This window comes from Cynocephalus volans, chromosome 10 (assembly GCF_027409185.1).
Source record: "Cynocephalus volans isolate mCynVol1 chromosome 10, mCynVol1.pri, whole genome shotgun sequence".
Classification (NCBI taxonomy): Eukaryota; Metazoa; Chordata; class Mammalia; order Dermoptera; family Cynocephalidae; genus Cynocephalus; species Cynocephalus volans.
Genome location: NC_084469.1, coordinates 101,553,861 through 101,625,949, shown reverse-complemented (window position 1 = coordinate 101,625,949; position 72,089 = coordinate 101,553,861). Strand labels below are relative to the sequence as shown.

The 72,089-nt window shown below is 39.3% G+C and overlaps 4 protein-coding genes and 1 pseudogene across 4 annotated transcripts; 1 reads left to right on the top strand and 4 right to left on the bottom strand.

Moving 5' to 3' along the window:
* Nucleotides 1-17,496: 17,496 nt before the first annotated feature.
* Nucleotides 17,497-18,438, bottom strand: LOC134388243 (olfactory receptor 7D4-like). The gene has a single exon (XM_063111131.1). The coding sequence runs from the start codon at nucleotides 18,433-18,435 to the stop codon at nucleotides 17,497-17,499; it is 939 nt and encodes a 312-aa protein (XP_062967201.1). The 5' UTR covers nucleotides 18,436-18,438.
* Nucleotides 18,439-22,464: 4,026 nt separating this feature from the next.
* Nucleotides 22,465-32,088, bottom strand: LOC134387561 (olfactory receptor 7D4-like; annotated as a pseudogene).
* Nucleotides 32,089-32,095: 7 nt separating this feature from the next.
* On the bottom strand, nucleotides 32,096-37,489 carry LOC134387560 (olfactory receptor 7D4-like). The gene is made up of 2 exons (XM_063110004.1): nucleotides 36,569-37,489; nucleotides 32,096-32,194 (listed from the first exon to the last, which is right to left on the bottom strand). Exons 1-2 carry the CDS (start codon nucleotides 37,487-37,489, stop codon nucleotides 32,096-32,098), a joined length of 1,020 nt encoding a protein of 339 aa, XP_062966074.1.
* Nucleotides 37,490-52,047: 14,558 nt separating this feature from the next.
* LOC134388860 (olfactory receptor 7D4-like) lies at nucleotides 52,048-52,986 on the top strand. Its single transcript, XM_063112192.1, has one exon. The coding sequence runs from the start codon at nucleotides 52,048-52,050 to the stop codon at nucleotides 52,984-52,986; it is 939 nt and encodes a 312-aa protein (XP_062968262.1).
* Nucleotides 52,987-58,697: 5,711 nt separating this feature from the next.
* LOC134388876 (olfactory receptor 7A5-like) lies at nucleotides 58,698-59,507 on the bottom strand. Its single transcript, XM_063112220.1, has one exon. It carries the CDS (start codon nucleotides 59,505-59,507, stop codon nucleotides 58,698-58,700), a length of 810 nt encoding a protein of 269 aa, XP_062968290.1.
* Nucleotides 59,508-72,089: the final 12,582 nt, after the last annotated feature.

Genomic DNA, 72,089 nt, shown 5'->3' with positions numbered 1-72,089 from the left:
ACATAATTCACCACAAAAATAGGCCAATGAAGAGAAATTATAACCATAGTCACAATGCAAAAAAAAAAAAAAAAAAAAAAAAAAAAAAAAAAAAAAAAAAATTTGAAGAACTTTAACAGCCATTACTGTGGTTAGCAGCCAGGGCAGAATGCTTGGTAAATAAAGACATCAAGGACAATTTCTTAATAAAAATGATTTTTTACAGCCAACAATAAAAATGTTTTTTTATGACAATGAGCTATGCTACCTTGAAATACTAAAGTTTTGCATTAAATTCATGAACACGCCAAGGCAGACTACTCCATCTTCAATCATGTGACATTTTCCTGAACATGGAAAGAGACTGGTAATATGGGAATGGGAAATTGGACTGAGAACTGAAGATCAGAAATAATCACATCATTTGCAGATGACATCGTGGACACTACAGTGAGACAATGACCACATCAGTATAGAACTAATAAGGGCTATCGGTAAGTTACTATCAGTGAGAATAGTTAAGGAATAATAGAAAATTTCAACCATAGTAGGAGCAGAAAAGACATTACCTTATGAATCATAGGTCTTTGAAGAAATAAATAATTAACAAATAAATAAATAAAAAGTAAATAATTGGATGCAGGAAGGCTAGCAGGAGTCTGTAATTTATCAGAAAGAGTGAAGAAGAGCTGGAGACTCTCAAGAATATAATTCATATTGGAGAGAGGCTCTAGATTCCAAAGAGTGAGAGAAGGAAAGAAAAAAAACCTGTCAAAGACTGGTTTCAGTGGAAACGAAAGTACCTTCAAAGTACATGGACTTCACCTTCATAGACTGAATATAAATGGGATTGTTCCTGTCTCATTCTTCCAGAAGTCAAGCTTAATAACCACTTCCTCTCCTCTTTTCTTTCTTATTCCAGCAACCCTCACTGGGACAAATGGACTCACTCCCTGGTTTTCACTGAAGCTTTCTGTCCTTTGTGATCTGTCCCTGTGAAGCCCCCTTGTATTTTTACATAGGTTGGTGTCAGAGCATTACAGGTAAGGGGTAACAGGGGTGTGTTTAAAGTTTCTAGCATCTCCATGGTTGAATTCTCAGAGTGCCTCATTAAACACATTGTTTCATTTTCTCTCTACTCTCCTAACAATTCAGTTCCCTTGGGATACAAAGCAGTTAGCCAAATGGAAAAATTTCAGTCCATTTTCTGTCTGTGGAGGCAACAGTTGGGGGAGATGCATTTATTTCTTCCAAGAAGAAACTCTTCTTTGTTTGGTTTGATTAAAAAGTCACAATGTTGGAATGGATTAAAAACGGTGGTCAGGGCATGGCTCTGACGGATTTAGAAGATGAGATCTGTCTCTCTCTCTCTCTGCTCTCTCTGCTTCCACCATCTTGCAATGTGAGACCCCTGGGTCACTATCGCCACCACCAGATGTACTTTGGATTTCCCAGCTTCAGAAACTGAGAGGCTACCTCATTTACAGGCAACAGCTTTGAAGTTTGGAGCAGGAAAAGAACTGTTTCTTAGCTGCAGCAGCCAGCTGCCCTATTCAGGATTCAAGGTTTCAGGCCCGCATAAAAGAAGATTCCTGGGAGTGCCCAAGCCACACCGTGGGACCGAGTGAGCAGCCCAAGGTGGCGGCAGCTGAGGATGTTGACGGCAAGGATGCGGAGGCAGAGAGAGAGCTGCCCAGCCTGGCCCAGCCCCGTGAGTGACCCCCGGCCTGGCCCTGCTTGGGGGGCAGACTCCTGCCCAGCTTCCACCTGCCCCACTGGGCCACTCACTGGCCCCGGGGCTGCCTCCATTTTCTCAGGTGGTGGCGGCTCTGGCCCGGCTTGGCCAGGCCTGTCCTCCTTGCCTGGCTCGGCTCCTCACTGAGCCTTCAAACTTGCTTGCCCCAGCATGGGGCATCCCGGGGGCCTGAAGGCCAGCCTCCTCTCCCCCTCCCTCTGTGGTTCTCTGGCAGGGCTGGTGGCATGTGGCATCCCTGGCCAGTGTCAGGAGGGCAAGGAAGTACGAGCTGGGCTGACTGTCACTCCACTTCACCCTAGGCTCCAACCTCTGGTAAACTTCCTGTTACCGGGAGGCAGATACCATCTCTGTGGCCACCAGTTCAGAAAAATGCCTAACAGATTTCTAGTTAGGAATAGTGTGGTTGGAGCGTTCCCAGGTTCACTTGAACCTGCCAGAGAGCTGACTGCGGGCGGGCACCGGAGTCAGTCCGTGCCGGGGGGATTCAAAGGTGAACCGTGTGCTGCGGGCTCCTCCCCCGAGGAGCTCACGCTCTGGTGTGGGAGATAAGACCAGTACACAAATAATCGCAATACCAGCAGGAAGGTGATAAGTCCCGAGAAAGATCTACACAGTGCTACAAAGGCACCCAGAGCGACCAGTTGTCTGCGCCTAGAAGAAAGCTGATAGACGTACTGGGCAAGGCAGTGCTGAGCAGGGTCTTGAAGGCCAGGCTGATAGACAAGGGTTGCAGAAGACACATCCCAGCCCAGCCCAGTGCGCACTGAGCGGGGAAACGTCCGGCTAGGGAGGCGGAGACTCTCCAGAAACCACACACCCTGTGGGGCCGCCACTGCATGATCCAGCAGCCTGGGCCAGAGTGCACGGATCAGGGAGAAGTCCTGCATGGGAAGTGGAAGCTCAGCAGAGACCACACACCCTGTGGTACCGTCTCATGATCCAGCAGCCCAGCAGAGTCCAAGCTGACCAGAGAGGTGGCCCCCGGAGAGGCCCAAGACCCAAGGCATCCACACACACAAGGCACTAGAGGCCACCTGAGCAGTCACAGAGGTAGCCATACCAAATTGGCAACCACAGCAACATCTTAGTTAGTCAATAGTCTCAAACAGGTGGACTGTGAAACCCCCTGCCACAATGAATAAACATCAAAAAAAAGACACCAGAAATACAAAAAATCAAGAAAGTACACCATCAAAAGTTAATAAATCTCAAACTCTAGATCCTATAGAACAAGAAGCCCTTGAAATGACTGACAAGGAATTTCAAGTGATAATTCTAAGGAAACTGAATGAGATACAAGAAAACTCAGCTAGACATCATGATGAAACGAGGAAAAGTATACAAGACCTGAAAGAGGAAATGTACAAGGAAATCAATGTCCTGAAAAAAAATGTAGCAGAACTTGCTGAACTGAAGATGTTATTCAGTGAAATAAAAAGCACAACGGAGAGTTTAACCAGCAGGCTTGTCGAAGTTGAAGAGAGAACCTCCGAACTTGAAAATGGGCTGATTGAAATAACACAAGCAGACAAAAAAAAAAAAAAAAAAAAAAAGAAGAAAAAAGAATCAAAGACATTGAAGAAAATCTGAGAGAGATATCAGACAACCTTAAGCACTCAAATATCCGAGTCATGGGTATTCCAGAAGGGGAGGAAAATGGAGATTCCATTGAAAGCATATTCAACAAAATAGTGACAGACAACTTCCCAGGTATAGGAAAAATCACAGATATTCAGATCCAGGAAGCTCAACGATCTCCAAACGTATTCAACCCAAAAAGGCCTTCTCGAAGACATGTTATAGTCAAATAGGCAAAACTCAGAGACAAAGAGAGAATCTTAAAAGCTGCAAGAGAGAAGCGTCAAATCACCCAATCAGGCTAACATTAGACTTTTCATCACAAACCCTAAAAGCTAGAAAGGAAGGGGATGATATATTCAAAATACTAAAAGACAAAGATTGCCAGCCAAGAATACTCTACCCTGCAAGGCTAACCTTCCGAAATGAAGGGCAAATAGTATATTTCTCAGACAAACAAAAACTGTGGGAGTTCACTACCACACGACCACCCTTACAAGAAATCCTCAAGGGAGTACTGGGTTTGGTTCCTGAAAAATAACTACCACTGCCATAAAAACCCAAGAAAAATCAAAACACTTTACTATAATAAAAATGGCATCCATGAAGAGAAAACAATCAAACAAAACCGCTATCTACAACCTAAGGAACCAACAAACACAGAAACCAAACAGTAAATCAGAAAGCAAGGAACAAAAGACACCTAAGACAACCAAACAACCAATAAAATGCTAGGAATAAATCAACACCTTTCATTAACAACTCTTAATGTAAAAGGCTTACATTCCCCAATCAAAAGACACAGACTGGCTGACTGGATCAAAAAGGAGGACCCAACTATATGCTGCCTACAAGAGACCCACCTCACCCATAAAGATTCACACAGACTAAGAGTGAAAGGATGGAAAAAGATTTACAATGCAAACAGAAAAGAAAAACGAGCTGGAGTAGCTGTTCTTATATCTGACAAAATAGACTTTAAACTAAAAACCATAAAAAGAGACAATGAGGGACACTAATTAATGATAAAAGGACTGATCAATCAGGAAGACATAACAATCATAAATATGTACGCATCCAATGTTGGTGCAGCCAGATTTATAAAACAAACTCTATTAGACCTAAAGAAGGAAGTAGACACTAATACCATAATAGCAGGGGACCTGAACACCCCACTGTCAATATTAGACAGATCATCTAGGCAAAGAATCAGTAGAGAAACACAAGATCTAAATAATACTCTAGACCAATTGGAACTGGCAGATATCTACAGAACATTCCATCCAACAACCTCAGAATATTCATTCTTCTCATCAGCACATGGATCATTCTCCAGGATAGACCACATATTAGGTCACAAATCAAGTCTCAACAAATTCAAAAAAATTGAAATTATCCCATGTAATTTCTCAAACCACAATGGATTAAAACTAGAAATTAATAACAAACGAAACTCTGGAAACTATACAAACACATGGAAATTAAACAGCATTCTACTTAATGACATATGGGTCCAAGAAGAAATCAAGCAGGAAATCAAAAAATTTATTGAAACTAATGAAAACAATGATACATCATACCAAAATCTGTGGGATACTGCAAAAGCAGTATTAAGGGGGAAATTTATTGCATTAAATGCTCACCTCAGAAGAACGGAAAGATGGCAAGTGAACAACCTAACACTTCACCTTAAAGAACTAGAAAAAGAAGAACAATCCAATCCTAAAGTTAGCAGACGGAAAGAAATCATTAAGATCAGAGCAGAACTGAATGAAATTGAAACCCAAAAAACAATAGAAAACATCAATGAATCCAAAAGTTGGTTTTTGAGAAGATAAAATTGACAAACCATTAGCATGGCTAACAAAAAAAAAAAAAAAAAGAAGAAGAAGAGAGACGATTCAAATAAAAAAATTAGAAATGAAAAAGGTGATATTACAACTGATTCATCTGAAATACAAGGAATCATTCGAGACTACTATAAACAACTATATGCCAACAAATTTGAAAATCTGGAGGAAATGGATAAATTTCTGGACACACACAAGCTCCCAAAACTGAACCATGAAGACGTAGAAAATTTGAACAGACCAGAAACAATAAAGGAGATTGAAGCTGTTATCAGAAGGCTCCCAACAGAGAAAAGCCCAGGACCAGAGGGATTCACCGCAGAATTTTACCAAACATTCAAAGAGGAATTGACCCCGATTCTTTACAAACTATTCCGAAAGTTTGAAACAGACGCAAATCTCCCAAACTCATTCTATGAAGCAAACATCATCCTGATACCAAAACCAGGTAAAGATAAAACCAAAAAAGAAAACTACAGGCTGATATCCTTGATGAATATAGATGCAAAAATCCTCACTAAAATACTAGCAAACAGAATACAGCAACACATACGTAAAATTATTCACCACGATCAAGTGGGATTCATCCCAGGGATGCAAGGTTGGTTCAACATATGCAAATCAATAAATGTGATATATCAAATTAATGAAGTCAAACACAAGGACCATATGGTCCGTCTGCTAACTTACAGCATCTCTATAGATGCTGAAAAAGCATTTGATAAAATTCAGCACTCATTCATGACATAGACCCTCTATAAGTTAGGTATAGAGGGAAAGTATCACAACATAATTAAAGCCATATATGATAAACCCACTTTCAATATCATTCTGAATGGGGAAAAGCTGAAAGCTTTTCCTTTAAGAACAGGAACCAGACAAGGATGCCCACTCTCCCCACTCCTATTCAACATAGTGTTGGAAGTACTAGCCAGAGCAATCAGAGACGAGAAGGAAATAAAGGGCATCCAGATTGGAAAAGATGAAGTCAAACTGTCCCTGTTTGCAGATGACATGAACGTATATATCGAACAGCCTAAAACCTCTACAAAAAAACTCTTGGAATTGATAAATGATTTCAGCACAGTAGCAGGATACAAAATCAACACACAAAAATCAGTAGCATTTCTTTTCTCCATTAGTGAACATGCAGAATGAGAAATCAAGAAAGCCTTCCCATTTACAATAGCCACCAAAAAAATAAGATACTTAGGAATTGAGTTTAGCAATGAGGTGAAAAATCTTTATAATGAGATCTACACACCACTGCTGAGAGAAATTAGAGAGGATACAAGAAGATGGAAAGATATCCCATGCTCTTGGATTGGATGAATCAACATAGTGAAAATGTCCTTACTACCCAAAGTGATAAACAAATTCAATGCAATCCCCATCAAAATTCCAAAGACATTTTTCTCAGAAATGGAAAGAACTATTCACAAATTTATATAGAATAATAAAAGACCACGCATAGCCAAAGCAATTCTGAGCAAAATAAATAAAGCTGGAGGCAGAAAGCTACCTGACTTTAAGCTATACTACAAAGATATAATAACCAAAACAGTATGGTACTGGCATAAAAACAGACACACTGACCAATGGAATAGAATATAGAATCCAGAAATCAACCCACACACTTACTGCCATCTGATCTTTGACAAAGGCACCAAGCCTATCCACTGGGGAAGGGACTGCCTCTTCAGCAAATGGTGCTAGGATAACTGGATATCCATATGCAGGAGAATGAAACTAGACCCATACCTCTCACCATATACTAAAATCAACTCAAAATGGATTAAGGATTTAAATATACACCCTGAAACAATAAAACTTCTTAAAGAAAACATAGGAGAAACACTTCAGGAAATAGGACTGGACACAGACTTCATGAATACTACCCCAAAAGCACGGGCAACCAAAGGAAAAATAAACAAATGAGATTCTATCAAACTAAAAAGCTTCTGCACAGCAAAAGAAACAATTAACAGAGTTGAAAGACAACCAACAGAGTGGGAGAAAATAATTGCAAAATATACATCTGACAAAGGATTAGTATCCAGAATATATAAGAAACACAAACAACTTTAAAAGAAAAAAACAAGCAACCCAATTAAAAAATGGGCAAAAGAGCTAAGTAGGCATTTCTCTAAGGAAGATATACAAATGGCGAACAGACATATGAAAAAATGGTCAACATCATTCAGCATCCGGGAAATGCAAATCAAAACCACACTGAGATACCATCTTACCCCAGTTAGGATGGCTAAAATCCAAAAGACTCTGAACGATAAATGCTGGCGAGGTTGCGGAGAAAAAGGAATGCTCATACATTGTTGGTGGGACTGCAAAATGGTGCAGCCTGTATGGAAAATGGTATGGAGGTTCCTCAAACATTTGTAGATAGATCTCCCATATGACCCAGCTATCCCACTGCTGGGAATATACCCAGAGGAATGGAAATCATCAAGTCGAAGGTATACCTGTTCCCCAATGTTCATCGCAGCACTCTTTGCAATAGCCAAGAGTTGGAACCAGCCCAAATGTCCATCATTAGATGAGTGGATATGGAAAATATGGTACATCTACACATTAGAATACTACTCAGCTCTAAAGACGAATGAAATACTGCCATTTGCAACAACATGGATGGACCTTGAGAGAATTATATTAAGTGAAATGTGTCAGGCACAGAAAGAGAAATACCACATGTTCTCACTTATTGGTGGGAGCTAAATATTAATATATAAATTCACACAAAGACACACACAAACAAAAAACCGGGGGCGGGGGGAAGAAGATATAACAACTACAATTCCTTGAAGTTGATACGACAAGCAAACAGAAAGGACATTGTTGTGTGGGAGGGAGGAGAGGGAGGAGGGAGGGAGGTTTTGATAAGGGGCAACAATAATAAACCACAATGTATATCGACACAATAAAATTAAAAAAAAAAAAAGAAATGTAAGCTTCTAGGGGAAACAAATTCTCTTTTGTTTACTCTTCATTCCCAGGACCTATAACAGTGACTGCCTCATGGCAAGTACCCAATTAATATATGTTCAATTTTGAATAGATTGATGTTGAATAAAAGTAACTAATTAAATTAATGAAAAAATATCTAAAGAGAACCAAATATTCTAGAAGCTATGTATTGTCAAAGTTTATGAAAGTTACTTTGAAAAAAAAAAAGTCACAATGTTTTCCCTAAAGAAAGTTTAATTTCTCTACGGAGCCAAAACCATTTTTGTGATGTGCCTCTTTTAAAGAATATTTTGAGATTTTATTGGTGTGTTATGGATGAAAAGAGGTACCGTGTTTTCAATTTTTTTCTTATTTTTTAAACCACTTTATTGATGTATGATTGAAATGTAATCACCTGTAGTTATTTAATGTATACAATTATATGAGTTTGGGAGTGTGTATGCAACTTAGGAGACCTCAACAGAATTAAGACCAAAGACATACTCATAGTCATCTTCCAAATCTTCCTCCAAGAGCCTTTATTATCTTTGTACATGTGGTAAAAGCCCTGAATATAAAATAATCCCTCTTAGAGTAGAAAAGTTGTTACTAGAGCCAGAGAAGCTGAAGATATGTGGAGACCACACACTCTGCAGTGTCAGTGTGTGACGCAGCAGTTAGGCCACTTCACTACTGCCTGACTCCATTCCCAGCCTGGCTGAGTGTGAGCCAATCAGAGAGGTGCCCAGCCAAATAGGCCCAAGATCCACAGAGACTATGCACATCCACAGACACTATGCACCCTCTGGTGCCAACATGCCACCCAGCAGGTAGGCCTTGGCACTGCCCCCTGACTCCATCCCCAGCGAAGCTGAGTGCATGCTGACCAGAGGGGTGCCTCCCTGGAGAGGCCCAAGATCCGAGGCAACCATGCACCTTAGGCATGAGTGGGAAACCGAGCAGACACTGAAGCAGCTATTCCAAATTGACAGCCCCAGCAACATCCTAGCCAGACAATAGTGTCAAACCAGTGGACCGTGAAATTCCCTGCCACAATGACTAAACATCAAAGGAAAGATACCAGAAATATGAAAAATCAAGAAAGTACACTACCAAAGGGTTATAACTCTCAAGCTCTAGATCCTATAGAACAAGAAGCCCTTGAAATATCTGACAAGGAATTTCGAGTGATAATTCTAAGGAAACTAAATGAGATACAAGGAAACTCATCTACACAACATGATGAAATGAGGAAAAGTATACAAGACCTGAAAGAAGAAATGTACAAGGAAATCAATGGCCTGAAAAAGAATGTAGCAGAGCTTGTCAAGATGAAGAATTCATTCAATGAAATAAAAAACACAACAGAGAGTTTAACCAGCAGGCTTGGAGAAGCAGAAGAGAGAACTTCTGACCTTCAAGATGGGCTGTTTGAAATAACAGAGGCAGACAAACAAACAAACAAACAAACAAACAAACAAACAACAAAACGCCAGAAAAAATAATTAAAAACATTGAAGAAAATATAAGAGACATACCAGAAAACCTTAAGTGCTCAAATTTCTGAGTCATGGGTATTCCAGAAGGGGAGGAAAAAGGCGATTGCATTGAAAACATATTCAACAAAATAGTGGCAGAAAACTTCCCGGGCATAGAAAAAGACACAGATCTTCAGATTCAGGAAGCTCAAAGATCCCCAACATACTAAACCCAAATGGTCTTCTCCAAGACATGTTATAGTAAAGTTGGCAGAACTCAAAGGGAGAATCTTAAAAACTGCAAGAGAGAAGCATCAAATCACATATAAGGGAGACCCAATCAGACTAACATCAGACTTTTCATCACAAACCCTAAACGCCAGAAAGGAATGGGATGATATATTCAAAATACTAAAAGACAGATATTGTCAGCCAAGAATACTCTACCCTGCAAGGCTATCCTTCCGAAATGAAGGGTAAATAGTATATTTGCTCAGACAAACAAAAACTGCAGTAGTTCACTACCACACAACCATCCTTACAGGAAATTCTCAAGGGAGTACTGGGTTTGGTACCTGAAATACAACTACCACTGCCATAAAAACCCAAGAAAAATCAAAACCCACTAGTAAAATAAACATGCCAACAATGAAGAGAAAACAAAAAACAGTTCATCTACAACCCAAGGAACCAACAAATACAGAAAACAAACAGTAATTCAGAAAGAAAGGTACAAAAGACACCTAAGACATCCAAACAATAATCAATAAAATGCTAGGAGTAAATCAACACCTTTCCATAACAACTCTTAATGCAAAAGGATTAAATTCCCCAATCAAAACACACAGACTGGCTGAATGGATTAAAAAGGAGGACCCAACTATATGCTGCCTACAAGAGACCCACCTCACCCATAAAGACTCACATAGACTAAGAGTGAAAGGATGGAAAAAGATTTACCATGCAAAGAGAAATGAAAAATGACCTGGAGAAGCTATTCTTATATCTGATAAAATAGACTTTAAACTAAAAACTATAAAAAGAGATAATGAGGGCCACTACATAATGATAAAAGTATTGATCCATCAAGAAGGCATAACAATCACAAATATATATGCACCCAATGTTGGAGCAGCGAGATTTATAAAACAAACTCTCTTAGACCTAGAGAAGGAAATAGAAACTAATACCATAATATCAGAGGACCTGAACATCCCACTGTCAATGTTGGACAGATCATCTAGGCAAAGAATCAGGAGAGAAACACAAGATCTAAACAACATTCTGGACCAATAGGACAGGGCAGATATCTACAGAACATTCGATCCAGAAACCTCAGAATATTCATTCTTCTCATCAGCACATGGATCATTCTCCAGGATAGATCACATGTTACGTCACAAATCAAGTCTCAAGAAATTCAAAAAAATTGGAATTATCCCATGTATTTTTTCAGACCACAATGGATTAAAATTAGAAATCAATAATAAACAAAATTCTGGAAACTATACAAACATCTGGAAATTAAAGAGTATTCTACTTAATGACATAGGGGTCCAAGAAGAAATCAAACAGGAACTCAAAAAATTTATTGAAACTAATAAAACAATGACACATCATACCAAAACCTGTGGGATACTGTAAAAGCAGTACTATGGGGAAAATTTATAGCATTAAATGCTTACTTCAGAAGAATGGAAAGATGGTAAGAAAACAACCTAACACTTCACCTTAAAGAACTAGAAAAACAAGAGCAATCCAAACCCAAAGTTACCAGATGGAAAGAAATCATTCAGATCATAGCAGAACTTAATGAAATGAAACCCAAAAAACAATACAAAAGATCAATGAATCAAAAAGGGGTTTTTTAGAAAAGACAAATAAAATTGACAGACCATTAGCATGGCTAACTAAAAAAAGAAGAGAGAAGATCCAAATAACAAAAATTAGAAATGAAAAAGGAGATATTACAACTGATACTTCTGAAATACAAGGAAACATTCGAGACTACTACAAAGAACTATACGCCAACAAATTCGAAAAGCTCGAGGAAATAGATAAATTTCTGGACATCTACAAGTTACCAAAACCGAGCCAAGGAGATGTAGAAAATCTGAATAGACCAATAAAAATAAAAGAGATTGAAGCTGTTATCAGCTGGCTTCCAACAAAGAAAAGCCCAGGACTGGATGGATTCACAGCAGAATTTTACCAAACATTCAAAGAGGAATTGAGACCAATTCTCTACAAACTATTCCAAAGGATAGAAAAAGAAGCAATTCTCCCAAACTTATTTTATGAAGCAAATATCACCCTGATACCAAAACCAGGTAAAGATACAACTAAAAAAGAATACTACAGGCCAATATCCTTGATGAATAAAGATGCAAAAATACTCAATAAAATACTAGCTAACAAAATAGAGGAACACATATGCAAAATTATACACCACGATCAAGTGGGATTCATCCCAGTAATGCAAGGTTGGTTCAACGTACTCAAATCAATAAATGTGATACACCATATCAATAAAATCAAGCACAAGGATCATATGATCATCTCTATTGATGCTGAAAAAGCATGTGATAAAATTCAACAATCATTCATGATAAAGACTCTTTATAAGTTAGGTATAGATGGAAAGTATCTCAACATATTTAAAGCCATATATGATGAACCCACTGCCAATATCATCTTGTATGGGGAAAAGCTGAAAGCTTTTCCTTTAAGAACAGGAACCAGACAAGGATGCCCACTCTCACCACTCCTATTCAACATAGTGTTGGAAGTACCAGCCAGAGTAAACAGAAGAGAAGGAAAAAAAGGGCATCCAGATTGGAAAAGATGAAGTCAAACGGTCCCTCTTTGCAGATGATATGATCCTATATATCGAACAGCCTAAAGCCTCTACAAAAAAACCTCTTGGAGTTGATAAATGATTTCAGCATAGTAGCAGGACACAAAATCAACACACAAAAATCAGTAGCATTTCTTTTCTCCAATAGTGAACATGCAGAATGAGAAATCAAGAAAGCCTGCCCATTTACAATAGCCACAAAAAAATAAAATACTTAGGAATTGAGTTAACCAAGGATGTGAAAAATCTCTATAATGAGAAATACAAATCACTGCTGAGATAAATTAAGGAGAACACAAGAAGATGGAAAGATATCCCATGCTCTTGGATTGGAGAATCAACATTGTGAAAATGTCCATAGTACCCAAAGTGATATAAAAATTCAATGCAATCCCTATCAAAAATTCCAATGACATTTTTCTCAAAAATGGAAGAAACTATCCAGCATTTATATGGAATAACTAAAAGCACACATAGCCAAAGCAAGTATGAGCAAAAAAAAATAAAGCTGGAAGCATAACACTACCTGACTTTAAACTACACTACAAAGCTATAATAACCAAAACAGCATGGTACTGGCATAAAAACAGACACACTGATAAATGGAATAGAATAGAGAATCTAGAAATCAACCACACACCTACAGCCATCTGATCTTTGACAAAGGCCCCAAGCCTGTACTCTGGGGAAGAGACTGCCTCTTCCGCAAATGGTGCTGGGATAACTGGATATCAATATGCAGGAGAATGAAACTAGACCCATACCTCTCACCATATACTAAAATCAACTCAAAATGTATTAAAGAATTAAATATACACTCTGAAACAATGAAGCTTCTTAAAAAAACATAGGAGAAACATTTCAAGAAGTAGGTCTGGACACAGACTTCATGAATATGACCTGAAAAGCATGGGCAACCAAAGGAAAAATAAACAAATGAGATTATATCAAACTAAAAAGCTTCTGCACAGCAAAAGAAACAATTAACAGAGTTAAAAGACAACCAACAGAGTGGGAGAAAATATTTGAAAAATATACATCTGACGAAGGATTAATATCCAGAATATACAAGGAACCGAAACAACTTTACAAGAAAAAAAACAAGTAACCCAAATCAAAAAAAGGGCAAAAGAGCTAAACAGGCAAATGCAAATGAAAACCACACTGAGATACCATCTAACCCCAGTTAGGATGGCTAATATCCAAAAGACTCTTAACGATAAATGCAGGCGAGATTGTGGAGAAAAATGAGCTCTCATACATTGTTGGTGGGAATGCAAAATGGTGCGGCTTCTATGGAAAATGGTATGGATGCTTCTCAAACAATTGCAGATAGATCTACCATATGACCCAGCTATCCCACTGCTGGGAATATACCCAGAGAAATGGAAATCATCAAGTTGAAGGTATACCTGTTCCCCAACGTTTATTGCAGCACTTTTTACAATAGCCAAGAGTTGGAAGCAGTCGAAATGTCCATCATCAGATGAGTGGATACAGAAAATGTGGTATATCTAAACAATGGATTACTACTCAGCTATAAAAAATGGTGAAATACTGCCATTTGCAACAACATGGATGGATGTAGAGAGAATTATATTAAGTCAGGCAGAGAAAGAGAAATACCACATGTTCTCACTTATTTAAATAAATAAATAAATACACAAACAACCTGGGGGGGGGGGAGGGAAGAAGACACAACAATTACAATTCCTTGAAATTGATACAACAAGAAAACAGAAAGGATGTTGTTGGAAGGGAATGGGAAGAGGGTGGTCTGAGGAAGGTTTTGGTAATTGGCCACAATAATCAACCACATTGTATATTTACAAAATAAAATAAAATAAATAAAAAAAGAATTCCTAAAATCCTCATATTATACCTATGATTACAGCATGGCTCTGGCTCTCAATTGCTTATGAAATTCTTAGTATATCAAATTAGACTCTCAATGGTCTGTTCTCTATGTACACTTCCAGCCTTATTTCTAACAACTCAGCTATAAGTTTTATCTATCTTCTGGATATGCCTCACTCTTGAAGGTCTATTTATGCCACCTAACCCTATTCTCCAGTTAAATATCTACTCAGTATTTGTCATTCAGCTCTCAAGTATCTCATCCTACTAGAAGTTTTACATGAATCCCAAGTGTGGTGAAGATGTGAAAAACTGAAACCTTCATGCATTGCTGGTGGGAATGTAAAATGATGTAGCTACTTTGAAAAATGATCTGGCAGAATCTAAAAAATTAAGCATAAATTAACGATAATACAAAACAATTGCACTCTGGATTATTTACCTAAGACAAATGAAAACACTTATCAACACAAAGACTATATTCATAGCAGAGGTATTTAGGACAATCCCACACTGGAGTTATCCAAATGTTCCTTGACTGGTAAATGAATAAGCAAAATGCAGTATATCTATACACTACAATAATATTTGGCAATTAAAAGGAACAAAATACTGATTCATGTGTCCACATGGTGGTCCTCAAAAATATTATGCTAAGTGAAAGAAGCCAGATACAAAAGACTACTATTGTATGATTCCACACATCGTATGATTGTATGATATCAAGAAAAGGCACATTTATAGAAACAGAAAGCAGATAAGTCAATGCCTAAGGCTGGAGAGTGCCTATTAACTGCAAGTGAGAACAGGAGAATTTTTGTGGATAATAAAGATATTCTAAAACTGGATTGTTGGGCACAGGTGCCGCTGGTCAGTTTTGTGCCCTCTGAACATGCACAATCAATTTGAAAAATTATATTTTCCAAAATATAAACCCCACCCCTAATCAAATAAACTGGATTGTGGTGGTGGTCACATAACTCTATAAATTTCCTAAAATAATTGAATTTATACTTTTAATGGGTGGTTTCATAGTGTGTAAATTTATGTGTCTCTAAAATTGTTAAAAATAAACAAAAAATTTGCCTGGAATTATTCAAAGTATGTTGAACATGTTTCTCTTTGTTTTCAACAGGATCTACTACGCAACCATGTTATTATTCTTACCACCCTGTATCACAGTCATTTTTGCCTCTCTGGCCTCTTCCTCAATTTGTACACAGTGTACCAAAAATACAAGGTGGACAATAAATTTAATCCAATGGAATCAAAGTGAATCGAAGGCACACCAAATAACATTGATCTCAAATTATCATTTACTGAATTAGCCTCACTAACAAATTAGTAAATAATTTGAAGACCTTACATGCTTCCATAATAAGTTATTTTTTTCCCTACGAAGTCCCTAATTCCTTATAGTATATGGTCTTGATACCCCTTCACAGTCTTCATCACCTGTGCTAGTTGAGGGTTTCACAGAACAGACACTGAGCCAAGGATTTATGTGCAAACACTTTATTGAAAGGAGCAAAAAACACAGATGGAAGAGAGGAGAAGTGAATACAGAAGAAAATACATCCAATAAATCTTGCATTATATCAGCTGTCACAGTGAATGAGCAAAGATTTCAATCAAATGGGGAAATTCTGGAAAACAGTATGACTCATACTTTAGAACAATCCCAGCTGTGGGGCGAAAGAGAAAGTATACCCCTTGTCTTTCCATCGAGAGAGTACCTGATGGGGCTTAACTCCATGTCACTTCTGCCACTATGCAATTGGCACAGTAGGTTCCAGCTAGTGCAGACCACTGGCCACAGGATGGTGTGAAAGGAGATGATGAGAGGATCCCAGGGAATGGGGGTTGAACCCTGACAGCATCTACTCACCTGACATTCACTGCAGGTGCAACTCTATCAACGTCCTTCTCCAAAAGTGAACAAGATAGTATACAAAAGAATTTTCAGAGACAGAAGTAGATTAGAGGTTACAAGAAAAAGAGGGAGGGAATAATAAGTTATTTAAACAACTGGGTGCAGAGTTTATGTTAGAGTGGCAAAAAACTTTGGAAGTAGAGGTTACACAGCATTGTGAATACAATTAATTCCATGCAAATGTATGTTTAAAACTCCTAAAAATGGAAATTCTTATGTTACATATGTTCACCACAATAAAAAATGTGAACCACAGTCTGAAAACATTCCACAAGTGTTTAATGTCCATTCTTGAAGAAACCTTTAGAAAGTCTCAGGAAAAAATTAAACCATGTAAGAGAACAATGCTTATTCTATTGATTTAATTATTATACATTTTAAGATCTTGGTATACATCTTAAAATTGCAATCGTGGGAAATAAAGGGCAAACAGAAGGAGAAAGGAAAGAAGGAAGGAGAGAATGTGGGAAGGAAGAAAGGAGGGAATGAAGGAACATAGAGAATAAAGGACCGCAAAGAATGAAGAAAGATCTCAGAGTTATTCTAGGCTGTGTATTACTATAAATCATTTCACCAAACCAGCTTACAGACCTAGATTGCCATTGTGAAGCTGAAAATCCCATCACTATTTTCAGGAAATAATAACATGGCAAAATGAGAAATGCAGGCTCTCTGCCAGGTTGCGAGGTGGAGCCAAAGCATAGATAAGCGTGGTCCATATCCACCCAGTTCCTTCCTTTATAAAACCTGCAGAATGATAGAAAACATTTCAAAAAGCATTTTTGGGATTAAGTACAGTCACACATGTAAAGCAACAACGACACTCCTGATATGATAAGCACTTTGCCTTAACTAATATCTAATTTTTATTCCATTTCTTTCCAGGGAAAAACAAGACCACAACTAAGGTAACAAATACCAACGTTTCAGAAGATGATTAGGAGAGACCACATCAGCACTTGGTATGAAAAAGACTTTAAATCTCAAGTTAGAATTCTTAGACAAGGCTGTAAGAAAACTTACCAAAAATGAAAATTTTAGGACACTGTATTGGATGAATATGCACAAAGAAGTCACCAAGGGAGTTGCTGAGGAGGAAGTAATAGAAAAACAAAGAGCAGAGTAGAAGTGCTTAAAATAGAAATGCAGCATGTGTTTTAGGAGAGAGCAACAGCCAGAAAATTTAAATACATAACATCTCGTTCTGGGGCCCACAATGACAGCTTAGTTCTGAGATCAGTGATGCTTCACAGACAAGAGCCTGCTCTGCTGAAGAGTCTTCCCAGGGCCCCCTTCACATCCTTGTTCCTCAGGCTGTAGATGAAGGGGTTCAGCATGGGGGTGACCACAGTGTACATCGCCGAGGCAACTGAGCTACTCTGGGAAGATCGGGTCACAGCAGAAGTCAGGTAGACCCCAAGCCCAGTTCCACAAAACAAGGAGACCACGGAGAGGTGAGAGCCACAGGTAGAAAATGCTTTATACTTGTCTGCAGTGGAGGACATTTGCATTAAGGAGGAGACAATCCTAGAGTAAGAGAAGAGGATCCCTGTGACGGGAAACACACCCACCAGTGAAGTTGCCACATACAAGAAGATGTAATTGATGAGGGTATCAGAGTGGGCCACTTTGAGTAGCTCAGCAAAGTCACAGAAGAAATGTGGAATCTCAGTGCCTGGAGAGAAGGTCAGCCTCAACATCAGAACAGTGTGAACCAGGGCGACCCAGGAAATGATGAACCAAGACATCAGAACAAACAGGACGCAGAGGTGGGGGTTCATGATGACCGTATAGTGCAGGGGGTGACAGATGGCCACGTACCGGTCATAGGCCATCACAGTCAGAAGGAAGTTATCCAGCCCAGAAAACATCATCATAAAATACATCTGAGTGAAGCACCCTATATAGGAGATGCCTTTGCTCTGTACCTGGATGTTCACCAGCATCTTTGGGACTGTGGTGGAGCTGAAACAGATGTCAGTGAAGGACAGGTTGCAGAGGAAGAAGTACATGGGGGTGTGGAGGTGGGAGTCTGAGCTGATGGCCAGGATGATGAGCAGGTTCCCAAGCAACGTGACCAGGTACATGGACAGGAACAATCCAAAGAGAAGGGCCTGAAGTTCAGGATCCTCTGAGAAGCCCAGGAGGAGGAATTCTGATATTTCTGTGTGGTTTTCTGCTTCCATGTTGCTGGGGTGTCTGTTGGGGAAGGAGGCAAAAGCAACATTCAATGAACAGGCAACTGACACGTTAGCTAGTGATCATGTTATAATGTCACCATTGTATGAACATCTTTCACCCCCTGTTGATTCCTTCCATTGATAGTGATTTGATTACCCTGATTGTATCCTATTTTCATTTAAAAAGTGTATAATCATTCAGACTTTCTTTAATTTAAAGGAAATCACTCTCTTTTTTTCATCTACTCAGTACTCTTAATTGTCCTGTTTGACTCTATGGACATAAACAAATTTCTTCTTTGATATGACCTTTCCAAATACATGAAGGCACTTCATGTCTTTTCCTTGATAATTCCCATACTTTCTCTATTTTACTAGCTCTAAGGTAGTAATAAACACAAGGATTTTCAAGTCAGACAACATTTGTTCTGTGACCTGTTTCTTCCTAGGTATGTGTAAGTTAAGTCTCAGTGCTTTATATTTTTCTTTCTAGATGTGTAAGCTTTTGTGAGATTCAGCAATGCCTTTGTTCACACTTGGAGTCTCAGCAAATGAAAGCTGTCATTATTAATGTTATTAAATTTAAACTTTTATGATAATTAATTCAGATATATAACTCTTCCAACGTATAGTCTAGGGCTATGATTTAGAAAACAGGTTCTTGGGTCAGACTTCCTGGAATAGAATTTTGATCCAAAAGCTTACTGCTGCATGATCTTGTGCAAGTTATTTAAACTCTATTAGTAGAGAAGTCAAATGAGCTGAGGCATGTGATTTTTCTACTGTGTTTCCTGTGACATATAATGGATATATCATAAATGTGAACTTTTGTTCTTAATATCACAATAGACATGTCTTTCATGACTATCATTAATCAATATCCCTTATTAAATGGAGCAGCAATCAAGGGGGGAATACTGATCATTATGAATACAACAGATCTGTTACCACTTTGGAGTGCCATACAGCACTTCAAATTAACAAAGATCCCTATGGCACCTTCTTTCTTAGAATGCCTGCTGGGTGAATTCTTCCAAGAAGAGAAAAAAGCATGTGGACTTCATGCATGAGAAGAAGAAACAAAAATACAACACCATTAATATACTAACTACAGGTATGTGAGAGTGTGTGCTCATGGGTCCACAGTGTGAAGTGGAAATGTATTGTTCTAAAATCAATAGCTAATTATGAAAATAGTTGTGATGGATTTGATTAAAAATATTCAGACTTATCTAAATGAAATCATCCTAAACAAATTAAAAAGCAAATTTTAAATGCAATGTTGCCATTCTCTATAATAGAAAGGGGATCACTATTATTAATACTAGCATATGTTAATTAAAGACAAAATGTAATCATACAGAAGCAGTTTAATTTTGGAATATGAATATTTGACTTGAGACAGGAAGAATTGGTCATTGTTAATCAGGGGAAGTGAAAAATCCATAAACATTCCAGACTGAAAGAACAGAATGCTAATCTGCATATGGCTCAGTGAGCTTGGTGATGGAGAGGACTAGAGAGGGCAGAGGTGGAGGGTCAGGAGGGACAGAGTGTGTGAGCCCCACATTAGAGCATGTTGTACTCTTTCTTGATGTGTCCCTCATGTTGATTAATTTATGTTTACTTATGGATCTGAGATTGTGACTGTTTTTTTCTCATCACTTTTCTTTCCAGGGACTTAGAGGGTGTATGCCACAGAGAAGCTGTTCAACTAATACAAATGTTTGGTGTAAAAGATAGTCTGTGACCACAAGTGACAACTAGAACACAAAAGAGAAATTTTCAAGCACATCACCTGCCTGAATATAGACACTCAATTGGATAGTAAAATTCAATAAAATACATTTTAATCTATTTTTAAAGGAATAATATGTGACGAACTAGTAAAACCTATTCTAGGAATGAAAAGTTGGTTTAATATTGGGATATTTGTCTACACAGTTCATCACAAGAAGAGGTCAATGAAGAGAAATCATAACCACAATTACAATACAACAAAATGCACTTAACATTCAAGAGCTAGGACTGTGGTTAGCCAACTCCAAAAAGATTCTCAGGACATGTAGAAACCAGAGGTACCTTCTTAACCCAATAAAGAATGGTTGTATGAAAACCATAGCCAAGAGTATATTTTACATTAAAATAGGGCATTTGTGTACAACTCATGAATAGGCCAACGCAGGCTACTCCAACATTCACCTTTTGTTATTCTCCTGAACATTAAAATTGATTATTCATACAAAAAAAGGACATTGGCCTGTGAACCAAACATCAGAAATAGTTATATTATTTGTATTATATTGTGGACATTGAAGTAAAAAACTAACAACAACAATATTATAGAACTATTCAGCGATATCAATAAGTCTGATCTGCAGCAAAAATAGTTAGGTGAATTATAAAAGAAAATCCAAATCCATTAAGAAGAAACTAGAGAGTACCTCATGCATAGTAGATCTTCAGTGAGCAGTTTATAAACAATGAAATACAGGAAATGTAACAGCAATCTACAATGGTTGGGAGAGAGTGGAGAAAATTTTGAAAAGACATTCCAAAAATACCACATTCCAGGAATAGCCATTTCTTAGTTTTGTTATAGACAGATTTTCTAGAAAGAAAGAAGGAAAGAAGAAAGAAAGAAAGAATGCAGGGAAGAAAGAAAGAATGAGAGAGAGAAAAAGAAAGAGAGATGAACAACGAGATCTGGGAAAGTTTCATTTTAGCAGAAACCAAAGTGCCTTCAAAGTACAGGGACTTCACCTTCTTAGACTAAAAAAATAAGTATGGGACTGACCCAGGCTCATTATTCTAGATGTTAAGGCCAGTACCCACTTTCCTCTTTTTCTCTTACCACACACACCAGACCTTAGTGGAACACACTGACACTCTGTGACTGTTATCACAGAAGGTTTGTCTACTCCGTGAACTGTCTCTGATAAACACTTCAGGTTTTCAGCAAGGCTGGATCAGAGAATATCAGGTCGGGGCAACGGGGACGTGTTTAAAGTCTCTAGTGTCCCGTGGGTTGAATTCTCAAAGCTCCGTTATTAAGGGATTTGTTCTATTGTGTTTCCACTCTCCAAATGATCGAGCTTCATGTGGTACAAAGAAAATATCAGAATGGATGTTTTTTTAGTATGTTTTGTGTCTTTAGAGGCAGTCGTAGCCATAGTAAGAAAGAGAACAAGTTAATATTAACCAGTAAAACAGCCAAAAGAAAAAGAAACAGTGCAAGGAGGGAATGAAGGAAGTAAAAAGGAAAGGAAGGAGAGAAATAAGAAAGGAAAAAAGAAAAAATAAAGGAAGGCAGGGAATTAGGAAGGAAGGAACATGAAGAATGACACAACATCTAGAGATATCCTAGGCAGTATATTACATTGAACCACATAAATCAACCAGATTTAATATTCAGATTCCAGTTTTAATTTAAAATCACATCACATTCTTATGAAAGTTAGGAGTGCGAGCTCACTGCCCAGTTACTAGGTTACAGTCCACATCAATGTGAGTCTCTTCCTTTGTAAAATGCGCTGATTCAGAGAAAATATTTCAAAGAAATTTTTTAAGGATTAAATAATTTCATGTATGTAAAGTAACAAGCACGGTGCTGATATGGTAAGCACTTTGCCTTTAGCATTTTATAAATTAAATTCCAGTTATCCCAGTGAAAAACAAAACCACAACTATACTAAGGTGAAGAAAATCTACGTTTTAGAGGATAATTTGGGGAGAGAACATAACAGCACTTGACCTTAATAGTGTCTTCAATCTGAAGTTTGAATTTTTAAAGATGGCTTTAAAATAACTTAAAAAGGTGGAACTTAAGGAGGCTGTATGGATATACACTCAAAAAGCAATTACGAGGGAGTTTTTCAGACAATTAATAGAAAAAAAAATCAAAGCAAAGTCACAGGTGATTCATGAATAGAAATGAAGCATGTCTTATGGGGGAGAACAAGAGCCAGAATATTTAAATTCACAAAATGGCCTTAGGAGCCCACATGTGCATCTAGTTCTGAGGCCAGTGATCCTTCACAGACAAGAGTCTGCTCTGCTGAGGAGTCTTCCCAGGGCCCCCTTCACATCCTTGTTCCTCAGGCTGTAGATGAAGAGGTTCAGCATGGGGGTGACCACAGTGTACATCACCGAGGTGAGTGAGCTACTCTGGGAAGAATGGGTCATAGCAGAACTGAGATAGACCAAGTCCAGTTCCATAAAACAAGGAGACCACAGAGAGGTGAGAGCCACCGGTGGAAAATGCTTTATACTTTCCTGCAGTGGAGGACATTTACATTAAGGAGGAGACAATCCTAGAGTAAGAGATCAGGATCCCCGTGATGGGAAACACACTCAGCAGTGCAGTTGCTACATACAAGAAGACATAATTGATGAGGGTATCAGAGTGGGCCACCTTGAGAATCTGAGCAAAGTCACAGAAGAAACGTGGAATCTCAGTGCCTCATCAGGCACTGAGGAGAAGGTCAGCCTCATCTTCAGTAGAATGTGAACCAGGGAGACCCACAGAACGATGACCCAAGACATCAGAACCAACAGGACACAGAAGCGAGGGTTCATGATGACCATATAGTGCAGGGAGTGGCAGATGGCCACGTAATGGTCATAGGCCATTTCAGTCAGAAGGAAATTATCCAGTCCAGAAAACATCATAATAAAATATATCTGACTGAGGTACCCTATGTAGGAGATGTCTTTGCTGTGTACTTGGATGTTCCCCAGCATATTTGGGACCGTGGTGGAGGTTAAACAGATGTCAACACAGGACAGGATGGAGAGGATGAAGTACATGGGGTTGTGGAGGTGGGAGTCAGAGGTGATGGCCAGGACGATGAGCTGGTTGCCTAGCACTGTGACCAGGCACATGGACTGGAACAGTTGAAAGAGAAGGGGCTGCACTTCAGGATCCTCTGAGAGGCCCAAGAGGAGAAATTCTGATTGTTCTGTGTGGTTTTCTGCTTTTATGTAGCTCGTGTGTCTGTTGGTGAATGACGAAAAATCAGTGTTCAATGAACAGCCGACTGATTCCTCAGCTGGTCATCACTTTACAATGTCTCCCTTGGATGAACATCCTTCAACCACTATTAAGACCTTCCATTGACAGCGACTCACTCAGTCAACTGGTTTACTGTTTTCGTTATATTTTTATTTTTATTTTTATTTTTTTTTGAATGCCAGGCAGAAGGTCTATTTTTCAATCCAGCTTTACAATTGGGAGCTCTTGTAGTTGGAAAGTCCTTTTTTTTTTCTCTTAATTTTCTTTTATAGATATACAATGTGGTTGATTATTGTGGCCCATTACCGATACCTCCCTCCCTCCTCCCTCTCCCCCCTCCCTCCCGACAATGTCCTTTCTGTTTGCTTGTCTATCAACTTCAAGGAATTGTAGTTGTTATGTCTTCTTCCCCACCCCCCGGATTGTGTGTGTGTGTGTGTGTGTGTGTGTGTGTGTGTGTGTGTGTGTGTGTGTGTGAATTTATTTATTTATTTTTAGCTCCCACCAATAAGTGAGAACATGTGCTATTTCTCTTTCTGTGCCTGACTTGTTTCACTTAATATAATTCTCTCAAGGTCCAAACATGTTGTTGCAAATGGCAGTGTTTCATTCGTTTTTATAGCTGAGTAGTATTCCATTGTGTAGATGTACCACATTTTCCATATCCACTCATCCAATGATGGACATTTGGGCTGGTTCCAACTCCTGGCTATTGTAAAAAGTGCTGCGATGAACATTGGGGAACAGGTATACCTTCGACTTGATGATTTCCATTCCTCTGGGTATATTCCCAACAGTGGGATAACTGGGTCATATGGCAGATCTATCTGCAATTGTTTGAGGAACCTCCATACCATTTTCCATAGAGGCTGAACCATTTTGCAGTCCCACCAACAATGTATGAGGGTTCCTTTTGCTCTGCAACCTCGCCAGCATTTATCGTTCAGAGTCTTTTGGGTTTTAGCCATGCTAACTGGGGTGAGATTGTATCTCAGTGTGGTTTTGATTTGCATTTCCCTAATGCCGAGTGATGTTGAGCATTTTTTCATGTGTCTGTTGGCCATTTGTATATCTTCCTTTGAGTAATGCCTACTTAGCTCTTTTGCCCATTTTTTAATTGGGTTGCTTGTTTTCTTCTTGTAAAGTTGTTTGAGTTCCTTATATATTCTGGATATTAATCCTTTGTCAGATGTATATTTTGCAAATATTTTCTCCCACTCTGTTGGTTGTCTTTTAACTCTGTTAATTGTTTCTTTTGCTGTGCAGAAGCTTTTTAGTTTGATATAATCCCCTTTGTTTATTTTTCCTTTGGTTGCCCATGCTTTTGGGGTAGTATTCATGAAGTCTGAGTCCAGTCCTATTTCTGAAGTGTCTCTCCTATGTTTTCTTTAAGAAGTTTCATTGTTTCAGGGTGTATATTTAATTCTTTAATTCATTTTGAGTTGACTTTAGTGTATGGTGAAAGGTGTGGGTCTAGTTTCATTCTCCTGCATATGGATATCCAGTTCTCCCAGCACCATTTGCTAAAGAGGCAGTCTCTTCCCCAGTGAATAGCCTTGGTGCCTTTGTCAAAGATCAGATGGCTGTAGGTGTGTGGGTTGATTTGTGGATTCTATATTCTATTCCATTGATCAGTGTGTCTGTTTTTATGCCAGTACCATACTGTTTTGGTTATTATGGCTTTGTAGTATATCTTAAAGTCGGGTAGTGTTATGCCTCCAGCTTTATCTTTTCTGCTCAGCATTGCTTCGGCTATGCGTGGTCTTTTGTTATTCCATATAAATGTCTGGATAGTTCTTTCCTTTTCTGAGAAAAATGACATTGGAATTTTGATGGGGATTGCATTAAATTTGTATATCACTTTGGGTAGTATGGACATTTTCACTATGTTGATTCTTCCAATCCAAGAGCATGGGATATCTTTCCATCTTCTTGTATCTTCTCTGATTTCTCTCAGTAGTGGTTTGTAGTTCTCATTATAGAGATTTTTCACCTCCTCGGTTAACTCAGTTCCTAAGTATTTTATTTTTTTGTGGCTATTGTAAATGGGCAGGCTTTCTTGATTTCTCATTCTGCATGTTCACTATGGGAGAATAGAAATGCTACTGATTTTTGTGTGTTGATTTTGTATCCTGCTACTGTACTGAAATCATTTATCAATTCCAACAGTTTTTTTTGTAGCGGATTTAGGCTGTTCCATATATAGGATCATGTCATCTGCAAACAGGGACAGTGTGACTTCATCTTTTCCAATCTAGATGCCCTTTATTTCCTTCTCTTCTCTGATTGCTCTGGCTAGTACTTCCAACACTATGTTGAATAGGAGTGGTGAGAGTGGGCATCCTTGTCTAGTTCCTGTTCTTAAAGGAAAAGCTTTCAGCTTTTCCCCATTCAGGATGATATTGGCACTGGGTTTGTCATATATGGCTTTAATTATGTTGAGATACTTTCCCTCTATACCTAACTTATAGAGGGTCTTTGTCATGAATGAGTGCTGAATTTTATCAAATGCTTTTTCAGAATCTATAGAGATGATCATATGGTCCTTGTGTTTGACTTTATTAATATGGTGTATCGCATTTATTGATTTGCGTATGTTGAACCAACCTTGCATCCCTGAGATGAATCCCAATTGATCGTGGCCAATATTTTATGTATGTGTTGCTGTATTCTGTTTGCTAGTATTTTAGTGAGGATTTTTGCATCTATATTCATCAAGGATATCGGCCCGTAGTTTTCTTTTTTCGTTATATCTTTACCTGGTTTTGGTATCAGGATGATTTTTGCTTCATAGAATGAGTTTGGGAGATTTGCGTCCGTTTCAATCTTTTGGAATAGTTTGTAAAGAATCGGTGTCAATTCCTCTTTGAATGTTTGGTAGAATGCTGCTGTGAATCCCTCTGGTCCTGGGCTTTTCTTTGTTGGGAGCCTTCTGATAACAGCTTCAATCTCCTTTATTGTTATTGGTCTGTTCAAATTTTCTACATCTTCATGGTTCAGTTTTGGGAGCTTGTGTGTGTCCAGAAATTTATCCATTTCCTCCAGATTTTCAAATTTGTTGGCGTATAGTTGTTTATAGTAGTCTCGAGTGATTCCTTGTATTTCAGATGAATCAGTTGTAATATCGCCTTTTTCATTTCTAATTTTTGTTATTTGAGTCTTCTCTCTTCTTTTTTTTGTTAGCCATGCTAATGGTTTGTCAATTTTATTTATCTTTTCAAAAAACCAACTTTTTGATTCGTTGATCTTTTGAATTGTTTTTTGGTTTTCAATTTCATTTAGTTCTGCTCTGATCTTAATGATTTCTTTCCTTCTGCTAACTTTAGGTTTGGATTGTTCTTATTTTTCTAGTTCTTTAAGGTGAAGTGTTAGGTTGTTCACTTGCCATCTTTCCGTTCTTCTGAAGTGAGCATTTAACGAAATAATTTTTTCCCTCAATACTGCTTTTGCAGTATCCCACAGGTTTTGGTATGATGTATCATTGTTTTCATTAGGTTGAATAAATTTTTTGATTTCCTGCTTGATTTCTTCTTGGACCCATATGTCATTGAGTAGAATTCTGTTTAATTTCCATGCGTTTGTATAGTTTCCAGAGTTTCGTTTGTTATTAATTTCTAGTTTTAATCCATTGTGGTCTGAGAAGATACATGGGATAATTCCAATTTTTTTGAATTTATTGAGACTTGATTTGTGACCTAATATGTGATCTATCCTGGAGAATGATCCATGTGCTGCTGAGAAGAATGAATATTCTGAAGTTGTTGGGTGGAATGTTCTGTAGATATCTGCCAATTCCAATTGGTCTAGAGTCTTGTTTAGATCTTGTGTTTCTCTACTGATTCTTTGCCTAGATGCTCTGTCTAATATTGACAGTGGGGTGTTCAGGTCCCCTGCTATTATGGTATTAGTGTCTATTTCCTTCTTTAGGTCTAATAGAGTTTGTTTTATAAATCTGGCTGCTCCAACATTGGGTGCATACATATTTATGATTGTTATGTCTTCTTGATGGATCAATCCTTTTATCATTATGTAGTGTCCCTCATTGTCTCTTTTTATGGTTTTTAGTTTAAAGTCTACTTTGTCAGATATAAGAATAGCTACTCCAGCTCGTTTTTCTTTTCTGTTTGCATGGTAAATCTTTTTCCATCCTTTCACTCTTAGTCTGTGTGAATCTTTATGGGTGAGGTGGGTCTCTTGTAGGCAGCATATAGTTGGGTCCTCTTTTTTGATCCAGTCAGCCAGTCTGTGTCTTTTGATTGGGGAATTTAAGCCTTTTACATTAAGAGTTGTTATTGAAAGGTGTTGATTTATTCCTAGCATTTTGTTGGTTGTTTGGTTGTCTTAGGTCTCTTTTGTTCCTTGATTTCTGATTTACTGATTGGTTTCTGTGTTTGTTGGTTCCTTAGGTTGTAGATAGCGTTTTTGTTTGCTTGTTTTCTCTTCATGAATGCCATTTTTATTATACTAGTGGGTTTTGATTTTTCTTGGGTTTTTAGTGCAGTGGTAGTTATTTTTCAGTAACCAAACCCAGTACTCCCTTGAAGATTTGTTGTAAGGGTGGTCGTGTGGTAGTGAACTCCCGCAGTTTTTGTTTGTCTAAGAAATATATTATTTGCCCTTCATTTCGGAAGGATAGCCTTGCAGGGTAGAGTATTCTTGGCTGGCAATCTTTGTCTTTTAGTATTTTGAAAATATCATCCCATTCCTTTCTATCTTTTAGGGTTTGTGATGAAAAGTCTGATGTTAGCCTGATTGGTGCTCCCTTATAGGTGGTTTGACGCTTCTCTCTTGCAGCTTTTAAGATTCTCTCTTTGTCTCTGAGTTTTGCCAATTTGACTATGACATGTCTTGGAGAAGGCCTTTTTGGGTTGAATACGTTTGGAGATCGTTGAGCTTCCTGGATCTGAATATCTGTGACTTTTCCTATACCTGGGAAGTTTTCTGCCACTATTTTTTTGAAAATGTTTTCAATGGAATCTCCATTTTCCTCCCCTTCTGGAATACCCATGCCTCGGATATTTGAGCGCTTAAGGTTGTCTGATAGCTCTCTCAGATTTTCTTCCATGTCCTTGATTCTTTTTTCTTTCTTTTTGTCTGCTTGTGTTATTTCAAACAGCCCATCTTCAAGTTCAGAGGTTCTCTCTTCAACTTCGACAAGCCTGCTGGTTAATCTCTCCGTTGTGTTTTTTATTTCTCTGAATAACTTCTTCAGTTCAGCAAGTTCTGCTACATTTTTTTCAGGACATTGATTTCTTTGTACATTTCCTCTTTCAGATCCTGTATACTTTTCCTCATTTCGTCATGATGTCTAGCTGTGTTTTCTTGTATCTCATTCAGTTTCCTTAGAATTATCACTCGAAATTCCTTGTCAGTCATTTCAAGGGCTTCTTGTTCTATAGGATCTAGAGTATGAGATTTATTAACTTTTGGTGGTGTACTTTCTTGATTTTTTGTATTTCTGGTATCTTTTTTTTGATGTTTATTCATTGTGGCAGGGGGTTTCACAGTCCACCGGTTTGAGACTAATGAATAACTGGGATGTTGCTGTGGTTGCCAATTTCGTATGGCTACCTCCGTGGCTTCTCAGTTGGCCTCTAGTGCCTTGTGTGTGTGGTTGCCTCGGGTCTTGGGCTTCTCCGGGGAGCCACCTTTCTGGTCAGCTTGGACTCTGCTGGGCTGGTGGATCACGTACCACAGGGTGTGTGATCGCTGTTGAGCTTTCACTTCCTGTGCAGGACTTCTCCCTTTTCCATGTGCTCTGGCCCAGGCTGTTGGATCGTGCCGTGGCGACCCCACAGTGTGTGTGGTTTCTGTCGAGTCTCCGCCTCCCTGGCTGCACGTCTCCCTACTGTGTGTGCACAGTGCTGGGCTGGGGCGTGTCTTCTGCATCCCTCGTCTATCGGCTGGGCCTTCAAGACCCTGCTCGGCACCGCCTCGCCCAGTAAGTCCACCAGGTTTCTGCTAGGCACAGACGACCGGTCGATCTGGGTGCCTTTGTAGCACTGTGTAGATCTTTCTCGGGACTTGTTCACCTTTGTATCCCCCCGGTATAAACCGAGTCTAGCGCCCACCTGCACCCAGCTCTCCGGCAGGTTCAAGTGGACCTGAGAACTCTCCTATCACACTATTCCCAACCAGAAATTGGTTAGGCTTTTTTCTGAACTGGTGGCCGCAGAGATGGTATCTGCCTCCCAGTAACAGGAAGTTTACCAGGGGCCAGAGTCCAGGGTGTGGTGGAGTGAGAGTCGGCCCGCCCGTACTTCCTTGCCCTCCTGACACTGGCCGGGGATGCCCCACGCCACCAACCCGCCAGAGAACCGTGGAGGGAGTGGGAGGAGAGGCCAGCCTGCAGGCTCTGGAAAGCCCCGCGCCAGGCCAAGCAAGTGCGAGGGCTCAGTGGCGGCCGAGCTGGGTGGAGCTGCCCGGACCTGGGAAAATGGAGGCAGCCCCGGGGCGGTGAGTGGCCTGGTGATGCAGGCGGGAGTTGGGTGGGCGTCTGCCGCCCACAGGACTGGTCCAGGGGTCACTCACAGTGTTGCGCCAGGTCGGGCGCTCACTCTCTGTCTCTGGTTTGCCACCTTTCCCATTCTCGGCCGCTGCCGCCTCAGGCTGTTCAGTCACGGCGCAGCTTGGGCGCTCCCAGGAATCTTCTTTAATGCCAGCCTGAAACCTCAAGTCCTGAATAGGCCAGCTGGCCACCTTCAGCGCGGCCCCGGCCTCCGGGATCCTGTCTGCATCCACAGCAGCCCTGGCGCCGTGTTCCCTGTTTCAAGACTCGCTTTTACAGCTAAGAAACAGTTATTTTCCTGCTCCACACTTCAAAGCTGTTGCCTGTAAATGAGGCAGCCTCTCCTGCCAGGGGCAAAGTGGCGGTCAGCCCCCATGACCGGCCACCAGCAGTGGTCCTCCCTTAAGAGATGGCAAGAGGAAGGTCCACAAGTTTCCCGGCTGCCTGAGGCCCAGTGGCCGCCTTTTTCTCCTCAGCTACTCCGCGCCAGCCGCTGCTGCCACCGCCATCTTGAAAGTCCCCCAGTCTGTATCTTTTGAGTTGGGAATTTAATCCCTTTACATTTAGAGTTATTTTTTAGGTGTTTATTTACTCCTAGAATTTTATTCATTTTTGTTTAGATTTCTTAAGTACCTTTGGTTCCTTTCTTTCTGATTTTCTGTTTGTATTCTGTGTTTGTTTGTTTCTTGGCATGGTAGAAAAACTATTTTTTTCTTTATTGCTATCATTTTTGCTTTATGATAGGTTTTCTTCATTCTCGAGAATTCATGGCTCTGAGGGTTGCTTTTTAGGTTTCAAACCCAGTATTTCCTTGAGAATTTCTTGTAAGGCTGGCCTGTGGTAGTGAACCCCTGCAATTTTTGTTTGTCTGAGAAATATGCTATTTGTCCTTCATTTTGGAAGGATAACCTTACAGGGTAAATTATTTTTGGCTGGCAATGTTTTTCCTTTAGTATTTGGAATATATCATCCCATTCTTTTCTGGTTTTTAGGGTTTCTGATGAAAAGTCTGATGTTAGCCTTTTTGGGACTCCCTGATAGGTAACTTGCCACTTCTCTACTGCAACTTTTAAGAGTCTCTCTTTGTCTTTACGTTTTGACAGTTTGACTATAACATGTCTTGGAGAGGACCTTTTTGGGTTAATATGTTTGGGGATCTTTGGGCCTCCTGAATCTGAAGATCTGTGACTTTCCCCACACCTGGGAACTTTTCTGCTATTATTTCATTGAATATGTTTTCAATGCCATTTCCTTTTTCCTCCCTTTCTGGAATACCCATGATTCTGATATTTGAGTTTAAGGTTGTCTGTTATCTCTGTTAGATTTTCTTCAATTTTTTAAATTCTTTTTTCTTTTTTCTGGTCTGCCTGTGTTAACTCAAACATCCCATCATCAAGGTCAGAAAATCTCTCTTCTGCTTGTTCTAGCCTGCTGGATAAACTCTCTGTTGTGTTTTTTATTTCTTTGAATGAATCCTTCAGCTCCACAAGCTCTGCTACATTCTTTTCCAGGGGAATGATTTCTTTGTATGTTTTTCCTTTCAGATCCTTTAAATGTTTTCTCATTTCATTGTGTCGTCTAGCATAGTTTTCTTGTATCTCATTTAGTTTCCTTAGAAATGTTGCTCTAAATTCCTTTTCAGTCATTTCAAAGTCTTTGTGTTCTATAGAATCTAGAGCTTGAAAGTTATTATTTTCCTTTGGTGGTGATGTACTTTCTTGATTTTTCGTATTTCTGGTATCTTTCCTTTGGTGTTTAGTCATTGTGGCATGGGGTATCACAGGCCACTCATTTCACCCTGGGCTTGGGGTCCTGCAGTGTCTTCCTGTTCTTTCACAGCTGACTCAGGGCATGTGGGTCTGGTGGCCCTCAGGCTCCTCTTGGCAGGAGGTACTTACCTGGGATTGGGGTCCCATAGCACCTGCCTTTTCTGGTGCCCCTGATTCAGGGAGTGTGAGCCTGGCAGCTCTCAGGGCTCACTGCATGGTGGGTACTGGCCTGGCCTGGGGGCCCCATGTCACCTGCTTCCTCCAGCAGTGCTGACTCAGGGCTTGTGTACCTGGCAGCTCTCAGACCTCTCTAAGCAGTGGGAACTAGCCTTTGCTGGAGGTCCCATGGCACCTGTCTTTTCCAGCATGACTGACTCAGGGCATGTGTACCTGGCAACTCTGAGGCCTCTCTAAGTGTTGGGGACTGACCTGGGCTGGAAGTCCCATGGTGCCTGTCTTTTCCAGTGCAACTGACTCAGAGCATGTGGGCCCAGTGGCTCTCAGGCCTCTCTGAGCTGAAGGGACAGACCTGGGCTGGAGGTCCCATGGTACCTGTCTTTTTTGGCATGACTAACTCAGGGTATGTGTTCCTGGTGTTGCTCAGGCCCCTCTAAGCAGTGGGGACCGACCTGGCCTGAGTCCTGTGGCATCTGCTTTTTCCAGCATGGCTGACATAGGTTGAGTGGGCCTGGTGGCTCTCAGCCCTCTCTGTTTGGGTGGAAATGGCCTGGCCTGGGATTATTGCAGTGCCTTCTTGTTCAAGCATGACTGACTCAGGGTGTGTGGGCCCAGTGGCTCTTAGGCCTCTCTAAGACATAGGGACTGTCCTGGGCTGGAGGTCCCACAGCACCTGCCTTTTCTGGCATGGCTGACTCAGGACTTATGGGCTCCATGGCTCTCAGGCAACTTTGGGTAGTGGGCAATCTCCTGGACTGGCATCCCATGGCATGCAGCTCCTGCCTGTTCTGGCACAGATCTCAGGTCTCCTATTGTTGCTTTTTAATAGTTGCAAATTGGTTGATTTGTGGGAGAGAGTGACACTAGGAACTGTCTACTCAGCCATCTTGACAAGAAGCCTTTTTAATTTTTTTAACCACTTTGTTGAGCCATGCTTGAAATGTAATCAGCTGTGCTTATTTAATGTATACCATTAGATGAGTTTGGGAGTGTGTATGCAACTTAGGAAATGTCAGCACTATTAAGACCAAAAACATATTCATAATCATCATCCAAATCTTCCTCCAAGATGCTTTCTTATTTTGGTGCATGTGATAAAAACCCTGAATATAAAATATTCCCGCTTAGAGTAGAATAGTGGTTACCAGTAGCTGGGAAAGTAGCGAAGAGGTGAACAATGAGGTATGTTGGTCATAGGGTACAAAGTGACAATTTGATAGGAGAAGTTCTGGAGTTTTAGGGTGTGTGTAGCTAATCATGCTGTATTATAATTTTCAAGATAGCTAGAAAAGAGGATCACCACAAAAAAATCATAAATGTTTAGGTGATGAATATGCTAACTACTTTGATTTGATCATTGTAAAATATAGCCTGAATTTAACACATTTCATCCAACAGCTGCAGAATACACATCCTTCTCATTAGCCCTTGAAACATTCTTCAGAACAGAGCATATGTTAGGGAACAAAACAAGTCTTAACAAATTTTAAAATGTTGAAATCATGTAAGGTACCATTTTTGACAAAACCAAACAAAAAGAACTATGGAAAATGTACAAATACATAAAAAGCAAACAAGATCCTAAATGACCAATGAGCAATAAGAAATTAAGAAGAATATTTTAAAAATTCCTTGAAACAAATGAAAATGGAAACACAACATACCAAAGACATGGGATATAGCAAAGGCAGTACTGAGTGGAAAGTTTCCAGCAATAAAGGCCTACATCAAAAAAGTAGAAATACTTCAGATAAACAACCTAATGATGTACTTTAAGAACCGAGAAAAGCAAGAGCAAACCAAACACAAAATTAGTAGAAGGAAAGGAATAATAAAAATCAGATGAGAAATAAACGAACTCGAGAATAATGAAACATACAAAAGATCAATGAAATTAACTGTTAGTTTTTGAAAAGGTAAACAAAATCAACAAACCTTTAGTTAGACTCAACAGCTAAAAGTCAAATAATCTGATTGAAAATGGGCAAATGATCTGAATAGACGTTCTCAAAATAAGACATACAAATGGCCAAGTATATGAAAAAATGCTCAACATCACTAATCTTCTGGGAAATGCAAACTTTTATATATTCCTCATGGGAATGTAAATTATTACAGTCATTGACAGAAAACGGTATGCAAGTTTCTGAAAGAGCTAAAAATAGAAATACCATGTGATATTGCAATCTCACATATCCAAAAGAAAGAAAATTGGTATGTTGAAGTGATATCTGCACTCCAACACACATTGCAAAACTATTTACAGTAGCCAAGATAAGGAATCAGCCGAGGTGTCCATCAACTGATAAACAAAGACTGGGGTATACATACATGGAAATAATATTATTCATCCACAAAAAATATGAAATTTTGTCAATTGAAGCAATATGGATGAGCCTAGAGGAAATTTGGTAAGTTAAATAAGCCAGGTATAGAAAGAAAAATATCACATGACCACACTCACATGTGGGAGCTAAAAGAAGTTTATCTCATAGATGTAGAGAGATGTTACCAGAGGCTGGGAAGAGTAGGGAAGAGGCAGGAATAGGAAGAGGTTGGTAAATGAGGATAAAAATACAGTTATATAGAAGGAATAATTTCCAGTATTCCATAGCTAAGTAAGGTGACCATACATGTTACAAAGAATTTATTTTATATTTCAAAAGATGTAGAAGAGATGATTTGGAATGTTCCCAATGCAAAGAAATGATAAGTGTTTGAGGTGATTGATATCATAATTATGCTGATTTGATCATCACACATTGTACACATATATCAAAGTATCACATGTACATCTTAAATATGTGCAATTATTATGCATTGATTAAAATGATTTAAATCATTAATTTTAAAATTTGCATATACACACAATGGAATACTATTCAGCCTCAGAAATTTGCTAACATGTGGATAAACCTGGAGGATATTATGTTAATTGAAATATGCCAGGCACAGAAAGACAAATATCACAAGATATCATTTACATCTGGAACCTAAAAAAATCTAACTCATATTATAAATAGAGAGGAATGTGGTGGCTACCAGAGACTGTGGCATGAGGAGTTATGTAGAGGCTGGTCAAAATTTTCAGTGAAACAGGAGCAATAAGTTTGAGATTTATTATATATCATGACGAGTATAGTTAATAAAAATAAGTTATATAATTGAAAAAATGGAGAGATAACATACAGAATGAGGAAAATATTTGCAAAACATATATCTGATAGGGGTCAAGTATCCAGAATACATAAAGAAGTCCTGCAGATCAGAAACAGAAGGACAACCTACAGAATAACAGAATGAGCAAACATTTGAAAGGACATTTCTCCAGAGAAGAAATATGGATTGCCAACAAGCATATGAGAAAATGCTCAATTAATTATTAGGAAAAAGCAAATCAAAAGCACAGTGAGGTACCACTTCATATCCACTAGGAGGCTATTATTTTTTGAAAAAAGGAATATAAGTATTGACAAAAATGTGATATTAGAATCCTCATACATTGTTGGAAGTGTAAAATGTTCCAGCTGCTATGAAACATAGTCTGGCAATTCCTCTAAAAGTTAAACATAGAATACATTATATTATATTTATATTTATTATATTACATTTATATATGTAATATTATATTAAGGAATTATTATTGTAAATAGCAGCCCTATTCACAATAGACAAGAGATGGAAATAATCCAAATGTCCATCAATGGGTAAATATAGAAATGATGTGTGGTGTATACACACAGTGTAATATTATTCAACCCGTATAAAGGCATGAAGCACATTAACATTAACCAGTAAAGCAGCCAAAATGAAAAAGAAAAGGAAGGAAGGGGGCAATGAAGGAAGGAAGAAAAACCAAGAAGAAGAAGAAAGAAAAGGCGGAGGACAGACCCAATGAAAGAAGGAGGAAAGACAAATCAAGGATCCCAAAGAATGAAGCAACATCTCAGAGTTATCCTAGACAATATCACTATGAACTATATAAGCCAACAAGTATTCAAACTAGATTCCAAATTTCATGTTAAAAATTACATCATCATTCTCACAAAAATTCGTGTATCAAAGTTAGGAGTGTGGGCTCCATTTCTGGTTGCCACAGTATAGTTCATTTCAAATCAGTCTCAGTCTTTTCCTTTGAGAAATGGGGTGAACGAGAGGAAATATCTCAAATAAATATTTTCAGGATTAAAGTCATACATGTAAAGCAACACAGACAGTCCCGATATTGTAAGCACTTTGTTATGACTATTATATGATTTTTATTCCATTTCCTTCAGGGACAACAAGAAAACACCCAAATTAAGGCAAAGAACACTCACATTCAAGAGGATCATTTTTGTGGAAATGACGTAGGTATGTGATATAACAAGTGCTTTAAATATCAGACTGGAAATTGCAGGAATGGCCATCAAAATGGTTACCAAATATGGAACTTTGAAGACAATGAGGAAGAAACAAAAATTTAAAAGAAATCACTGAGAAAGTTGATGAGAAGAAGGAAATACAAAACCATATAAAAGTAAACTCTTAGCTGCTTTGAGAATAAAAAATTAAGCATGTCGTTTAGAGGAGAACAAGAGGCAGAATATTTAAATTCACAAGATTTGTTTTAGGGGCTTAAAATGACCGCTTGGATCTGAGGCCAGTGATCATTTATGGTCAAGGGTCTGCTCTGCTGAAAAGTCTTCCCAGGGCCCCCTTCACATCCTTGTTCCTCAGGCTGTAGATGAAGGGGTTCAGCATGGGGGTGACCACAGTGTACATCACCGAGGCAATTGAGCTGCTCTGGGAACATCGAGTCACAGCGTAACTGAGGTATTCCACAAGGCTTGTTCCGTAAAACAAGGAGACCACAGAGAGGTGAGAGCCACAGGTGGAAAGTGCTTTATACTTGCCTGCAGTGGAGGACATCTTCATTACAGAGGAGACAATCCTAGAGTAAGAGAAGAGGATCCCTGTGACGGGAAACACACCCAGGAGTGCAGTCGTCACAAATGCAAAGAGGTTATTGATTAGGGTATCAGAGCAGGCCACCTTGAGAAGCTGAGTGAGTTCACAGAAAAAATGTGGAATCTCAGTTCCTGGAGAGAAGGCCAACCTCATCACCAGTAGAATGTGAACCAGGGCTACCCAGAAAATGATAAACCAAGACCTCAGAACCAGCAGGACACAGAGGCGGGGGTTCATGATGACCGTGTAGTGCAGGGGGTGGCAGATGGCCACATATCGGTCATAGGCCATCACAGCCAGGAGTAAATTATCTAATACAGCAAAAATCATAAAAAAATACAGCTGTGTGAGGCACCCTGTGTAGGAGATGTCTTTCCTCTGTGTCTGGATGTTCACCAGCATCTTTGGGACCGTGGTTGATATTAAACAGATGTCAGTGAAGGACAGGTTGGAGAGGAAGAAGTACATGGGGGTGTGGAGGTGGGAGTCAGAGCTGATGGCCAGGACGATGAGCAGGTTCCCAAGTGCAGTGACCAGATACATGGACAGGAACAGCCCAAAGAGAAGGGGCTGGAGTTTAGAATCCTGTGAGAGTCCCAATAGTAGGAATTCTGATAGTTCCGTGTGGTTTTCTGCTTCCATGTAGCTCAGGTGTCTGCTGGGGAAGGAGGCAGAAGCAACATTCAATGAATAGGTAACTAACACCTCAGCTAGTCATCACTTCACAATGTCACCATTGGATGAATATCCTTCACCCAAAATAATGTTAGATATTTTATGTTTTCCCCTTGATAATCACTATATTTTCATTATCATGCAACAGTGATTAAGACATGGATTTTGAACTCAACCAATCCTATTCTGTGACCAGATGCTTCCTACTGATGTGAGAGCTAACTCTCTATGCCTCATCTCTTTCTTTTTAAAAAGGTAGCTATTACTGTTACCTCCTTTTTGAGGTTTAAAAATGCCTTGGTGCATTGTAGATTTGTCAATAAATGATATCTGTTCTTATAACTGTTTTTATTACTAAACTTTAAAAAATTATAAGATATTTTATAATTACTTTTTAGGATTATAATTTTTTCAAGTTACAGCATACAGCCATTCTGTAGAAAATCATTTCTTGAGTCAGGCTTCCTGAAATAAAATTTTGTTTTACTAATATCCTGCTGTGTGACCTTGAGAAAGTTATTTAAGCTCTCTTACTTCCAGACTATTCACCTCTATAGTAGTAGTATATATTCCCTACACGGTGGAATTGAAGAGTGAAATTAAATGAGATGATGCATGTCATTTTTCTACTGTGTTTTCTGAGACATACAATGGGCATTTCATAAATAGGAACTTCTGCTTTTAATATCACCATGAGTGTCTTGAATAGATATCATTTACTGGTATCCTCTAGAAAAGGGACAACCATCAAGAAGAAACTCTCTGATCCTTACAAATACAACAGCTCAGTTACCTCTTTGGGCCACCGTACAACACTCCTAACTAATGAAGATCCACATGGCTGCTTCTTACACAGAAGGCATGCAAGTTGAATTCTTCTAAGAAATGGAAAAATTATGTGAACTGCATACATAAGAGAAGGGGAAAGGAGAGCACACAAACATGAAAACCAAATACAAGGTGTGTGTGAGAGAGTGTGCTCATATGCACATGCTCTTGAGTTGGGATGTATTGCATTAAAATCAGCAGTTAATTGTCAAAACATATAGTTCACAGATTTGATAAAAAATGTTCAGAGATCTATACATCAAATATATCTTAAAAATTAAAAGGCAAATCTGAGATTTGAAATAAAATTTTATAATCCTTAGCATAGATAAATAGATTGATATTATTAATTTCCAGAGAATGTTTATTAATTAAAGATAAATAGTTAATTTTATTTTTAATTAATTTATAGAAACAAAATAGTATTAGAAGATGGACAGGAGAGGCTGCTCTGAAATAGTAATATTTGAGGTAACAGAAAAGATAGGTTATTGTTAATCATGAGAAGTAAGAAAAGAGGAAACATTCTAGAATGGGAGTACATTATGATTGCTTTCTGTATGGGTAGTGACCATTGTAATGAAGGGATTGGGGAAGCCAGTGTGACAGGGAGCAGAGGATGAGGGTGAGGAGGGACAGATTGTATGACAACCACAAGTAGAGCATCCTGTAAATTTTTTTGATGTCCCTCTCACACTGGTAAATTTATGTTTAATGGAGGTCTGTGGATTTGATTCTTTTGGCTTATGATTTGCCTTAAGAGGGACTTACATGCTGCCTGTGACATTTCAGGTGTTCAACACATACAAATGTAGATGTACAATGAGGATAGAGACCAAAATGTCAACCATCACACAAAAGAGAAATCTTCTAGTGCAAGACATGCCTGAATATAAACACAAAATTGAATATTAATGTAAACTACATCTATATGTATTTTTAAATGATAATATGAGGAATCTTCAAAAAGTTCTTGGAAAGATTTGCATTATCTTATAATTCTATTTTTCTGTAAACTTTGTGAAGTACCCTTGTACATGATGAACAGTAGTTCCTATTCTAGGATTGCAAGCAATTTTAATACAAGGATGTTTGTCAACATGATTCTTCACAAAAATAGGCCAATGAAGGGAAATTATAACCATAGTCACAATGCAAAAAAATACATTTGAGGAAATTTAACAGCCATTACAGTGATTAGCAGCAAGGACAGAAATCTTGGTAGACAAAGACACCAAGGACAATTTATTAAAAATGATTTTTTATAGCCAACAATAAAAATGATCTTTTACAGCCAACAAGAAAATGTTTTTTTTTTTTACAGCCAATGAGCTACACTACTTTGAAACACTAAACTTTTGCGTTAAATTCATGAACATGCCAAGGCAGACTACTCCATCTTCAATCATTTAACATTTTCCTGAACATGAAAAGAGACTAGTAATATGAGAATAGGAAATTGTACTGAGTGCTGAACATCAGCAATCATTACATCATTTGCAGATGACATTGTGGACACTACAGTGAGACAATAACCATATCTATATAGAACTAATAAGGCCTATCATAAGTTAAAACTACAGTGGGAATAGTTAGGGAATATATTAGAAAATTTCAACCGTAGTAGGTACAGAGTAGACAAAACCTTATGCATCACAGATCTTTGGAGAAATAAATAATTAACAAATAACTAAATAAAAAATAAATAATTGGATGCAGGAAGGTTAACAGGATTCTATACTTTATTGGAAAGAGTGAAGAAGAGCTGGAGATTTTCCCGAATATAATTCATATTGGAGAGAGGCTCTAGATTCCAAAGAGTGAGAGAAGGAATGAAAACATACCTGGAAAAGATTGGTCTCAGTGGAAACTAAAGTACCTTCAAAGTACATGGACTTCACCTTCATAGACTGAATATAAATGGGCTTGTCCCTGTCTTATTCTTCTAGAAGTAAAACTTAATACACAGTTTATTACTCTTTTCTTTCTTACTCCACCAACAATCACTAGGACATATGGACTCACTCCCTGGTTTTCGTTGAAGCTTTCTGTTCTCCGTGATCTGTCCCTTTGAAGCCCACTTGGACTTTTACATTGGCTGGTGTCAGAGCATTACAGCTGAGGTGTAATAGGGGTGTGTTTAAAATTTCTAGCATCTCTGTGGTTGAATTCTCTGAGCACCACATTAAATAAGTTGTTTCATTGTCTTTCTATTCTCCTAGGAATTCAGTTCCCTTGGTATACAAAGAAGATAGCTGAATGGAAAATTTTCAGCCAATTTTGTGTGTACGGAGGCAGCAGTAGGGGGAGATGGATTTATTTCCTCAAGGGAGAAATTCTTCTTTGTTTGGTTTGATTAAAAAGTCACAATGTTTTCCCTAAAGAAAGTTTAATTTCTCTAAGAAGCCAAACCCATTTTTGTAATGTGCCTGCTTTAAGGAATATTTAGAGATTTTATTTGTGTGTTATGGATGAAAAGAGGTACCGTGTTTTAATTTTTTTCTTATCTTTTAACCACTTTATTGTGGCATGATTGAAATGTAATCAGCTGTACTTAATTAATGTATACAATTAGATGATTTTGGAAGTGTGTATGCAACTTAGGAAACCTCAGCAGTATTAAGACCAAAGACATACTTATAGTCATCATCCAAATCTTCCTCCAAAACCCTTTATTATTTTTGTGCATGTCATAAAACCCTGAATATAAAATATTCCCTCTTAGAGTAGAATAGTGGTTACCAGAAGCTGGGAAAGTAGAGAAGAGGGGAGCAATGAGAAGATGTTTGTCATAGGGAATATGTGACAATTAGAATAAGTTCTGGAGTTTTAGGGTGTGTGTAGCTAATCATACTGTATTACATATTTCAAGGTAGCTAGAAAAGAAGATCACCCCAAGGAAATAATAAATGTTTAGGTGATGAATATTCTAACTACTCTAATTTGATCATTATAAATTTTATGCATGTATTCAGTCATTTAACCCATAAACACGTACAATTAAATAAAAACAATAATACAGACTAAATATCTAATAAATTCTGACCTTAGCAAAATAAACAGAATATAAACAAAAAAAGATATGCCCTCAGCAAATTTTAAGTGCACAATATATTATTATTACATAAATAGACACTATTCAGTAATGTATATTTTCAGAAATTATTTATCTTACATAATGAAACCCTCTAAGAGTTGACCATCATCTTTGCATTTTCCTCCTCCCAATTCCTGGCAACCATCATTATACTCCAAAAAAGCTCCTTTCTGAAGGAAAACAAATTGGATAATAGTTTTTGTTTTGTCAAAAAGACTGACAAAATGGGGGCTGAAAAATATCCTTGGATATTTGCTGGTGGCATGGGAGCTTTTGTTAATGTTAGAAAGGGCTCCATTTATTACCTCCACATAGAAGGGTAGGACAGTATAATTCAGTGGGAGTGCATTGAAGAGTGAGTGTTGGGAAAATATAGGTGGCAAATATAAACCAACATTTAAGTTTACTGCAGTGAATCACAGCCTAAAGGAAATATGAAATAGGGGAGAGTTTTAGAAATGCTTTTAGTGGAAGATATGGGAACATGTTTAATTTCAAACAGAATGACTATAATGAATGAATTGGAATATTCAGGAATTACCTGGTATATAATTTGTAGGATGCAATACACACAATAAATCAATGAGAAATCACAACCTGCCGTATCTCCTAATATATAGAGTACACGAGTCCAGAAATTGAGAAATTGAGAGTAGAAGTGGCCTTGCCTAGTATTATTTCCAGTGAGACAATCGAGAAGTTTGTACTTCTGGGCTCCACAGCTATGGCTTCTGCAGATTTACAGGTCTAGGCTCCTAAAAGGATAGCACTTCTAAAGACATGGCAAATGTCCTGTTAAACTTCAAGCTATGTTGCTGCCTGGCATTTCGGGTCCCCCATGCCAAGGAGGGGAGCCATCATCCTGGCAAGTTTAATGGACCCAGGTCATTAATATTATTATGTGGCCACAGAAATGACCATGCACTGGTGCCCTGCTGTATCATGTTAGTGGCTGGGTGCAGCCAAGGAACAAAATCATTGCAAATGCAGTGGTGAATTCAGACGGCTGTCAGTCAGTTATGTTCTGACAGAAAGAGATCTCAGTGTTGTGTTTTTCAGTGAAACTGCCTCCTTAAGCTGAAGGAGTTTCTCAAAGATTGTTGAATTGGAGGATTATCATATTTCTACACTTTAAATGCATGGAAAAATAAGCCCTTATTTCTGCTCAAATAAGTAGAGGATGCAGCACAGCATCCATTACAGTCCACCCCTTTGGCGATTTGGATAAACTTCTTAGTGTAAGTTCTGAGAATATCACCTCCATGTGTTTTTTTGGCTTTTTTAATAGAGAGAGAGGCTCATGAAATGAACTAATTATAGAAGGAGGTTCAGTGGGACATACTATGTCCTCTACTACTGCAGAACATCTCAAGACCATAAGTGATACACAATGTCTCTCCTCTCTACTATTCATTCTTAATTTCCCTCACTTCTGCTAGTCTGAATGATTTAGAAGGTAACCTTGACCCTCATCCCTGAGGGTTCTGAGCCCTAGCAACCATTTTTTATCAGGTCATGGCTGCTGCATTTGATAATTGATGATTTTCAAAATCAATAATGGGCATACCAAGAAATACCAAATGGTTCAACTATATCCAACATGTTTTCTCGTCCTGTCATTATACAACCCTATTGCTTGGATCATATTATCTTCCAGAACCGTGGTGTAAAAATTCACTAGGGAAAGAAGAATTTATGTGGATCTATGGCATCTTCCAGTGGGAGAATCACAATGCAGGCCCTGAGGATTGTAGAGCAAGGAATGCTCCCCACAGAAAATAAGTATATGTCTCTTGAAAAATAGCTTCTGCTTTGTTACTGAGCCCTAGTAGATATGAGTTGCTGTGATCACATATTAGAAACTTCCCATTATAAACCTGATTTTATTGGAGCTACTAAGTCATGAAGTCAAACAGCCCCTGCACCAGTCCATGTTGTAAATGGAACCTCTGGGATAAAACCTGAATAGCACCAGAAGCGTACGTAATCTTCAGGAGCAGGCAGCCCAGACCCTAATGTCTTCTACCATGATTACTATAACAAAAAATATGAATAGCCAAAACAATCCTAGAAAAAATAAAAGACTCTACCAAAAAACTTTTAGGACTTATAAACATATTTAGTGAAGATACAAGGGTAGAAAATCAACATGGAAAAATCAGTAGCATTTTTATACAGCAACAACGAAGCAGATGAAACAGAAATCAAGAAAGCAATCCCACATGTACTATCCACCAACAAAGCAAAACAAAACAAAACACCTGAGAAAACTTAACCACTAAGGTGAAAGATTTCTACAATAAAAACTACAAAAGAGTGATGAAACAAATTAAAGAGGACACAAAAATAGGATGACATTCCATATTCATGAATTTGAATATTATCAAAATGACTATGCTACCAAAAGTGGTCTACAGATTCAATGCAACCCCTATCAAAATACCAATGATATTCTTCACAGAAATAGAAAAAACAATCTTAAAATTTGTGTGAAACCACAAAAGACCCCAAATAGTCAAAGCTATTTTCTCTTGGATTAGTCTTGGTAGGTTATATGTTTCAGAAATTTATCCATTTTCACTAGTTTTTTAAATTTGTTGGTGTATAGTTGTTCATAACAGTCTTAACAATTCTTTGTATTTCTGTGGTATCAGTTGTAGTGTCTGAATTTACTTTTGTGATTTTATTTATTTTTGTTCTCTTTCCTTTATGCTTAGTCAGATTATTATTTTCTACAGTCTTTCCTGCCATTTTTTGTCTTATACATCTAATCCCATCTTGGCATCTGCTTTTCAGACACAAAACAATAAATATTTTTTCCTTTTCTCAGAGACAGCCATTTCAAAGGCTAAATCTCTTATGAGTTATAAATACCCAGCCTCTTTACTCAACAAAATAGAACTCTCAGAGAGGTCTATCCCTGTTTTTGAGCTATGTATGGAGTCATCTGAAGCTCTGTTATAATTGTATCTCAGCCCAGGGTCTTATCTATTTATTCAAAAATAGTTGATTGTATGTATCTGTGGGGTACCGCACTGAATATCAATACCTGTGTGCAATATGTGATGTTCAAATAAGGATAATTAGCATATTCAACATTGTACAATGTAATTGATTTTTGCAGCTCTTTATCAATTCCTCCCTTAGCCCCCCTCCCCTTCCTGCCTTCCCACCTCTCTGGTCAGCTTGGACTCTGCTGGGCTGCTGGATCACGAGGCGGTACCGCAGGGTGTGTGGTCTCTGCTGAGCTTCCACTTCCCGTGCAGGACTTCTCCCTGTTTTGTGTGCTCTGGCCCGGGCTGTTGGATCACGCAGTGGTGACCCCACAGAGTGTGTGACTTCTGTTGAGTCTCTGCCTCCCTAGCCCAACATCTCCCCGCTCTGTGCACACTGGGCTGGGCTAGGACGTGTCTTCTGCAGCCCTCATCTATCAGCTGGGCCTTTAAGACCCTGCTCAGGCACCTCTTCACCCCGGAAGTCTACCAGGTTTCTCCTAGGCGCAGATGACTGGTTGCTCTGGGTGCCTTTGTAGTGCTGTGTAGATCTTTCTCAGGACTTATCACCTTCCTCCCGGTATTGCGGTTATTTGTGTACTTGTCTTATCTCCCACACCAGAGCGTGAGCTCCTCGGGGGAGGAGCCTGCAGCACATGGTTCACCTTTGAATCCCCCCGGCGCTGACTGACTCCGGTGCCCACCCACAGTCAGCTCTCTGGCAGGTTCAAGTGAACTCGGGAACTCTCCGACCACACTATTCCTAACCAGAAATTGGTTAGGCATTTTTCCGAACTGGTGGCTGCAGAGATGTTATCTGCCTCCCGGAAACAGGGAGTTTACCAGGGTCCGGAGCCCAGGGTGCGGTGGTGTAACAGTCGGCCCAGCCCATACTTCCTTGCCCTCCCGACGCTGGCCGGGGACGCCCCATGCCACCAGCCTTGCCAGAGAACCATGGAGGGAGTGGGAGGGGAGGCCAGCCCATAGGGCCCGGGAAGCCCCACACCAGGGCAAGCAAGTGGGAAGGCTCAGTGAGGAGCTGAGCTGGGCGAGGAGGACAGGCTTGGCCGAGCTGGGCCGGACCCGCCACCACCTGAGAAAATGGAGGCAGCCCCAGGCCGGTGAGTGGCCCGGTGGGGCAGGCGGAAGCCGGGCAGGCTTCTGCCCCCGAGCAGGGCTGGGCCAGAGGTCACTCTCGGGGCTGTGCCAGGCCGGCGGCTCCCTCTCTGCCTCTGCGTCATCACCGTCCCTGTTCTCGGCTGCCGCATGGGGCTGCTCACTCGGTCCTGCGGCGCAGCTTGGGCGCTCCCAGGAATCTTCTTTTATGCCGGCCTGAAACCTAGAATCCTGAATAGGGCAGCTGGCTGCCTTCAGCGCGGCCCGGCCTCCGGGATCCTGGCAGCGTCAACAGCAGCCCCGGTGCCATGTTCCCTTTTTAGAGACTCGCTTTTGCAGCTAAGAAACAGTTCTTTTCCTGCTCCATACTTCAAAGCTGTTGCCTGTAAATGAGGCAGCCTCTCCTGCCAACAGTAAAGTGGCGGTTAGCCCCCATGACCGGCCACCAGCAGCGGTCCTCCCTTAAGAGATGGCAAGAGGAAGGTCCACAAGTTTCCCGGCTGCCTAAGGCCCAGTGGCCGCCTTTTCCACCTCAGCTAATCCGCACCAACGGGCGCAGCCACTGCCATCTTAGGATCCTGGTAGCAATATATTTTGTATAATGATCAGAATTCTATCCTTGATGGTTTACCCAGTTTAAGGGGGATATTGATAAATAATAGACATGCAAGATATATTTATTGTGATGCTAAGAACATTTACCAGGTATCCTCTGTATGTCACAAAAAGCACACTAGAAAAATCATATGCATCATATCATTTAATTCACTTTTCCACCTTTTGATGTAAGATTTACTACGTTGTAGAGATGAGATATCTGCAGCTAAAAGAGTTTAAGCAACTTTCTCAAGATCACACTGTAGTAAGATGATGGATCAAAATTCTATTTCATTTAGAATGACTGAAGATCCATTTTATTTTTTTAAGTTTTTAATTGTATATATTTGTGGGATTCAGTGTGTTGTTTCAAAACATGCATACATCGCACAATGTTTGACTTAGGGTGGATAGTTTATCCATTACCTAAATGTTTATCTTTTCTTTGTGGTGATTACAGTCAAGATCTTCTTTTGTAGCTATTTGGAAATACACCACACAATATAGTATTATAAACTATAGTCAGCCTAGAATACCTGAACTTATTTTTCTATCTACCTGTAACTTTGTACCCATTAATGCACCTTTTCTCCCCCCTCATGCCCATCCCCCTTACCTTCCTGGCCTCTGGTAACTGTAATTCTACTCTACTCTCTACATCTTTTTTCTCCTCCTCCTCTTCTTCTTCCTCCTTCTGCTTCTTCTTCTTTGCTCCCACATATGAGTGAGTTCATGCAGTATTTCTTTCTGTACCTGGCTTATTTATTTACTTGATGGACTCCAATTCCATCCATGTTGTTGAAAATCGCAGAATTTTACTTTTTCAATAGCTGAATAGTATTCCACTGTGCATATATACCACACTTTAAAATATATTCATTTGTTGATGGACATTTAATTTGATTCCATCTCCTGGCTCTTGTGAATAGTGTTGCAATGAACATGGGAGTACAGATGTCTCTTTGACACATTAATTTCAATTCCTTTGGGTATATAACTAGTAATCGGATTGCTGGGTCATAAGGTATATCTATTTTTGGTATTCTGAGGAACCTCTATACTGCTTTTTAAAAAATAATGTCTGTATTAATTTACATGTTCATCAACAATGTAGGAGAGTTCTCTTTTCTCTGCATTTTCACCAGGATTTGTTATTTTGTATCTTTTTGATAATAGCCATTCTAACTGGAGTGAGATGGTATATTAGTATGGTTTTAATTTGAATTTCCCTAATGATTAATGGTAGTGAGCATTTTTTCATATGCTTTTTGGCTATTTGTATATCTTCTTTTGAGAAATGCCTATTCAGGTCCTTTACCTATTTTAAAATTGGGTTATTTGTTTTTTGCTGTTGAGTTGTTTGAGTTCCTATATATTCTGAACATTAGTCCCCTGTCAGATGCATAGTACGCAAATACTTTCTCCCATGCTGTAGGTTGTTTCTTCACTTTGTTGATTGTGTCCTTTGCTGTGTAGAATCTTTTTAGTTTGATGAAATCCCATTTATCTATTTTCACTTTTGTTGCCTGTCTTTGTTGTCTTGTTCATAAAATTGTTGCCCGGTCCAGTTTCATACAGCATTTATTCTGTTTTCTTCTAGTAGTTTCACAGTTTTGGGCTTTCAATTTAGGTCTTTAATTCATTTGGAATTGAGTTTTGTATACAATGAGACAGAGGTCTACATTCAATTTACTACATGTGGATATTCAGTTTTCCCGGCACCATTTACTAAAGAGCCTGTCCTTTCTCCAGTGTATTCTTGGAACCTCTGTTGAAAATCAGTTGGCTGTTAATGAGTAAGTTTGTTTCTGGGGTTTCTATTCTGTCCCATTGGCCTACTTGTTTGTTTTTATGCCAGTCGCATGCTGTTATGGTTACCATACATTTATAGTATATTTTAAGTCAGGTAATGTGATTCCTCCGGCTTTGTTCTTTTTGTTCAAGATTGCTTTGGCTTTTGTGTGTGTGTGTGTGTGTGGTTCTACACAAATTTTAAGATTGTTTCTTCTATTTCCATGGAGAGAATGTCACTGGTATTTTGATAAAGATTGCATTGACTCTTTAGTTTGCTTTAGGTAGTATGTATATTTTGATGATATTAATTCTTTCAATCCATGAACGTGGGATATTTTTCCATTTATTATTTTCTTCTTCAATTTCTTTCACTAGTGTTTGAAGGTTGTAGAGATCTTTCACCTCCTTGGTCAAATTTAGTCCTAAGCATTTTACTTTTTGGGTAGCTATTGTAAATGGGATTACTTTCTTGATTTCTCTTTCAGATATTTCATTATTGGTGTATAGAGAGGCTATTGATTTTTGTATGTTGATATTGTATCCAGCAACTTTAAGGACTTCATTTATTAGTTCTATCTTTTGTTTTCTTGTCTTCAGGTTTTCATACATATATATATATATGAAATATATATATATGATTCTGTCATCTGCAAATAGGGACAGTTTGACTTCTTCCTTTCCAATTTGCTTTCTCTTGCCTTATTTGTCTGGCTGTAACTTGAAGTACTATGTTTAATAAGAGTGGTGAAAGTGGGCATCCTTGTCTTGCTCCAGTTATTAGGAGAAAAGCCTGCAACTTTTGTCCATCAGTTGATATTATCTGTGGGTTTGTTATATGTGGCCTTTACTGAATTGAGGTACATTCCTTCTATACCTAATTTGTTGGGTTTTTTTAATCATGAAGTGGTGTTAAAATTTATGAAATGCTTTTCTGCATTTGTTGAAATGATTAGATGGTTTTTTTCTGTTTGTTTTGTTTCTTGGGTTTTTTTTTCTTAGCATTATCTAAAATATTTGGTTCTATTTATGTCTATTGCAAACAGAAAATAAGAAAACGTTTTTTGGGAAGATTTTGGAAGTTTCCCAAAAGACCAATTCAACCAATTCAATGTTTACTGACTTCCAAATATCTACATTTTAATTGTGGGGATTCATCTCTATAGAAATCCCCATGGATTTGTTACTCTAGAACTACCATTCCCGAGGAGTCAAGGAATTTTTGTTATTGTCATGTCATGCATGATTATGAGCTCTCCCTAGACCATCAGAGATATTGAGCAAGTCTCTTCCAAAAGGTTCAGAAAAATTTATAATCATCTGTCTCATATTCTCTCAGTGTGCAATAAAAGAATCAGATTCTGGGACAGCTGCATCTGATACAGGCCACAGTCTGCTTCTGCTCATGGTGGAAAATGGCAAGCAGCTGGCAGGTACAAGCAGATCACATGATGCTAGACAGCAAAAGAGAGCTGATTAGATAGTTTTTGTCCTTTACTCTATTAAAGTGGTGTGTCACATTTATGGATTTGCATCTGTTGAGCCATCCTTTCATCCCCGAGATGAATCCCACTTGATCATAGCAAATGATCTTGTTAACGTGTTATTAGATTCAGTTCACTAGCATTTCATTGAGGATTTTTGCATTTATGTTAATTAGAGATATTGCTCTATAGTTTTTTTGTTGGTCCTTTTTTGGTTTTGATATGAGGGTGATGTTGGCCTCATAGAATGAGTTTGGAGTATTCCCTTCTCTTCAATTTTTTGCAAAGTTTGAGCAGAATTGGCATTAGTTTTTCTTTAAATATTTGGTAGAATTAGATAGTGAAGGTGTCTGGTCCAGGACTTTTCTTTGTTGGGACACTTTTTATTACTGCTTCAATCTCATTACTTGTTATTTTTCTATTTAAATTTTCTTTTTTAATTTTTATTTTTTTGGTTTTTTTTTAAAAATTATTTTTTTATTTTTTTAAAAAATTTTATTTTGTCGATATAGATTTTGGCTGATTATTGCTCCCCATCACCAAAACCTCCCTCCCTTCTCCCTCCCCCCCTCCCCCCCAACAATGTCCTTTCTGTTTGCTTGTCATATCAACTTCAAGTAATTGTGGTTGTTATATCTTCTTCCCCCCCCGCCCGGTTTTGTGTGTGTGTGTGTGTGAATTTATATATTAATTTTTAGCTCCCACCAATAAGTGAGAACATGTGGTATTTCTCTTTCTGTGCCTGACTTGTTTCACTTAATATAATTCTCTCGAGGTCCATCCATGTTGTTGCAAATGGCAGTATTTCATTCGTTTTTATAGCTGGTGGCGTGGAGTAGCTGAGATGGAAAATGTGGTACATCTACACAATGGAATACTACTCTATTTAAATTTTCTAATCCTTCATGATTCAACCTTGATAAGTTGTATGTGTCCAGAAATTTATCCACTGTTTCTAGGTTTTCCAGTTTGTTAGCATATGGTTGTCCATTGTAATCTCTTATGATCCTCTCTATTTCTGTAGAATTAGTTGTATTATCTTCTTTTTTGTTTCTCACTTTGTCTTTTATTTTTCTTGGTTAGTTTAGCTTAAGGTCTATCAATTTTGTTTATCAATTAGAAAAGCGAACTCTTTGTTTCATTGGCCTTTTGCATTTAAAAAATATCTCTAATTCATTTATTTCTTCTCTGATCTTTATTATTTCTCTCTTTCTACTAATTTTGTATTTGGCTTGTTCTTATTTTTCTTGTTCCTTGAGGTGTGACATTAGGTTGTTTATTGGAAGGTTTATACTTCAGAATTTGTTTCTCTTTTACATTTTTATTGTGATAAAATATATAGAACATAAAATTTACCATTTTAACTTTTTTAAGTGTATAATTCTGTGACATTAATTGCACTAAAATTCTTCTGCAAATATCACCATCATTTTTAGATGCAGGCACTTAGTGCTATAAACTTCCCTCTTTGAACTGTTTTTTCTATATCCCATAGATTCTGGTATGTTGTGTTTTCATTTTCAGTTGTCTCCAGGAATTTTTAAATTTCATTTTAAATTTCTTCTTTGACCTATTCATTGCTTAGAAGCATGCTGTTTCTTTTCCATGTACTTGAATGGTTTCCAATGTTTCTTCTGTTATTGATTTCTAGTTCTTTTCCATTGTGGTCTGAGAAGATAGTTGATATAATTTCAAATTTGTTGAATTGTTGAGGCTTGTTTTATGGCCTAGCTTATGGTCTATTTTTGAGAATGTTTTATGTGCCACTGAGAGGAATATGTGTTCTACAGCCATTGCATGGAATGTTGTATAAATGTTTGTTATGTCTAACTGGTCTGCAGTGGAGATAAACTGATGTGCCCTGGTTAATTTTCTGCTTGGATGATCTCTTCATTGCTGAAAGTGGAGTGCTGAAATCCCTGACTATTACTGTGTTTCAGTCTCTCTCTCTCTTGTTAGGTTGAGACCCATTTTGTAAATCATATCTCTATGCACACCCACATCGGGAGAGTTATATGTCTAAAATAATTATTATAAGAGGAGACTAATCGTCATCATGATCATCATCTAATGAGATCATACTGTGCAGAAAGACATTTTTAAACTTCACAAAGAAAGTAATAGTAATAACCAGATTTGTGGTACAAGGGAATAAGGCAATAGGAGTTATCTGTCACATCAATAGGAAGCATCAGGTCACAGAATAAAGATTGTTTGGGTTAAAAATTTACGTCTTTACCACTATTGTAGAGCTATTAGAATGAAAGTAGGAATGGTATTATTAAGAAAAAGATGTGAGATGTTTTAAATTACTTTAGAAAGGTCATATCAAAGAGGAAATTAGTTTGTGACCACAGATAAAAATAAGAGAATTTGATCCAGTTAGTAGAAGTTAGAGAGAAATTTCAGCTATGTCAAAAAAGTCAAAATAATTTTACACATTTAAATGGAAATGGGCTACCACTTGGCTGGGTGGATCTCTGTTAATCAAAGGACTCCATAAAGGGTGACAGATGTCCAGGCAAGGGAGACATTGTGAAGTGATGACTAGCTAAGGTGTCAGTTAGCTGTTCATTGAACGTTGCTTTTGCCTCTTTGCCCATCAGACACCCCAGCTACATGGAAGCAGAAAACCACACTGAACTATCAGAGTTTCTCCCCATCAGCTTCTCAGAGAATTCTGAACTGAAGCCCTTACTTTTGGGATTATTCTTGTCAGTGTCCCTGGTCACAGTACATGGGAACCTGCTCATCATTCTGGCCATCATCTCAGACTCCCATCTCCACACACCCATGTACTTCTTCCTCTCCAACCTGTCCTTTATTGACATCTGTTTCATCTCCACCATCACCCCCCAAATGCTGGTGAACATCCAAGAACAGAGCAAAGACATCTTCTACATAGAGTGCCTTGCCCAGATGTATTTTTTAATGATTTTTGCTGGAGTGGATAATTTCTTACTGACTATAATGGCATATGACTGCTTTGTGGCCATCTGTCACCCCCTGCATTATACGGTCACCATGACCTCCCACCTCTGTGCCTTGTTGTTTCTGATGTCTTGGTTCATCATTTGCTGGGCCTCCCTTCTTCAAATTCTACTGATGAAGAGGCTGACCTTCTCTACAGGTACAGAGATTCTGCATTTCTTCTGCAACCTGTCTCAGTTTCTCAAGGTGGCCTGCTCTGATACCCTCATTAATAACATCTTCTTGTATGTTGCAGCTGCACTGCTGTGGGTGTTTCCTGTCATTGGGATCCTCTTCTCTTACTATCATATAGTCTCCTCTTTAATGAAGATGTTCTCCATTGCAGGCAAGTATAAAGCATTTTACACCTGTGGGTCTCAACTCTCTATGGTCTCCTTGTACTATGGGACAAGCCTTGGGGACTATGTCAGTTCTGTTTTGAACCATTCTTCTCAGAGAAGCTTAATCACCTCAGTGATGTACACTGTGGTCACCCCCATGGTGAACCCCTTCCTGTACAACCTGAGGAACAAGGTTGTGATGCGAGCCCTGGGAAGACTTTTCAGCAGAGCAGCCTGTTGTCCATGAAGCATCACTGATCTCTGTACTAAGTGGAAATCGTGCAATTCCACTTTCCTGAGGTACCTAGGTGGATCAAAATCATACAGAGAGAAAGTAGAAAGTTGGTTTACAGGGGCTAGATGTAGGGGGAGTGGAGAATTAGTGTTTAATGGGCAAAGAGTTTCTCTTCTGCAAGATAAAAAGAGGTCTAGAGATGGATGGTAGTGATGGCTGTGCAACAAGGTGAATTTATTTAATGCCACTGGGCTCTACACTTACAGATGTTTCATATATACTATGCAGCGCTATTTGCAATAGCTAAGAGTTGGAATCAGCCTAAATGTCCATCATCAGATGAGTGGATATGGAAAATGTGGTATATGCACACAAAGGAATACTACTCAGCTATAAAAAAGAATAAAATACTGCCATTTGCAACAACATGGATGGACCTAGAGAGAATTATATTAAGTGCCATGAGTCAGGCTCGGAAAGAGATATATCACATGTTCTCACATATCTGTGGGAGCTAAAAATAAATAAATAAATACACAAATAAACTGGGGGGGGGCAGGGAAGAAGACACAACAATTACAATTCCTTGAGTTGATACGACAAGCAAACAGATATGAGGTTGTTGGGGGGGAGGCGAGAGAGGGAGGAGGGGGGGAGGATTCGATAATGGGCCTCAATAATCAACCACATTGTATATTGACAAAATAAAATAAAATTTAAAAAATAAAATAAAATGAAATAAAATAAATAAAAAATAAAAATCTCCCATCAGGAATGACAGACATGTTGCTCTCAGTGTTGGGGGTACTGCTCAGCCCACCAAAATCTGTCCCTGTGGGCTCAGCTTCAGCTGCAGAGAGACACCTTAACCCACTCATGCCTCCTTCCTGTAGAACCCCACATTCAATGACTGATTGATGTGGAGTATAATGTCTTGGCTTCTCTGCCCCAATTCCAGCCAACTCCAAGAGACCATTCCAGCTCCAGAGCTCGCTGGTGGTTTTCAGAGGTTTTGACAGAGTGACACTTGGCTCAGTTTTTTCCTCTGCCCTTCTCTCTGAGTTTGTCATGTTGCAGAATGTGAGAGAACAGTCCTCACAAGGCTGTCCATACTTCAGACATGCTTCACATGTTTGTGGGTTTGCAGGGCCACCCTCACTTCAGAACATCTTGTTACAAATTTGGGAGTCCCTACAGACTCACTTAGGCATGATAGTTTGCTAGAATGATTCACTAAACTCAGGAAAGTGCTCTACTTATTATTACAGTTTAGTACAGCAAAAGGATTGAAATTAGAACCAGTTAAAGGAAGATACACAGGGCAAGATCTGAGAGGATCCAAACATGAAGCTTCTGGATGTCCACCCCTCATGGAGTCCAAACACATTACCTCATCCTGGCTACAATGTGTAACAATGCTGAGAGTATTTCCAACCATGGCAACTCACCTGAGCTTTGGTGTCCAGAACTCTTATTGAGACTTCATTGCACTGGGATGATTGATTGAATTATTTTCTATGAGACTGAACACAATTTCCAGTCCCCCCGCAAACATGTCAAGCTGATATCATGTAGCCGGAAGACCCGCACACTATAATCAAGTGGTTGGAATTTCAGGTGTGACCAATGTCCATCCTGAGCAATCTCATTAGGGCCAACTACCAGCTGTGGTCTGAGGGGCCTGCCATGAATAACCCAGGCAACCCTATTAGCAGGGACATTTCAAGGGTTTAGCAGTAAACTCCCAGGAGTTGGGACAAAGGCAAGGCCTCTCTTTAGGTGAGCCTCAAATTTCTAACTACATGTCTGCCCTTCCATTGGTATTGATTCCAGTAGCACTTCCTGGTAAACATCCTGTATGTAAACCTCCATCTTAGAGTCTGCTTCCCAAGGAACTCAACTTGGGACGCCTCATTACCAATAAAATTAATTTGGTAAGATTTTAAAGACAATTCCAAGGTAGGGTTTGGATTGTCAGCAGTATTTTGTTAATCATACCCAGTGCTGGAATCACTGGTGGAAAATTCAAAGACAGGAGATACAGAATACAAAGTTTAGGGTGGCAGGGGTGGGGGGTGAGGGTGGGTCCATCTAAAGAATACTAATGAATTGGGAAATCCAAATTCAGAGATGTTTCATAGAGAGTGTGACGTTCAAAATAATAAGGTAACATATGTATCTGCATGTGCAGCATACTTCAGATTCCTGAAGCCTGTGGTCCATTCATAAGCACCTACCCATTTCTCCCCTGATTCTATTACAAGTTTGATCAGGGACACGCCAATTGCTCTGTTCACTATATTTTGGAGAAATTAAGCATCCAGATGACCACAGTGCTTAACACTGTGTGTATTTCCATTTTTTGGGAGGGAAGTTTTCTGAAGAACTGAGGAACATTCCAAGGTCTGTCCCATACAATAAAGAGATACACAGACAGGTGACAGCAACAGGTGTAAGGTGCGTTAATTTCATGCTGGAAGGCACTATTTAACTCTCTTGTTTCTGCTGTCAAAATTCACAAGCATATGTCTGTTCAAATTTTCAAGTAGATAAACTCTTTCAGGTCACTGCCCCCCCACCCCACATTTTGTCATTTCAGATCCCCTTTTCCTTTTGCCTAATATCAAAACAATTAACATTATCTAAACTTGCCTGTCTCAGTTATATGTTTTTTTTTCTTATTCTTCATAAACAGTTCATCTTAACATTTTATTTCTAATCATGCAAATGTTTCCTAAGTTATTTCTCCATATTCAGTTTTTCCCCAGGCAGACAGAATTTTTTAAAAAGGTGTGATTAAAACATGGCATCTCTACTTAAAAACCTCCAATCATTTCTGCTATTCCTAAAAAAAAATTTATTGCTTTATACCAGTGTGTATAAGACTCTTCATTGTTTGGTCTCTCCTCTTTCTAGCTATCTCTGCTATTTCTGCTCCCTGGAGAACTTATAAATGCAAAGTTGAGCCCCATCCCAAACCTGCTGCATCCAAACCTCAGCTTCAGGAACCAACCTGTGGTTTAACAAGCTCTCCAGGTGATGATGATGGATGCTAAGTTTGAAAACCACTTGTCTAAACCTATTCTCTTTCTTTTAGTTCTTCAAACAGACCATGTTACTTTAAGCCTCTGGGCCATTACACTTTATTCTCTATGTCTAGAATGTTCTCTACTTTCTTATTCAGCTTTCCACTTCAATAACAGCACTTAATGATGCCTTCCATGACCCCCATCTAAATATCCTTGATGTTCTCTCCATCGACGTAGTCTCCCTATTCCTCTTCTACTGTCATTACATTCTGAGTGAACTCACAAGTTCTGAGCATTCTGAGGAACAACCTGGGTGCCACAGCCAATCTTTTCCAAGTTAAATTTATTCAGGTCACCCACAAAGTGAGTTCGGTCATCTTCCTGTCCAAAGTCCTTTGCGGGATATGATATTATTCACTTAAGGAAGATATTGTGCAATTTCATTGTCAGTACAAAATATTGTTTGGTAGAAATTGGTTACAAAGCCTGGAAAGTCACTGATTGTGTCAAAGAAAAATTGCACCTGATGAGTCAAATAGACAAGGAAGACTTTATTACAGACTATTGCACTATTCACAGTATCCAAGATAAGGAATCAACCAAGTGTCCATCAACAGATGAATGGTAAAGAAAATGTCGTGTAAATACACAATGGAATATGATTCAGCCATAAAAAAGAATGAAAACCAGCCATGAGGCAATATGGAAGATCCTGGAGGACATTATGTTAAGTGAAGTAAGCCAGGAAAAGGAAGAGAAATACTGCATGTTTTCACTAATATGTGGAAGCTAAGAAAGTTGATCATGTAGAAGTAGGGAGTAGAATGGTGGTTACCAGAGGCTGGGGAGGGTAGTGGGGCAAGAGGATACCGAGAGGTTGGATAATAGATACAAAATTACAGCTAAATAGGAAGAATAAGATCTAGTGCTCTATGGCACTGTAGGGAGACTATAATTAACAACAATTTATCGTATAATTTCAACTAGCTGGAAGACAGTATTTTTAATGTTCTCAGTACAAAGAAATGATAACTGTTTGAGGTAGTGGGGAAGAAAAGAAAAAAAGATGAGTAGTTACCGAGTTTCAGGGAGGAGGGAGTGAGGGAGAGAAGGATGAGCAGGTGGAGCACAGAGGATTTTTAAGGCAGTGAAACTGTTCTGTATGATACTGTAATGGTGAATACATAACCCTGTGTATTGGGCAAAACCCATAGAACTGTACAGCACAAAGAGGGAAAACTATTGTAAAGTTTAGTTAACGATATATTAATATTGGTTGTGATTGTAATAAATGGACCACACTGAAGCAAGATGTTAATAATAGGAGAAACTGTGTGTGGGGGTGTGGGTGTGTGGGGGGTATGTGAACAGTGTACTTTCTGCTCAATTTTTTTGTAAATGTAAAACTGCTATTTAAAAAATCTATTCCAAAAATAAAGACCATTGCAATAGGGAGAGAAATTGACTGCAACTCCATAGGAACAAAAGATGGGAGGATTTTCAAATGCTGGGGTGAGCTAATAAAAAAGAACTAGAAAACATTAGTGGGGAGGTTGCTCAAGGTTATTGGGCCAGCTGTCTTTGCTAATTGCTGCTGACTGTCCACTGGTCCTGCCCTATTGCACATCTCAGGCAGCTGTCGGTATCACATATGCATAGGGTGGCAACTGTGTCACTCAATTCTTGCTCTTCTGAATTATGAGTCTGAATCTGTGCGTCTATTTTATCTGTGGACACAGAACATGATCTGATAAATTTTGCTATCCTGGATCTGAGCTCTATAGGGGTGAGGATTTTTGTCTGGTATTTTTTTCCCCACTGCTGTATCCCAGACACTCAGGACAGTCTGAACTCTATAGGTGCTCAATAAGCATTACCAAATGTATGAATTTGGTAAGTGCTAGCAGTGGTTACTGATGACATGTACTATTTCTCAGTCTTTTCCAACAGCTTCCAAGTCAGTACTTGAACTTTCTGTATTGACCTGCAGGACTGCAAATGCCAAGCTGAAATGCGGTAATATAAGGAGTTGAAAGAGGGAGTGGGAGTGGGGGGATAGAACCGAGGATGACTGAATCACCATAAGAGGTTCAGACAAAGTGTTCACAAGGCAATTCTGACCAAAGATGAAGAAATAGGGTGGAGAAAATTATGTTGAGTGAAATAAGCCAGGCACAGAGAAAAAAAATACAGCATGTCTTCACTCGTAAGTGGGAGCTAAGAGGGAAAGAAGGAAGGAAAGAAAGATGATAGTGGTGTGTTGGACTTGCAGAGGGAGAGAACACACCTAGGGTTGCAGAGTGGGGTGGGGAGGGAGGTCAGCGATTAATTGGGTGGGGGACACAGGGAATAATCACAATTTGTGGTAATGCACATCCTGATAGTATTAATCTGGCCATCACATCTTGGGCACAAGTGGTGATGGCCAGCTTTGTACCCCATGAATATCTATAACCAATTAATAAATAAAGAAATAGAATGGGTGAGAAGCAAACTTTGATGTGATTTCTTTAGCCCACTGCTAGTCTTTCTGCTATCTCAAAAAATCTAGGACCAGTGTTCCCATCAGTGAACATAGAGCTTTCTCCCAAGAAGTCTTTGTAGGGCCCTCTTAATGTCACTGTTCCTCAAGCTGTAGATGAAGGGGTTCAGCATGGGAGTGACCACTGCATACATCACTGAGGCCACTATTCCCTACCAGGAAGAGGAGGATGCATCAGAACTGAGATACACACCAAGGCTTGTCCCATAGAACAACAAAACCACAGACAGGTGAGACCCACAGGTAGAAAAGGCTCTATACTTGCCGTTAGTAAATGGGATCCTCAGGATGGAAGAGACAATTCGGCTATAGGAGAAAATGATCCCTGAGAAGGGCACAAAGCCAAGAAGACCCATCACCATATATATCAGGATGTGGTTGACGAGTGTGTCTGAGCAGGCAAGCGTGAGGACCTGAGCAAGTTCACAGTAAAAGTGTTCAATTCCCCAGTTGGAGCAGAAGGACAGCCGCAGCACCAACAGACTCTGGATCAGGGCGTGTGACAAGCTGAGGATCCAGGACACCAACACAAGCAGGCTGCAGAGGCGAGGGTTCATGATGACCAGGTAGTGCAGGGGGTGGCAGATGGCCACAAAACGGTCATAGGCCATCACGGTGATTAGAAATGTGTCCATGACTCCAAGCACCATAAAAAAATACATCTGGGCAATGCAGCCTGCATAAGTAATGGATTTGCTCTGTGTCTGGATGTTCACCAGCATCTTCGGGACAGTGGTGGAGGTGAAGCAGATGTCAGTGAAGGACAGGTTGGAGAGGAAGAAATACATGGGGGTGTGGAGGTGGGAGTCAGAGCTCACAGCCAGGATGATGAGCAGGTTCCCGAGCACAGTGACCACGAACATGGACAGGAACAGCCCAAATAGCATCGGCTGATGCTCTGAGTCTTGGGAAAATCCCAGGAGTAAAAATTCTGAAACCCTTGTTGCATTTCCTGGTTCCATTTCTCTGACAAGTCAGCTAGAAGATGAAGAATGTGAAATAGACACTGGACAGATTCTAACGTCTCTGTGTTTTTTTCCTTGAGTTAAAGAATTGGGCATAAAAGGGTTAGCACAAAAAATCTTAGAAATGCTACATTCTGTCATTTGTTATATGCAGCATTTTAGTAGGTTGACCAACCCTTGTCTACTGGCCTCTCAGATACTCATGCTTTTCTTTTATCTGTGGCTTAGAATATTATGTTTTCACACGATAAATGGCCTGGCATCCTCTCCAGCCTAGGCAGGATGTTCATTGCCAAAGTTGATCTCTCCCATATCCCAACAATTTACCCTGTTTTCTCTCGCTCTTCTTTCTACCTAATCCTTCACCAGGAATCCTTCCTTTAGAAGCCTCAGCAACTGCTTCTCCACAGCCTTTGTGTGAAACACCTACATCCCCGTCCTTGAATTTCAGTCTTAATTGTCTTGTAAACAGAAGGTAACCAAAAGAGTAAATAGGGAAATCACATGTTTACAAGAAATTTCACAAAGGGTTAGTGGTCACAATGGTTGTTTTGCTGGGATTATAAATGAGGACAGTCATTCAAAACTCCCTTCTTGGAAGTCACTCAATTATATTCTCTCCTTTTACTCGCACGTGAAACTGCTGAACAGTCTCCATCAATGAATGAGGAAGGCCTCCCTCCTTTGTGGTGTCTCCTCAAACAGCTGACATTCCACTTTCCTGAAGAGAGTAGAAAAGGCAAGTGGACTTTTGGTTACAGGACCCTCAGGACATAGAGAGGAAAGAGCCAGAGGGTAGGTGGGTGCCGGGCAAATGTCCCCTCCCCTTCTTCCCAGTGCTATTCTGAGCATCACTTCATGTCTGACCCTCATCCTTTTAGTATTGTAGGCAAACATCCCGGTGTGCCTTCTTTCTTCCACAGTATTTAATAAGCACTATAGAGGACAGTACTCAAAATCTGTTTATGAATTTTCCTGATTTGAGGACTTTTGAAAGAAGGGGCCAGCCTCTGAAGCTAGAATATGTTCTCAGCTGTGTATTACTTTCCCTAATATGGAGATATATAACCCTTGTGAACATTCAGGTTCTAGGTGGTAAGTGCATTTGAAGAAAATAGATAGGTGTTTCATTGGAAAGATGGCTTTATTTCTAGGATAGTCAAATATCACTTCTTCAAGCCAAATAAAAAGATTTAGAAAATGAAATAAACTTGGTGATCAATAATGGACATGAGAGAGAGGAACCAGTGAGAATCGACTTTGTTCTGACAGACAAACAGTGGGTCTGGCTGCTGCAGGCTTTGTTCGGAGGCCTCTGGAATTCAAATCCACTGCAATGATTATGTCTTTCCTAAAGTCCCACCTGGCATTGCAGCAGCCATCAAATTATGATTGAAATGGGTCATGATGTTATGGATAACAATATTCATCTCAAGAAGTTACCCACACATTAGAAACCCTGTACCCTAGGAGCAGGGATTAAACATTAGAGATAGAGAGGTTGCAGACGTTAGTCATTTATACTGGCTGCTTTTTCCATTCACCAAATAAGTATGTTCTATTCTGTTTCTAGTGTCTAGTGATAGTGGGAAGTTTTGTTAAACCATGCCAGAAAGGAGAAGAATTAAATTAGGCTTTCTGCCACTTACTAAAATATTCCTTGCAAAAGGGCTTCTTTGGACCAGGCTAAGTGTTAGTTGTTGGGGATAGAGAGATTAATGGTGTGGTCTTTGTTCTCATAGGTCTACCTCACAGAGGTAGAGACTGATGCAGAAACAGGTCATTGTGATACAGAGAATCAAATGCTGAGATAAAGGTGATTTGCAGAGTGGAATACAGACAGGAGCCCTAAATCCAGCCTGCAGTGATGGAGTCAGGGAAGGATTCCTGGAGGAAGGGATACTTGGGAAAGGAGTTATCCAGGTTGATGGTTGAGTGGGGCTTTTCTGGTAGAGACATAAGTAAGGGAAAAGGCCCAGAAGGAGAAATCAGTAGGGAGCAGCGTGCTGTTAGTTCTGCTGCTGCTGGAGCACAAAGTGGTAAATGAGAACTGTGAGGAATGATGTTGGACAGGTGGGCAGGGACCACAACTCTGGGAACCTGAGAAGAATGATACACAGAGGACGGCATTGTGCAGGGACTGCAGTGAAAGGAGTAACATGATCTGAATCTCAATTTTCCTTTGTGCCTGGAGTGAAATATGAATTTCAGGCAGGTTAACTAAGGGCAAGAGAATATGCATGGGGAATCCTCACATCATTAGAGCTGAAGGAACCAACTCCAGAATTCTTTTACAGAAGGGAAACAATGAGCAGAATGATGAAGGGATGATGATGTCTTGCTAATGGTCTCAGCTTATGGATGAGACGTGACACCCAGATGAAATCAAAGAGAGCAATGGAGACATGTGGGCTTTGATCCTTCTCTAATGTTCCTGGAGCAAAAGGATAGGATGTGAAGAGGGGACTGGATGTTGGACTTGCCTGTGTCCTTCACTTTCCCTCTCTCACCCACCCCACCCCAGTCTTTATACACCACAGTCCACGATACCAGGGAACACAGACTCTTCTCTCTTGAAGGTGCCTAATAAGAACCATGGATATGAGTGAAGAAGGAGGGGGAAAGGTAAGAAATACATTCCCAGGAAAGTGAGGATGTCAGAGGATTCAGAAAGGGTTGGTCTAGGCTGAGAGCAAACAGAGGCTCTGGAGTTCTTGGTTCATATTAAGAGGAGAAAAGTACTAGAAGACATCAAGATTTCACCATTAAGGACTTATAGCTCTGTTAGCACCTTGGGGCATCTGTTTGCAGAACTCAGATTTATAATTGTGTTTTAGTCTGTTTTTGTGCTGCTGTAACAGAATACCTGAAACTGGGTAATGTATAAAGAAAAGAGGTATATTTGGCTCACGATTCTGGGGCAGCTGCATCTGGTGCAGGGCTCAGGCTTCTTCTACTCACGGTGGAAAGTGGCAGCAGCCGGCAGGTGGAAGCGGATCATATGGTGAAAGAGAGAGAGAGAGAGAGAGAGAGAGAGAGAGAGAGAGAGAGAGAGAGAGAGAGAGAGAGAGAGAGAGAGAGAGAGCGATGCTGAGGTTCTTAAACAACCAGCTCTTGCAGGAACTAACAGAGCACAAACTCACTCACTACCCCCACCCCTCAGGAGAGCATTAATCCATTCATGAGGGATCTGATCCCAAGACCTAAACAGCTCCCAACACTGTCACATTGGGGATCAGATTTCCACATGAGTTTTGGGAGGACAACACATACAAACTCTACACTGTGTCACAGTGTAGTCCAGGGCAATGCTATGGTGTCAAAGTGTGCCCTGGGGTCCCACAAAGAGTAGCTGTCCCCATAGTCTCCATCAGCTATCCACCCAAGCAATGTACAGCTAAAGACAAAACTCACTATACAGTAACAATTTTAAGCAAGTGGTCTAGGCATTCTCCCTTCCAAGCAATTAGCCTCAAGAGCTCCTTCTCTGTAGACATCATAAGTTTCCCTGCCATATGCTTAACAATAGTCAACGCCCTTTTCTCTCAACTACTTCTTTCCTCTATTTCCCTCAACTACCTCTTTCCTCTATTTCCCTCAACACCTACTTGGCTGTGCAGGCTTGGCAACGTGCACCCACCACAGGAACCAACTCCCCCAATTCTTGTTCTCTCATAGAGGGTGGACGAGGAGGAATGTTGACCCCCACCCCCCCCAAAGAGCAGAGAGACAGAGCCTGGCCTGTGGTATGGGGCTTGGCTGATTTCTGCTGTAGGAGGCATGAGTGTCTTGGACCTGGGGCACGGAAGCCTTGGTGGCTACAAGTTGACATGTTATATATTTTATGGTCCAGGGGGCTGAATCCCCACTGACTTGTTAGAGAAATTGACCAAGGGTTTGTTCATTCCCTGATGAGTTTGTCTCCAGGGCAGGGATTGCACAGGAAGGGGTCTCTGACCTGCCTGTTCTTTATCCCTGGGAGTCCAAGAGTGAGGCCAACTCTGATTCCTCTTTCCTGGGTCTTTTTTACTTCAGGAAGAAATCGCTGTAGTCTTTCTTGGATCTCTTCTTGGGGGCAAGTGTCAGCACTTTCTAGTGTGTTTTCCTCAGCAGGCGGGTGGCTGAATTGCAGAATGTCCCAGGATTCACTATGGTAGTGGTTTTCAGAATTTAGCATGCACCAGGATGACTTTAAAGACTTGTTTAAACATAGATTGCTGAATCCCACCCTGAAATGTCTGTCTCAGTAAGTCCGGGTTTGGATCTGGGAATTCGTATTTTTGAAAAATTTCCCATTTGAAAACTTGGAAGATCTAAAAAAAAAAAAATCTAAAATCTACATTTGCAATGTTGTGTAGCTATTAACACCATCGTCCTCTAGAACTTTCTCATTATTTGAAACAGAAACTTCATATCCATTAAACAATAACTTCACAATCCCGTTTCCCAAACTTCTATTCTACTCACTGTCTCAATAAAATTGCATATTCTACGTACCTCGTAAGTGGAATTGTAAAATATTTGTCCTTTTGTTTCTGGCTTATTTCACTTAGCATAATATTTTCAAATTCTTTTCTTTCTTTTTTTCTTTTTCTTTTTTTTTTTTTTTACATTTTTCACATGCTTTATTCAAGTGATTTAAACAAAATTCTGAACTAGGAATGGTGCATTATTAGGTTTTATGTAAGTTTTTTTTAAAAAAGACAATTTATTATAAATATATGTGGGGTACAAAGTTGACTTTCAACAGTTGTGTACAATGTGTGGCGGTCAAATCAGGATAGTTAGCTTATTCATCATTACAATACATAATCATCCGTTGTGTCCATTAATGAATTTCTTGTTACCTCCCATCCCTCTCTCCCTCCCCTTTTCCACCTGTAGCAATCACAGCTCTTTTCTCTCCTTCTAAAAGTTCAATGTGTTATTGTGATTGTTTTGTCTTTCTTTCTCTCTCTCTGTCTCTATTGTTTATTTGTTTATTTATGGATTCAGTTCCCACTTATGAGTGAGAACATGTGGTATTTCTCTTTCTACACCTGGGTTTTTTCACTTAGCAAAAGTTTCTCCAGGCTCATCCATCTTGCTGCTAATGGCAGAATTTCATTCTTTATGGCCATGTAGTATTCCATTGTGTATATATACCACATTTTCCCTATCTAGTCATCTGTCAATGAACATTTAGGTTGGTTCTGTAGGCTAGCTATTGCAAATAGAGCTGCAATAAACCTGGGAGGGCAGGTATCCCCTTGTCATGATGATTTCCAATCTTAAGTATATATATCCAGTAGCAGAATTGCTGGATCATATGGTAGGTAGTTCTGCCTGTAGTTGTTTGAGGAACCTCCATATTGTTCTCCATAATGGCTGTACTAATTTATAGTCCCTCAAACAGTGCAGAAGGGTTTCCCTTTCTCCACATCCTCACCAGCATTTGTTATTCTCAGTTTGTTTGATAATAGCCAGTCTAACTGAGATGAGATGATATCTGAAATTGGTAGTGTTTTTTTCTTTGCTTTTTTTTTGCATTTCCCTGGTGATTAGTGATGTTGAGCATTTTTTCATATACCTGTTGGCCATTTGTATGTCCTTCTTTGAGAAATCTCTATTCAGCTCTTTTATCCATTTTTTACTTGGATTATTTTATTTTTTTTTTACTGTAAAGTTGTTTGAGCTCTTCTTTTATTATGAATATTAATCCCTTGTTGGATGCCCAGTTTGCAAATATTTTTTTCCCATTGTGTAGGTTGTCTTTTCACTCTTTTGATTGTTTCCTTTGCTGTGCAGAAGATTTTAGTTTGATATAATCCCATTTTCTTATTTTTTCTTTGGTTTCTGTGCTTTTGGTGTCTTATTCATAAAGACTTTGTACAGTCCTGCATCCTGGAGTGTCTGCCCTACATTTTCTGCTAGGGTTAGTTCAGTGATGTTACATACGTTCACATTTGTTTTGCCACCAATCTCCTGAACTCTTCATCTTGCAAAACTGAAACTCTTTATGTCTCGTAGTGTTTGCTTTATATTTCTGCGTGCTCTGATGTTGGGATTGCATATATTGATAATTGCTGTACCCTCTTGCTAGACAGATCCTTTCATCATTATATAATGACCTTCTTTGTATTTTTAAAAATAGTTTTTGGCTTAATGTTTCTTTTATTCAATATAAGAATAGCTACCCCTTCTCGTTTTGGGTTTCCATTTGCATGGTAAATATTTTTCTATCCCTTCACTATTAGTCTGTGTATCTTTGCAGTTGAAGTGAGTTTTTTTGTAGGCAGCATATTGCTGAGTCTAGTTTTTTAATCCATTCAGTGAGTCTATGTCTTTTGAGTGGGGAATTCAATATATTCACATTTAGAGTTATTATTGAAAGGTATCGTCTTACTCCTGGCACTTTAGTGATTTTTGAATGTTGTTTTAAACATCTTTTGTTCATTTCTGTCCTTTCTATTATTCGTCTTCAGTGTTTGTTGGTTTTCTGAAGTGGTAAGATATAGTTTCTTTCTCTTTCTTATTTGCATATCTGCTCTACAACTGGGTTTTGTTTTTTCTCATGTATCCATGTTGGTGATTATTGCTTTCTGGTTACTTCAGCTGTATCCAATGTCAGAGTTATCTTTGAGTGCCTCCATGGCCTAGGCACTGGGACACTTAGTGGTTCCCTGCAGAAATGTGTGACACTGGTTCATTAAGGTCATGGGTGAGATTTCAAACTCTTGAGGATGCACCTGGATAACTTGTCACTCCTTGGCTGATGTGGGTGAGCCTGAGCAGACTGGCTGGCTCCCTAGCTAGTATCCCATGACCCTGATAGATTCATTGAAGTGATTTAGTGATTTGAATGTCTTCAGTTTGCATGGATGATCCTGGCTGGGGTTGCTGTGGGTTGGAATTAGGACTACCTTGAAGGAGGTACTGGGGTGCTCAGTAGCTCCTCAGCTAGAGTGGGTGATTCAGTGGTGTCACTTGGGCTCCAGGCAGAGCCCTATCCCTCAAGGGAGACCTTGGGGTACTCTGTAGCTTTGCTGTTGAGACAGGTGACACTGAGTGGGGTTCTTGGAATGGTATGTGAGCCCATGTACTGTCAGGAGGGACACTGGAATGGTCTACAGCACCACTGTGGAAGTAGGGCACTCTTGGTGAGGTGTTAAAAGTTTTATGTGAGACCGTTCAACCTCAAGAGGGATGCTGGGGCTTTCTGAAGATATTCAGCCAGAGTGCTCACTGTGGGTTAGGCTGCTGGGTTTGTGAACAGAACCTGGTGTCTCTAAGAGCATTAGTGGGACACCTGGATCTCCTCAGCTAAGGTGGAATGCCGCATGAGAGGTTGGTGGGGCCGTTGGTGGACTGTTGTGTCCCCCAAAGAGATGCTGGATCCCTCTCAAGTCCCTTGCTGGGGCAGGCAACCCTGGGAAGGCTCACTCGTGCTGCAGGCATGTGTCTGTGCCCAAGAGAGGTCTGTGAGTCCTCGACTACCTCCCTGTGGCTGCAAGAATTGCAGGGGTACATCACCAAAGAATGTAGGGTTGCAAGCAGTGGCTATAGACCCTGGTCAGTGTAAAGTGTGCACGCTGACCCCCTCCATCCTGAGAGTGCATTGAAATAATAGATTATAGCTTTAATCTGGTTTGTGGGTACGTTTCTGGGGAGGCATACCTTCAGTTTCTGTAGGAATGTTATTCTTTGACAATTAGTTATACATATTTGTGGTGTACAAATTTGAATATCAATACCTGTGTACAATATGTGGTGATCAAATCAGGATAATTAGTATACACATGTTTGCAAACTGTTATCAATCTTTGTGACACTTCACTAATTTCTCAATAACTCCCCTCTTCCTCCCTTTTCCCCACCAATAATAACCTCAGTTCTGTTCTCTTTTCAAAGGTTCAAGGTATTATTGCAATTGTTGTTTATTTCTTTTTAATCTGTTCTCTCTCTCTCTCTTTCTTTTTTTAGCTCCGCTTATGATGGAGGACATATGATATTTCCCTTTCCGTGCCTGGCTTATTTCACTTAACATAATTTTCTCTAAGCTCATCCATGTTGCTGTGAATGGCAGAATGTCATTCTTTTTTATGGCAGAGTAGTATTCCATTATCTGGTATATACAACCAAATAATGATACATTTGTTTCTTACTTTATAATACTCGTCTCCTATCTTTTTTTTTTTTTTTTACATTTTATATATTTCTTTGGATGGTTTTTGGCAACAATTCTCTGCATGTTCACTAAATGTTATTTCTTACAGCTTCCATGTACAATTGAATGTTATCTCTCATATAAAAATAAGCAATTTTTTTTTTTTTTTGTCTTTTTCATGACCGGCACTCAGCCAGTGAGTGCACCGGCCTGTCCTATATAGGATCCGAACCTGCGGCGGGAGCGTCGCTGCGCTCCCAACGCCGCACTCTCCCGAGTGCGCCACGGCTCGGCCCAAAATAAGCAATGTTTATCCATTTAAACATACAGCCTCATTTTTCCAGTTTGAGAGTCTGCATCTCTCCCCGACACACAATCACACACACATATTCATATACTGCCATGTGCAGATACCTCTTAAAAATGACCTAATATATCTAAACATCATGTTGCACACAATAAATACAAACAATTTTTATTTAACCACTTAAAAAATTAATGACAAAAAATAATCTATGGATGAGAATGGGCACTGTAATTCTAAAATTCAGAATTATGCTAAATCGTTTTTCTAAAGTTAGAAGTACCAAAGGAATAGGAAAGCAGAAATGTAGAAAAAATAAAGGCACCATAAAATCTTTTAAAAAAATTATCAAATACATATTTATTTCTACTGAACTTGCTTAGATACATTTCTATGATGCATTAGTGGAACTGGATTTCCTAAAGTTGAAGCACATTTAAATTCCTGGGGTAAGCAGTATTGGCTACAGTTTATTGTTCTTTAACTTACTGACCAAGATAGCCTTTACATTTCCCTTAGCTTGAGTAAACTTTAGACAAGTTTTTTTTCCTGATTGTAGTTCCCTGACCTCCCTTTTCTCATAGCATTTACTTAGAAAACTTGCAAATGTAAATTATTTCTCTACCTTTGAAATATGTGTAAATCTTCTGTAAACCACTTGCCAACTTTACAACCCCCAAAATGCCTTTATCAGTGATCTGGAAACCATGGTTTGAAGAATCAAATTCAAGTGTTAGAAGAGGAAGTATAACACCAAAATCAATTACGTTAATTTCAAAGGAGAAGATTGACAAATTAGATTCCAAATATATAAAACGACTCTGTCAAAGTATCATAATAAAAAGGCAAGTTTGAGATTGGAAAATAATGGTTTGCGTTTTTATGTCGGTAAATGTGTTATGGTCTTAAATAGCTAATATTGAAAGCATCAGTATCAAAATGGGCAAAGTTTATAAACTACTTTATAGAAAAGATATAAATGATCAGAAAACATAGGGAAAACGTTCAGACTTCCTAGTAGTCAAAGAAGTTAAAAATAAAATGGACAATAGATGCTACTTCTATATACAAAATCAGTAATAATATTATAACATAATTATTCTCCATTTTGACCATCAAAAGTGAACAACACATTCTTATCCATCATAGAGAATATTAATAATGCAAAATTTCAGGATATAAAAATTTTCCTGACCATACACATATACACAGGGAAAAGGTTAAAAGAGATAAAATAATTTTAGCAATTTATTTTTCTTTAATTTTATGCTTTTTCCCTAGTGTACAAGTTGATGGGGGACAACTTGTTGTTTCAGTACATGCACATACTGTATAATGGCCTAATCAGAATAGTTAGCATGTCTAACACCTAAACATTTATCTTTTTTTTGTGGTTATAACATTCAGGATTCTCTTTTCTGGTAATCTTGAAATACACAATGCAATATTTTTGGCTATTGTCACCATAGGGCACCAGAACTTATTCTTCCTTTCTCATGTTCTAACTTTGTACCAGTCTACCAGCCTTACCTCAGCCCCCGCCCCCTCCCTTTCCTCTGGTAACCACTGTTTTCCTTCTATTTGTCTCTTTTAAATTTATTTTTCTTAGTTGACCCATGATAATTGTGTCAGCACCAGGCTCACCGATTGAGTTAACCGGCCATCCCTATACAGGGATCCGAACCCGTGGCCTTGGTGTTATCAGCACCACACTCTCCCAAGTGAGCCACGGGCCAGCCCCTGACCCATGATAATTGTGTATGTTTATGAAGTACAATATGATAATTGGGTACATTCATACTGTGTGCCATGATCATATCAGGGTGTTTAGTCTATCCATCACCTGAAACATTTGTTTTAGGAACATTCAACATCATCTTGACTTGCTATTCAAAGATAGACAGTCCTTTGTCATTAACTGTAGTCTCCTTTTATCATTACAGAACCCTGGATACCATTCCTCCTGTCTCTCTGCCTCTGGGTAGTGGGCAGGGACTGCTAGGCAGTCCTGCAGTGGAGTGACCCAACTAGCTGATCCTTAAGATCATTAACTTGAATTCCTACTCTGGCAAGTTGGCAATTTCTGATTCTTTAAGATAAGTAATTGGATGATGATGATGATTATTATTATTATAATTATTTTGGTGGTGTTATGTTACCTTGATTTTTCATGTTTCTTGTTTCCCTGCATTGATATTTGTTCATCTGTGGGAACAGTCACCTTTTTGTGTTTTGTAGAGTGACTTGCATGGGGAAAGACTTTCATCTGCAAATGTGTCTGTGGTGTCAATTCATTAGGTAGAGAGCAATGCATTTGTTCCAGATGGTGCAGTAGTGTAGACTCCATGTAGTTTATTCAGCTATAATCTACTTTTGCTATGTCTGTGAGTTTTTTGGTAACCTATGTTTTGGAGTTTTATGGCAGTGGTGTCACAGCTTTGCTGTGGGTGGTATTGCTGGGTTGTTCACAGGCTGGGGTTGTGCACATCTATCCTGTGGATCAGTCATCTCAGCAGCTGGATCACTAGGGATGCAGTTGCTGGATTGATAGCCTGGGGCTGTGGGTGAATGGCATGTTAAGGTCTCTAAGACTGGTTTGCCAGTGGCAGGGTCACCTTTCTGCTTTTCTGACCAGGGGTGGGTCTGCCAACATCACATCGGCCAAGCTGTCTCTCATTCAAATGCATGAGCATGCAATAGCTCAAAGACTCAGTGATGTGTCCCCTATGGTTGTGACAGCCAAGCTATCTCTTTGAGCCAGGGGCATGGATGCACTTTGGCTTGACCAGCTGAGTGTGAGTTTGCCAGTGGCCCTTCTGTTGTGCCACTTCTTGTGGCTTGATGTGAGGACATGCTTCCCTCTGTTGTTCAAGAGCTCACCTCCAAGGGTGTAGCTGCTGAGCTGTTTCTCAGGAAGTGGGTAAGGCCACTAGGGGGGCTGCAGTGAAGTCCCCATCCAGCTGCTTCTTGGTGGTGGGTGGGACTACTAGGCAAACCTGCAGTGAAGATACCTGTCTAGATACTTCTGGGTGGTTGGGGGGCCACTAGGCAGGCCTGGAGTGAAGTGACCCATCCAGCTGCTTTTGGGAGGTGGGTAGGGTCAAGTAGGCAGGCCAGCCATGAGGGGGCCAGAGAAGCTGCTTCTGAAACTGTTGGCAAAACTGCTAGGCAGGACTGTTTAGGACAGAACCAACACACTGCTTCTCATCATCATGCACAGTAGGTGCTCAATAAATATGTATCAAATAGCAAATGAAACTTGAGGCTTGAAGCTATCAAGTAAAATGCAAAAGAAAGTAACGGACAAACTAAAACCATTAAATTGAGTTGCAATATATGACACAGAATATTAAATATATTTGTCTGTATTGTCAAAGGAGAAATTTCACCAAAATTAAACAGCTAAGAATATTTTTTGAAGACTGTGGCAACTGAGGAGAGATACTGAACTAAATTCTGCTAACACAAAAGGCAGCAATGTTTTTAAGTGTTTGGGCGAATTATTGGAAAAGTACTGGGACCTGTTAGTGTGGGACGTTAATCAACGGGATGTGTCTAGCACATTGAGGATTTTCTGAGGTTGCAAACTTTTATCTCTATAATTAGACAATCTATTTTGCTAATGGGTGCCTATTCATATATGGCTTGTACTTTTCTACAGAGACTGGGAGATAGGAATGTGGTCTTCTTTGATGTATACTTCAAAGAAATAATTTCCAGATCATTGATAAAAGCATTTTGAGGGTTGTAAAAATGGCAGTTGGTTTGGAGAAGATTTACCTATATTTCAAAGGTAGAGAAACAATTTACAAATCCAAGAAAAGGGAGGTCACTGACCTATGTATAGCCAGGAAAAACAAAAAAAACAAAAAAACAAAACTGTCTGAAGTTTAGTCAAGCTAAGGGAAATGTTAAGGCTATCTTGGTCAGTAAGTGAAAGGGCAATATACCATAGCTGATACTGCTTTCCTCAGGAATTTACCTGTGCTCGACTTTAGGAAATCTATTTCTATTAAAGCATCTAAGCAAGTTCAATACAAATAAAAATGCATTTGATCATTAAAAAAAATTTTATGGTACATTTATTTTTTCTGCATTCCTACTTTCCTATTCATTTGGTACTCCTAAC

Excerpts from the sequence above, each read along its gene's own strand:
- LOC134388243 (XM_063111131.1), bottom strand. The coding sequence starts at position 18,435 with ATGGAAGCAGAAAACCACACAGAAATATCAGAATTCCTCCTCCTGGGC.
- LOC134387560 (XM_063110004.1), bottom strand. The coding sequence starts at position 37,489 with ATGGAAGCAGAAAACCACACGGAACTATCAGAATTCCTACTATTGGGA. Across the intron at positions 32,195-36,568 it reads TGGGAAGACTTTTCAGCAGA|TCAGTTGCACTGGAAAAGAC; the intron begins GCAGACCCTTGA and ends ACATGCTCTGAG.
- LOC134388860 (XM_063112192.1), top strand. The coding sequence starts at position 52,048 with ATGGAAGCAGAAAACCACACTGAACTATCAGAGTTTCTCCCCATCAGC.
- LOC134388876 (XM_063112220.1), bottom strand. The coding sequence starts at position 59,507 with ATGGAACCAGGAAATGCAACAAGGGTTTCAGAATTTTTACTCCTGGGA.